Raw genomic sequence first — 72,089 nt, forward strand, 5'->3', positions numbered from 1 at the left:
TTATTTGAAGTGAGTTTGCACTTGTTCTAGTTGCTTTATGTTGTGTTGGCATAAATCACCAAAAAGGGGGAGATTGAAAGGGAAATGTGCCCTTGGGCTATTTCTAAGTATTTTGGTGATTGAGTGCCAACACATGTGCTTAATTGTGATTTTATGTACATGGATGAACAAGGTGCAAATCATGAAGTAAAGGTATGTTTCTAAGCCTTAGTACATTGGTTTTGAGTACTAATATATTTGTCTAAGTGTTAGAAACAGAAAGAAGAAGAATAGAGAAGAGGAGAAGGGACTTGGCTGTGTGCTGCCAAGGCCTAGCTCGGTCTGGAGCACCGGACTGTCCGGTGTGCACCGGACAGTGTCCGGTGCGCCAGGCTCACTCGACTCGAACTGGCCGCTCTCGGGAAATTGGCCGACGGCGTACGGCTAAAATTCACCGGACTGTCCGGTGTGCACCGGACTGTCCGGTGAGCCAACGGTCGGCCGGGCCAACGGTCGACCGCGCAATCTGCGCGGGACACGTGGCAAAGCCAACGGTCGGAAGATGTCACCGGACTGTCCGGTGTGCACCGGACATGTCCGGTGCGCCAACTGCGCCAGATCTTCCAACGGTCGGCAACGGTCAGAAGCGCCCGTTATGGAAACAAATCGGGCACCGGACAGTGTCCGGTGTGCACCGGACTGTCCGGTGCCCCCGTCGACAGAAGGCCAGGATAGCCTTCCGGAATTGCTCTCAACGGCTCCTAGCTGCCTTGGGGCTATAAAAGGAGCCCCTAGGCGCATGGAGGAGATACACAAGCAACTCTTGAGCATTCTTGATCATCCACACTTAGTCTTTGCGCATTCGTTTGTGATTCTAAGAGATTCGAGCTACGTTCTAGTGAGAACTCTGAGATAGTTTTGTGAGCTCGATTCTTGGCCGTGTGTGTGCGCTTTTGCTGTGGATTTGTGTGTGTTGCTTCCCTCCCTTACTCTGTGTTTCATTTGTGATCATATACTTGTAAGGGCAAGAGACTCCAAATTGTGGAGATTCCTTGCAAACGGGATAGTGAAAGGAACAACAAAACACCGTGGTATTCAAGTGGGTCTTTGGACCGCTTGAGAGGGGTTGATTGCAACCCTCGTCCGTTGGGACGCCACAACGTGGAGTAGGCAAGAGTTGGTCTTGGCCGAACCACGGGATAAATCCACTGTGTCACCTCTGTGCTTGATTTTCTTGTGGTACTGTGTTTTGTTGAGACTTCATCTTAGCCACTTGGCAATAATCGTGCTAACACTTAACAAGTTTTTGTGGCTTAAGTTTGAAGTTTTTACAGGATCACCTATTCACCCCCCCCCCTCTAGGTGCTCTCACACGGCCGCCCATCCGCTCAAACCGGAGTTGCAGTTGAGCTCCGCCGCCGCCGCCGCTCGATGCCCCCTGCGCTCCGCTCTATCTGCGTTGGCGAGCGTGCCCTTCGCGCAAGCGCTAAGCGTCGTTCGATTCTGCGCGAGCACGCCCTCGTAGCATCAGCCGCTCGCCCAGAGCCGGCCGCTGGGCTGCTCGGCCGCTGGGCCTTGAGCGGCCCAGTTGGCTGGCCTCTCCTTTTTTTTAATGTGAAAATAAAAGGGAAAATCCCTCCAATGAATAGCAATCCCCACCATTTTCACTCTTATTTTCTGATCAATGTCATTGAGCTCCCGTACTGTTTATATACTACTTTTCGGCAGAGGTACTTGTTAGGTTTGAACCAAAGCCTATCCCAGTGTGTTCCAACCCTGCACGAGTAAGCGGAGGACTACGCCTTGATCCACAAACCCTAGTGTGAGAGTCTTCGCACAAAAGGCACATAGTACTAGGCAGATAATCTGCTTCTCTTACGGGGCAGGGCGTCACGGTCATGCCCTTTGGTATCTATTCATGAGCTCACTAGAGAGAAAACCCCATTCTCTCCCGGACTGCGACCCCACAGTCAGCTCATATAGGTGAAATCATTAAGGAAATTCTGTAGGACAATTTCCCTTCTTATAGCATTGACTTTATTAAGAGCATATCGCTCAACCTGCCATACAGACAGAGCACAGCAACTCATGAGACTCTTTGTCTTTTGTGCTCTTTGTTCCACAGTGCTTCGTTTCTTGGAGCCTAGATCTCGGGACCTCCGGTCACACAGGACAGTTATCCGCAGTTGAAACCGCTAACAGGGTACGAGTCCCATTCCCATGCACGCTGCTTGGATTGGCTTTTGAGCCAGTCCTTTGGTGAAAGGATCAGCAAGGTTCCTTTCAGACTTGATGTAATCTACGGTTATTACACCCGTCTCTCTAGCATGCCGACATGAATCAAGTCGTCTTCTGATATGCCTCGAGGATTTTTGGTTGTCCTTTCTACTGTTCACTTTCAGCAACACAGAAGTGTTGTCACAATATACTAGGACAGCCGGTATCGGCTTTGCTAACATTGGAAGGTCTGACAACAGGTCTCTCAACCATTCAGCCTCCAATGCTGCTGAATCAAGCGCAACTAATTCAGCCTCCTTGGTGGAACGTGTCGACACTGTTTGTTTAGATGATCTCCATGACACGGCCCCACCAGCTAAAGTGAACACATAGCCACTTGTAGACTTCATTTGATCCGAGTCAGAGATCTAGTTTGCATCACTGAATCCTTCAAGTACTGACGGATATCCGGTATATTTAATACCAAGATTCATCGCTCCCTTCAAATACCGAAGCACTCTGTACAATGCTACCCAGTGTCTATCTCCTGGACTGGCCGAATAACGAGCCAGTCTGCATACTGCATATGAGATATCTGGTCTAGTTGCACTGCTCAGGTACATGAGAGATCCGATGATCCGCGAATATAGTAGCTGGTTCACAGGCTCGCCTTCATGTTTGCTGAGCGTGTAGGATGGATCATAGGGCGTGGTGACTGGTTTACAGTCCATATGTCCAAAGCGAGTCAGGACCTTTTCCACATAATGGGATTGTGACAAAGTAATCACATCCTCACCCTTTATCAGCTTGATGTTCAATATTACATCAGCTTCACCCAAGTCCTTCATATCAAAGTTCTTGGAGAGGAATACTTTTGTCTCCATGATAGCCTCCAAATCGGTCCCAAATATCAATATGTCATCAACGTATAAACACAAGATGACACCTTTGCCCCCAGAGAAGCGATAATACACACACTTGTCGGCTTCGTTTACACAAAACCCGGCAGTGGTCAGAGTGTTATCAAACTTCTCATGCCATTGTTTGGGAGCTTGCTTAAGACCGTATAAGGATTTAATCAAGCGACACACTTTGCTCTCTTGTCCTTTAACCACAAATCCTTCTGGTTGCTGCATATAAATTTCCTCTTCCAGCTCTCCATTTAGGAATGCTGTCTTTACATCCATTTGATGAACAAGAAGTTTATAAGCAGCCGCCAGCGCCAAAAGCACACGGATAGTGGGCAATCGAGCCACCGGAGAATAAGTATCAAAATAATCATCCTCTTTCTTTTGAGTAAAAACCCTTAGCCACAAGACGGGCCTTGTACTTTTCAATAGTACCATCGGGTCTCCTCTTCCTCTTAAAGATCCATTTGCAGCCCACAGGCTTGCAACCAGCTGGGAGATCTGATATCTCCCAAGTTTCGTTCGAGATGATAGAATCCATCTCGCTACGGACAGCCTCTCTCCAGTACTCTGCATCCGGAGATGCATATGCCTCTGCGAGGGAGCGTGGTTCTTCATCCACTAGATAAATTATATAATCATCTCCCAGAGACTTTTCAGTCCTTTGTCTCTTACTCCTCCTTAACTCCAAATCTGGAGTCTGATCAAGGACACTTGAGGGCAGAGAATATGTCCGAGATGGACCATCTGAGGCTACTACTTCCTTATCCCGCATAGGAAAAATGCTCTCAAAGAATGTCACATCCCGAGACTCCATTATGACATTTACAGCGACTTCGCTCGTCTCGGAATGGACCACTAGAAATCTATAAGCCGCACTGTTATGTGCATAACCCAGGAAGACACAGTCTACGGTCTTAGGGCCTAGCTTTCTCTTCTTCGGCAACGGGACATTCACCTTTGCAAGGCAGCCCCAAGTCCGAAGATGAGAAAGATCTGGCTTCTTTCCTTTACATCCTTCATAGGGCGTCGCCTCACGGTTGCGAGGCGGTACCCTATTCAGGACATAACACACCATGAGTACTGCCTTGTCCCACCAGATGTCAGGCATCCCCGAACTTTGTAACAAAGCATTAGCTAAGTCACACACCGTTCGGTTCTTCCTTTCAGCTACCCCATTTGACTGAGGTGAATATGGAGCGGTGGTTTCATGAATGATTCCACACTCTTTGCAGTACTCATCAAAAAGGTTGGAGAGGTATTCACCTCCTCTATCAGTCCGTAGCCTTTTAATTTTCTTGTCTAACTGGTTTTCAACTTCAGTCTTATAGATCTTAAAATATTCTAGTGCCTTATCTTTGGTTCTGAGTAAGTAAATATAACAGAACCTAGTAGCATCATCTATCAAGGTAAGAAAGTATCTTTTACTGCCTTTTGTGATTATACCATTCATCTCACATACATCTGAGTGAATTAGTTCTAAAGGAGTGGTACTTCTACCCTCAACCGTATGAAACGGTTTCCTGGGCTGTTTAGCATGCACACAAATACCACACTTTGCACCTTTAGCATGTTTGTATTGAGGAATTAAAGACATGTCACTTAATCTCTTAATGGCCTCAAAATTCATATGACATAAACGGGAATGCCAAATATCATTAATGGAGTCATTATTACAGACCACATTAACATGGTAAGAAGAATGATTGTTCAGAACAGAAAGGCGGAACAAACCGCTTGACTCATACGACTTTCCAACAAAAGTACCAAACTTAGACAGGACCACTTTATTAGACTCAAACACTAATTTGAGACCCTGTCGACATAGCAGCGACACAGATATGAGGTTTCGGTTCATCGAGGGCACATAGAGTACGTCCTTCAGCACGAGCGTCTTCCCTGAAGTTAACTTCAGGTAGACCTGTCCAGTGCCTCGAACTGCTGCTGGAACACCATTTCCCATCAAGACTGGTGCGCTGCTGTATCCCTGGAATGAAGAGAACATGGATCGATCAGCACAAATATGAACAGTAGCACCTGAATCTATCCACCAGTCATCTGATGGACTTGCCATAAAGGCCTGAGGTGCATACCCTGCGGTGGAGTTAACCACCACGTTCCCTTCTTTGCGCTGAGGTGGAGGACCTTTTCCCTTCCTTAGTTTGCACCTCCGAGCAGTATGCCCGGAGACACCACAAACGAAGCAGATAAAGTCCTCCTTCTTCTTCTTCATCTTTTTGGGCTTAGATTGGTTCTGATTCTTCTGTGGAGAGTTCTTCTTCTTCTTCTGCAATTTTCTATCTCCGCCCTTCTCAACAATGTGAGCTTGGAGTTGCTGGGATGGCTTGTTACTGGCCCTTGCACGCTCTTCCACGTTTATAGCAGCAGACAGCTCAGTGAGAGTCATCTGTTTCTTCATGTGGCAGCATGAAGTCACAAAGTCTCGCCAAGAAGGCGGGAGTTTTGCCAGTATCGCATTCACCTGAAAACTGTCTGGTAAGACGCAGCCATATTGGACCAAGTCCCTAACAAGGAGTACTTGAATCTCCTGTAGCTGCTCCATAACAGACCTTCCCTCAGCCATTTTATAGTTGAGGTAGTTTTCCGTTGTGAATGACTCATTGCCATTGTCAACTTCCGAGAACTCATTCTCAAGTTCAGTCCATAGACCCTTAGCGGAGGTAAAACCAGAGTATACGTCAAATAAGCGGTTCGACAAGACGTTCAACAGACGAGACAGGCATGTCTCATTGGCTTCGTCCCACTTGGCCTTCTCCGCTAGTGCGGCGGCCTTCGCTGCATCATCAGCATCATCCGATGCAGCCTGGGGGACAGCCGACAACACTACCCAAAATAATTTTATGTCAGTGAGCCACATGCGAGTCTTAATCTGCCAGCGCTTAAAGCATGCGCCGTCGAACGCTTCAGGCTTAATGACATCAGAACTGGAGGCCATTACAGGAATTGGTTTTCTGGATTGTTGTAGTTTTAGTGAAATAAGTGACATACTTCCATAATATTTAAATATATTAAATATACTAATTCCAAATAAAATAAGCATATAACTCAGATAAATGCCATATGTAATTATAACAGCAATGAACAGTAGCAATTCTAATACATGAAAACATGAAACATAGCTACTCAAGTCCATTTGAGAATTAAACATGGCTTGCAGATGAAGAAGGCAGATTAAGCATATAAACATGATTGTTTATATTGAAATATTGCTCTCAAAATAGCGGGTTGTTGCACTGAACTGCCCTCCAACGCTAAGTGGTGATCAAAGATCCTCGACTAACGTGACAGTCCTATCTTACCAAATCAGGGTTTTAGATCAAATAATATTATAAGCCTAGAAATCAAGCATGAATATCAAAATCAAAACAGTGTGCACATGAATTAAGGAATAATAATAAACTTAAATAATCAGCCTGCACAATAGTAAAAGATGACTAGGCACAAATAATATCAATGCTGAAAATTAACAACACACTAAAACCCAGACTGTCACGTTGTCTCACTACACCGCTATCATCATCGAGCTAATAAATCCGCCCACAAATTGTGCAATCACACCCAAGTAAATAATACTAGCAGATTGCACAAAATTACTCAATAAATAAATAGAGGCAACGGGTAACTCACAGCACGTAGATTGTCTACGTGGGAAGACCAGCTCAGCGAACACAAGGTTCTGTCCCAGAAAACCAATTCCGCCGCCCACGTTCGGACCTGCACGGCGGGAGGTTGACGGAGATACTAGAGCCGCTGCCGGAGCCGAGGGAGACGTCCACGGCACCAGCCCGAGAAGAGAAACACCGCGCAGCAGGGAGCCCAAGCACCAGGCCACGGTGGACAACAATCAGAATGGATGCACGGCACCACACAGGTGCTGTAGCAAATCAACAGATCACGAACGCAGCACCACTCCCTTCCTCTCTCAATCAGTACCAGCTAGAACCACCACCGGTTGACAGCGATGGAAACGAACCAGAGTAGAGAACAGAGGAGAAAGAGCAGAGAACCAGCCGCTGCTTCACCGTCTGCCAGGGGATGCTTTTAAGGAGACGAGAAGCGGGCGGACACGCAGAGGGACGCGCAAGCCACGGCCGCCCATCTGCTCAAACCGGAGTTGCAGTTGAGCTCCGCCGCCGCTCGATGCCCCCTGCGCTCCGCTCTATCTGCGTTGGCGAGCGTGCCCTTCGCGCAAGCGCTAAGCGTCGTTCGATCCTGCGCGAGCACGCGCTCGTAGCATCAGCCGCTCGCCCAGAGCCGGCCGCTGGGCTGCTCGGCCACTGGGCCTTGAGCGGCCCAGTTGGCTGGCCTCTCCTTTTTTTTAATGTGAAAATAAAAGGGAAAATCCCTCCAATGAACAGCAGATCTATCCAACTCTGCCATCGTTCACTGAACCCTTGTAACACCCGGATTTTAGGGGTCCAAAACCCGGGGTTAACATAAACACCAGGTATGCTGGGACCAAGTCTCAAACATATGATGTATAGTGGCACAGGATCGAATGTCACATCTTTATATATAACAGGAGTTCTATACAAAATAAATAATTACATTATAAGGAGACAACGGTCCAGCAACCCAAAGTTGACTGGGAGACGACGACCTAGACCTCTCACGAACTCATCGCAGCATCCTCCATGAGCATCATCTTGCAGTACCTGGTCTTGACCTGTGGTGTATGTGAGACAGCAAGAGTGAGCTCACATACGTTCATCGCTCAACAAGTTGTGGGGAATAATGTGCATGAACTCGCCAAAGGTGGGAGCTCACGTGAAGTGTAAGGCTTACCAAAGAAGATGGTTAGAGCTGAGCATTGCTTTTAAAGTTGGTCAAAATTTTATTAGCAGTTACTAAGTATAAGTAAATACCAAACCCAATTAAGTGATAGAACAAGAGTAACAACATCACCTGCAATGCAATGCATATGACAAATTGAATTTAGTTCCATAATTTAATCATGTGAGTGTCCGAGCTGCTCATGACCGTGAGCATGGCTAGTATACCAGTTTTACACTCTGCAGAGGTTGCGCATCTTTACCCACAAGTTGTGTATCCCATGTCGCCAGGGTTTGCAAAGCCCTTAGACACTTCCGAGGTGAATGGCTAGGGATCCACTACGAGGCCTTTACAAAGTTCCACTAGCTTCCGAAAACCCGCTACAGTTTATAGGAAGTTCCAATGCAGGAATCCCTTGCAGGACCGCCATCGCAGCAAAATCCTCCCGAGGGCCTCCCTACACTGACCACTCCCCTACTGCCCTTGCCCCTTTCGGGTAAGGTAGTCTTCCACTAGCTTTCCTAATTAATCAGCCAAGGGCGTCCCATTCCACCCTTGTGGTAGCACTGTTTTCCCGGGTGGTTCTCCATGTTCCAATTAACATAATGATCTCAACATGAACAATAAATAACAACTGATAACAAAAGTGTAACCATGAATAGTGTATCTCCATACCCAAAACCACATATAGCACTAGCAAGTACTACCCAGAAAGTTCAGTGGTAAACAAGGTATAAAGATAATCAAACTAGGGTAACCTATTGGGTCCCATCAAAATTAACCTATGCAGATCATTATGATTAATCAGAACATGGCTGGGTAAAAAGAAGTGATCAAGGGCACAACTTGCCTGGGCCTTGAGAATCCAGGTACCAGGATGATCTTCAGGTTCTCGTGGCCTCACTGCTAGTCGTGGTAATACAAACAAACAGTGTAGGCAAAATTTAACATCACACCAAACAAGTAAACAAAATACATAATAATAATCTACACATTAAAATAAGATTCTAGGAACAGGAATCATTAATTTTGGAGTTTATAGATTTTAAGTTATGGATTTCCAAAGATTCTATGTGCTTAGTACAAGATTAATTAAGTTAACAATTTTAATGTGACTTTTATGTAAAACCAGTGGCACTAATTGATAAACAATATTATTACAAAATTATAGGAAGTGGAATGGATTAATTTGGAGTTCATATGCATTTTCTATGAATTATATAAATTCTAGGAATTATTTTTATATTAAAAACTCATTTTCTAATTAATTTTCCGGATTTTATAACTCTCTGGACTGGGCCTCATTTACTGAAAAGTGCAGGGGTCTCTGCGCAAATAAACCTAAGACTCAAACTACACCCGCGGTGGACGGCGGGTTGATTTCCTAAAAACCGGAGGGCTCTTATGCAAAACAACCCGGCCGAAGGGGTATCCAACGATCCTGGCCGCAGGATCACTATCTGACGGTCACGATTAGATCGAATCACTTAACGAACCGGTACGCAATGCTACCCCTCGGATCAGAGATTTACGGCTAAGATCTAAAACAAAGTCATAATCCTCCCTGGCCGCCGATCTGCCCATCGACGGACAGGATCAACCGGACGAACCGGTACCGACCCCATCTAATCTCGGCCGTTCGCTGTGAGATCGATGATCCACCGCCCCTCTTCAACCTACGGCCACGCACTGGGCGGCGCAGCCATCCCCAACCGGCGAAGCTCGCCGGCGCGCACGCGACTCGACGCCCCAGTGCCCCAAGCCCAAAATTGACGGGTTCTACGCGTAGAGGAGATCAAGGTGAACTGGATGGAGTGCTTCTTACCGTGGATTGGTGTCCGGTTGTTGCTGGCCACGGCGAATGGCGGCTTGGCGGTGATAGCCCAAGTCCGACGAGGAATCGACGGTCGTCTGGGGCTTGTATTCCCCCGGTGAGTCCACGGGTAGATTTCGTGGTGGCCGGCGAACTCCCCCCCGTGCACTCGCCCGACACGGGCAATGGCGCGGTCACCGATCGATGGTGGTGGATTATCCCCCCCCCCCCGCTGTAACCCCTTCCGCAGTCTTCGTCGTGGATACGCTGTGGCGGCGCAGAGGGAATTGAGACGGAGGCGAGGTTTAGTTGGGTTATATACTCCGCCGAGCACGATCAGCGGCGGAATCGCAGCGGAAATCGCGCGCGGGTCAGCGCAGTTCCGAGCTTCGCGCGACGCTCGTAACAACCCAAGGGAAGGGATGACAGGTAGGCCCCACCGGTCATGGACAGCGGGAAGCAACCGAGCGCAAGCAGCCCGCGACTGGCAGATGGGTCCCACGCGTCAGCGAAAGATAACGGAAACGCGCGCACGATTGGGCACTGACGTTGCGGGCCCACATGTCGGCGCAATAGATGAGGGCGCGCGCGCGGGAGCGGAATCGAACTTGGGCCGCGCGAGGGAGGTTTAGTGGGCCGAATACCAGGTTGCGGCCCAGGTAAGGTTTTAGTCTTTTTCCTTTTTATTTTGTATTTTCTTTTCTCCATTTTCAAATCCAATTTGAGTTCAAGTTTAAATTCAAACTTTGTGAATGACTTGTCCTCAGTTTGAAAGGTATAATTTAATAATATAAGTGTGAAGGATGTTTATCCTGATTTTTATTTTATTTTATGTAATATTTTTCTTAGTTCTTCTCTTCTCTTTTTATTTTCTATTTTCTATTCCAATTCAAATTAAATTTCAACTTGTGGCAAATTCACTTTCAGATTAATAGTAAAATTTGGACATACCTAAAAGTGTGATGAATTTATAACTTTGTTTTGTTTTGTATAATATTTCTTTCTTTCTTTCCTATTTCCAATTCAAATCAAACCAAGTTTTAAATTCTAGATTTCAAATTTATGCGCAAGTTAAACTTTCACATGATGCACAATTACTACATAGTGTTTCTTCTTTTATTTTATTATGAGTATTTACCTTTAAAGAAGGGTGAATTATAAAGTTTAATTATTTATCAATGGTATTTTGCTCAGATATCTTCTATCAATCCCAAATTCAGAATTTTGGGTGTTACAACCCTCGAGCGCGCAGGACACATCGCAGTGCATCCCAGTGGACGGAGTCGAATGCTTTCGCAAAATCCAGCTTCAGCGCGATGGTAGGAGACCTCCTCTTGTGACAGCATTGGATGAGTTCTAGGGCATACACGAAATTTTCAGAGATCGACCTGCCCTTAAGAAAGCCGGTTTGATCCAAAGAGATGAGGCTGTGAATTTCACGTTGCAGCCGGGTGGTAAGGATTTTGGAAACGATCTTCACGCTGCAATTTTGAAGGCAGATAGGGCGGAAGTCACTGACGAACACAGGCGCGGGCTTTTTCGGCAAGAGCACTACAAAAGCACGGTTGATCCTGCTAAGCTGAATATTACCAGAGTAGAAAGCTTCTAGCATCTGCAAGACCTGGGGGCAGACCGTGTCCCAAGCCGCAAGGTAGAAACTGGGGCCAAACCCATCAGGCCCCGGTGCGCTGTTCTTGTTCATCGAGCGCACAGCGTTTTTTTGCCTCAGTCTCCAAGAAGGGGGCGTCCAACGATGAGCTGACACGGGGACAGCCGCTGTAAAGTGTGTCCAAGCTGAAATCCCACCTCGCGGGGTTTTTGCAACTCATGAGCTCCCTTTAAGTTTTCTCTGCTGGGACAGTTATTATTACACTAATTAGTAAGGCTGTCCACAGTGGACAGCACTAAATGGTACGCTACTCAGATACAGTCGTGCATGCAGTAAAAACCTGCTGCAACCGAACACTTTAAATGGTACGCTAAACTTAGGGGAGGCATGGAAAACTTCAAATATGGCGTAGGAGCATGCGGGCGGGCTGTACAAGGCGCATGCAGCCAAAGGCGCATGCAACAGTGGAAAAATAATATAATATGTGATAGTTGGTATAGGGTTGAGATATGGAGTAAATATGACTGCGGAGGATTATGATATAGAGTAGAGAACCTTCCTGACAAGGACAGAATATTCTTTTTAGAGTAGAAATTTAGAGTTGTATGAGTGCGGATAGCCTAAGCATGCATATGCTTTCTTTCCTTTTTCTTAAAAAAAATACAAGTCGTGCTGCATTTTTTTCCATCTCTCTGATACTACTTTTGAGAGAAAAAGAATTCTCCCTATGACACCAGCATGTCGCAGTTCCATAGTCTAGCTTCTGCCATGCATGCTCAGCATGACTTGAAAGAGACCGAGCGAGGGCCCACATGTCGGGTGAGTGGTTAACACACACACAGCCTTGTTATGGAAGCATTAGGCTAAGCCATGCCACCCTCCAAGCCTCCAACATCTATCTTTCGTTTCCCCCAACAGAAGTCTATTCTTTTAGGTTGCAAAGTCCCTCTCAAGCAACCTACTGCTGGTCCATGATGATGCTTCTCTTCATTCATTTTATAAACATGCAATCATATGTCCAAATCATTTTATCTCAATTTAATTCTGGCGTGCCTACTTTATCCTGATGAGAGGAAAAGACCGTACTGTCCTTCCAGCTGCTAAGTTTATGATAATTTGGGTTTCACATTCCTTCTAGCTTGTCCTGTTTATTTCTGTCCCCACTTTATAATAACAGAGAAATAACTAAAAAGTTAGAGAGCCAAAAAGTGGCTGAAAGTATTCAGTCTGACAGTCTTATCTGTGAATTGGGGTCAACTAAGATTTTCATCTGCACTGATCATGTCTTAAAAAGTCCTTGGTACAACGTACCCTCTACGTTTCTACAGTCCTGTCCATGAACAGCCTGTTTTAGGTACACAGTAGTTGGCTTTAGCTTGGCCAACATTATATTGGGCAATTGTACCTAAGCTTGCACTGAAAGTGAAATAATCCAGAAAGGCAATGTCTGCTCGTACTTTATTAAGCACCATACATTCATTCCTTCTTTCTGGAATGGAAATGTGTGTGCGCGCGCATCCCCAACTGCAATAATAACATTTTGCATGATGATTAGTTGTTGTACTAGTAATAATCTTTTGGCGAGGTCAGTTTAGTCAATGTACTTGTCACGCACACAAAGGTGTCTGTCCACAACACACCGACTACATTCATGCGCTACACACAGCACATTTACGAAAACCAGGAGAATTTTAATTCCCCTGATTGTCTCAGTCAGCAACCACCGCGTACCAGTTCTAGAAAAAAGAAATCGCAGCACACCGTCCTGCCGTTTCCTCTTCTCGTCTCCCATTCGTTTTTATACCTCACCCAACGCAAGGCCATGGCGACCAGCTTGCTGCTAGCACCATTGCAGAGCACCAAAGCCAGAGGGAGGAAAAGGAGGAAGAAGGAAAGGAAGGCGAGGCGGCGGCGGCGGCGGAGTTAGCGGAAGCATGGACTGCTGCATCTGCAGCCCCATGGCGCCATCTGTGCTCTCTGCCACGAGGGCGCCAAGGCCATCATCGCGTTTCTGAACAATGATGATCAGCAGCAGCAACAAGAGGGCGGCCATGGCTCTGTGCTCAAGTCCAGAGTGTCGACGATGAAGCCTGACAGCTCAACCAAGGTACGTATGAATTCTTACCGTTTCTGATACAACGACATGCTACTTATATATCCTGATCGTTTTTTTTTTCTTTCATATTGCTAGAATTACACATCTGAATTTTCTGTTTTTTTTTTCATTTTGCTACAATTACGCATCTGAATTTTCTGAATCAACACTGTTGTTTGTTGTAATAATATAATAAGGTGCGGTAGCTGTTCATTCACGTTTGGTTTGCTAGCTAGTAGCATATACCAGTATTGTTTGCTTTCTAGTCAGCTGCATGTCACAATCCCAGGAGGACGCTTGCTGCATGCATGCTGTAAAAAGTGACCCCGGATGTTAACGGGTCTTTACAAAGTTATTAGTCTCAGGCTTTCAGCAACAGACTTTTAGAAAGGCCTGTGTTGTGTTATTAGCTAGTTTTGGTGCTCTTTTTCAGTAGGGGCGTTCAACTCTTTCTCTGACCCCTGCCATTTCGCATTTGGTAAAAAATCCAATCCGAAAGCCTGAATAATACCAAGACTACTAACATAGTAACATGTAGTAATTAAGGAAATGACTTCTGCCATACAATCCATGCTCAAAGTGTAAAAGTAGTAGTAGGCAACAAGAAGACATCGAAATCAGAGGTGAGTTTTGGCAGCCAGACAGAATTCAGTTTTGTTTTCTGAACCAACCAACCAATGCAGGGGATGAGAAACGCGTGGGAGCAGGTGAAGGAGATGAGAGTCAGGGCTGATTTGGTGGACAGGGATCACGTGGGGATCCATGGAGGAGGAATTCCCTTGCTATTCAAAATTGAATAGCAAGGGAATTCCCCCATGGATCCCCACGTGATCCCTGTCCACCAAACCAGCCCTCAGGGAGGAGGAGGAGGCCCACCAGAGAGCTGCCTTCCTCGCGCAGGGCCTCGCGATGGCGCGGAAGGAGGGAGTCCACGCCGACATCGTCGTCAAACCCGGCACTGGGCCCCCAATATAGGCCCACAAAGCCATTCTGGTAAGTTACTGGGCTTTTCCTTCTACGCATACAACGTGGGCCTTCTCAAACGAAGCCGAGGCAGGCCATCAGCTAATTAATCTCACGTCTGATCTGACGCATGCACGCAGGCCGCGAGGTCGGAGGTGTTCGGCCACGTGCTGGCTGGCCGCCGACGAGCGCTGCAAGAAGCAGGGATGTAATCGGATCGAATACAGACGGATATCACAGAAACCATATTTGTTTTCATATTTTTATTCGGATTCGAATTCGAATATAGATACTTTCGGATACGAATACAAATACAGATGTTCTCGGATGCAAATACGGATAGCCACGTGTCGAATACGGAACTAGTCGGACACGGATAGCGTCAGTAACGAATTTTTTGTCGGATACCGTGTAAGACACCATTCCAAACATATCACGACTTCACGAGTGTCATAATCATTTAGCACTCCTTGAGTCCAAACATTTTTTGAGAATGATTTACCAAGACTAATAAACATTTTATAAGAAGATAACCTCAGGTTCCCACATGAAAATGATAAAGTGAAATATTAGTTATGTTGAAACTTGGATACTTAGAGTGATTTACTAGGGGTGTAATCGGATCGAATACGGACGGATATCACAGAAACCATATTTGTTTTCATATTTTTATTCAGATTCGAATTCGAATACGGATACCTTCGGATACGAATACAAATACGGATGTTCTCGGATGCAAATACGGATAGCCACGTGTCGAATACGTAACTAGTCGGACACGGATAGCGTCAGTAACGAATTTTTTATCGGATACCGTGTAAGACACCATTCCAAACATATCACGACTTCACGAGTGTCATAATCATTTAGCCACTCCTTGAGTTCAAACATTTTTTGAGAATGATTTACCAAGACTAATAAACATTTTATAAGAAGATAACCTCAGGTTCCCACATGAAAATGATAAAGTGAAATATTGGTTATGTTGAAACTTGGATACTTAGAGTGATTTTATATGTAACTTACGCTATTGCACATGAAACTTAGATAACGCCGGTTATAAATATTTTCTTTGGACATGAAAAAAATGCATCATTCATATGTATCATACTTATTGTAATAATTCTGAACTAGCACTCGAGTAGCTTGATATTATAAACAAATACAATATATATATATATATATATATATATATATATATATATATATATATATATATATATATATATATATTGTATTTGTTTATAACATGCACGAGCACGCACGAGGCCCACTGCCAACTTTAAACGCTGCACTGCACGGCGCCGCGAGACGGCCCACTCCCACCTCGCCAGGCCCAGCCGGTAGCAGGAGCGAGCGCAGCCAGGTGCCAGCAGACGAGAGCATTGTTTTTAGTTCCACCTCGCCTAGCTAAAACAACATGAGGCACAACTTTTTCTATATAAAGACTCCTGCCGAAGCGCTGAACGTCAAGTCTTCAACTGCCGAGCCAGACGCAAGTCTGAGAAGTTGGGCAGTGGCAAGTGTGGGCCTTGGGCCACCTAGTTTTTTTTTTATTTTTAGAAAAATCTGAAACTTAAATTTGGTAAATTTAGATTAAAAATTGTTAAGTTATTTAGGGTTCGGATATTTATTCGGATAATGGTCGGATATATCAGATAAATTTCTTGGATATTCGAACTCTTGGATATTCGAAATCCGATGGATATCATACATATTGTATTCGTATCGGATAATCCGATATCCGAACAAACTATCCGTATTTGTATTTGATATCCGACAAAATTATCGGATATCTGAAAATTGTGTCCGAACCATTCACCTTCTTCGGATCCGGATTTGAACCGATATTTTCCGAACCATTTTACATCTATTTTTCGAACCATTTTACATCCCTTGCTGCAAGGCCCCGGTCGGCGACGCCATCTCTCTCCCGGAGCTCTCCAATGACGAGCTCGCCCTATTCCTCGCCTTCCTCTACACCGGCGCGCTGGAGGAGGACGGCGGCGGCGGCGCGGGCCTCTCGGTCCAGCCGGTCCCGGAGGAGCGACAGCTGCACGCGCTCCTCGTTGCGGCCGACAAGTACGACGTGCCGTTCCTGCGGCGGGCCTGCGAGGCGCGGCTGGCGGCGACGGCGCGGGCCTCTCGGTCCAGCCGGTCCCGGAGGAGCGGCAGCTGCACGCGCTCCTCGTTGCGGCCGACAAGTACGACGTGCCGTTCATGCGGCGGGCCTGCGAGGCGCGGCTGGCGGCGTCCGTGGACGCCTCCAACGCGCTGCGCACGCTGGAGGTTGCGGAGCTGAGCTCCAGCGCGGCGCTCAGGGAGCGCGCCATGGACACGTTGGTGGAACACGCCGAGCAGGTGATGTTCTCTCCCGAGTACGACGACTTCGCCGTCAGGAACGCCGGGCTGTGCGTCGAGACATCACCCGGGCGCTGCTGCTGGCCAAGATGAAGAAGACTGTAGATCGATAGATACGCGAAATCACCTATGAAGTCTGAACCCCACCACTAGGGGGTTAGGTGTCATCTTGCGTTAAACAGTTTGTTGGGACACGGTTTGTGGTATAGAAAAAAATATAAAAAAAAATTAATTTCTTCGTTCCAAACTATAGGTCATTCCAAATTTGTTGGAGAGTCAGCCTTTCAAGTTTGGTTAAAATTAGAGATAATTAAAAAGATTTATGACATGAAATATATATAGTATGACAATATAGTTAACTAAAATATAGTTAATGAAAATATATAGGGTGTGTCTCGGGCACAGTCGCCTGACAGACTGCATATTCATCAGGCGATATCGTGAGCCGTTGGATCCTAATCCAACATGCAACAGTCGTCTTCAACCTCCCGACCCGCCTGGTCTTCTTCTTCCTCGCCGGTGGCCATGCTCTCGTCCTCGTACTCGCCCCCGCCGCCGACAACCACCCCGCCGCGGGCGCTAGGGTTCGCTAGAGCTCCGGCGAACCCTAGCGCCCGCGGCGGCCGCCTTCTTCCCCTCCCCCTCCGGCCACGGCGAGCTCCGGCAGCGACAACCTCCCTCTGGCCATGGCACATTGGCACCCCCGCTCCTCCCTGGCCCGGCCGCCATCGGCATCGCCAGGGCCCCTAAACCACCCAACCTCCTTCCCTACCGCCTGACCGGCCAGCCTCCCCCCCCGGCCGGGCCCTTCTGTACCCACCGGAGTTAGGAAGGAGAGGGGGAGAGACCGGCAGAACTAGATCCAAGAGGAGGAGGAGGAGGAGATGCCTCGCCTGCTCGAAGCCGCCGTCCATGGAGCGGTGGGGCATGGTGGGGCGCGGGGAGGAGCTCGCCGGGGCTCGCCGGCTAGGATCTTGCTGGGTGCCTGGGGGAGGGAGAGAGAGGGAGGGAGGTAGAATATGGCTGCGGCCATGCGAGACTGCGAGCGTGCGTTGGGGACGAGCGGGCGTGTTAGGGCGGGTGACTGATGGATAAGAGCAAAATCAGTCACATGCCGTGGAGTATTTCTGAAATATATATAGTGCCTCTTTGGGACGGCTCTGGAGCGCTCCGGCTCCTGGCCAATCAACGTCCGACAGCCCATGTGCGCACGTGAGAAACGCTACGCTGCAGCGGCTCCGGCTCCGGCTGTTCTGTGAAATGCGCTGTCACAGTGAATGACTCCTTCACAAGAGCCACACGAAAGTGGCTTCGTGGCCAGAGCCAGAGCAGTAAGAAGAGCCGGAGCCGAAGCATTTTGGAGCTCTCCCAAACATAGTATGAAGAAGACTGTAGATAGATAGGCGAAATCACCTCTAAAGTCTGAACCCCACCACTAGGGGGTTGGGTGTGATCTTGCATTATACAGTTGGTTGGGACACGTTTTGTGGTATAGAAAAAAAATATAAAAATAGTTAATTCCTCTGTTCTAAACTATAAGTCATTCCAGCTTTCTTGGAAAGTCAAAACATTTCAAGTTTGACTAAAGTTAGAGAAAATTAAAAAAAAACTCAAAAGTCATGGGTTGCACATATGTAGACCAAAACCGGCAAGAAAATGATTCTTGATGGTAATCCATCAAGCAAAATCTGCCAATTAATATGAATAAAACATCAAATTCAGAATTGTGGGTTGCACATATTAGGCCTTTTGCCAATTCTATAACCGAGGCCCCCCTCTGTTTTACAATGGAAAAGAATCCCAAGATGCACGTGGCCTAAAGCTCTGACTACAAATAGCGTTCACACAATAATGTGATGAGAAAGAAAAGGTAGCAAGCTTGAGCAATGCCATATGCCCATATGTAATCCGAAATTGATCTTAGCGTGCCTATAGGATATATATTTCTTTTCTTCTTATTAAGCCGATGCGGCTTCCTCCACGTTCACGTGGTCCACGTCGGCTACAAAATCTTAGCCGCACGTACACACGGTGCTTCGCATCGTCGCCGTACGTGTGCCTGCCGGCAGCTTCTGTTCCTCCGCCCACATATGTCCCATTAAAAAAAGGAAACAAAGCGACACCGCCTAGAAGGCACTTGGTCTGCCCGCTTCGTCCACGACGCCCACGCTGCTGACGGCGACGCCGACGGCGCTGTGGCCTCCGCCACCGTCCAACCCCCGTCGCTGTCGTTTCCTGGAGGTACAAAGACCCTTTTCTTACTTCACTTCGCTTTACCCTGATTGCTGCTCGGTAGAAGGGTCCCAGCTTCCGGGTTCTCTCCAGCATCACCACGTTGCATTGGGTTTTGAATCTTTGCAATGCACTCTCCAGCATCTACACTTGATTCCCCACAAATGCTTTTGTGTCCCTTTTTTGCTCCAACTACACCGGAAACCATAGATGGTTTTTAATCACTTTTATTATGCCACATTGCAAACCCTAAACGTGTTTTTCCTCCATCTGCACTTGAAGCCACACATGCTTATTTGTCCCCTTTTTTCTCTTAAACTACACCAGAAGGCATATATGCCTTTTAATTTTTTATTATGACACATTGGAAACCCTAAATGTGTTTTCCCCTGAAAAGACTTGCAGGAACTAAGACCGCCTAATGTGGACCTACCTTTGTTTTTTACTGGTCCCCCCGCATCCACTCACGTGTTTGTGCGCTTGGGCTGTTAATTAAAAGCTATGCTTCTTCATTCTTTCACGTTTCACCCCCTTTACAAATGAGTTTAGGGTGTTGTATTTCCCTAAAATAAGAGGTGATACGCTCTGCGCTAATACAAGACATGTTTAGGGGTCCAATATTATCCTAAAAAAATGAAGACTTCTCTTTAACCTTTCTTATTTTGGGATGCATTTATGGAATATTTTAATTCACCTTATTGTATTGCCTTCTTAAAATTTTTCTACACATGTTTCAGATGATACGAATCCTAAAAAAATGAAGACTTCTCTTTAACCTTTCTTATTTTGGGATGCATTTATGGAATATTTTAATTCACCTTATTGTATTGCCTTCTTAAAATTTTTCTACACATGTTTCAGATGATACGAACAATTATCTTTTATACATCTTAAATGTGTATAGCACCCAAGGGCTATTTACATTTGCATTTGTTAGTTGCAAGAATTATGTTATATCCTGCTCTGCCATCCGCCCCTCTCATTCTCTCTCCCAAGCGATAAGGCTCATCTCATTCTCTCTTCCCAGGCGATAAGGCTCAAGCGGGTCAACAAAAAAAAAGGAAGGAAAGACCAAACGATAAGGCTGGTGGCTTATCTAGAAAGGTCCCTAGCGCCCTGCGACGACGCTTGGTAAATAGATCCTTTTCTAAAGTACACTTCGATTTTCTCAGTTTGTTGCTCAGTGCGGGTGTCGCGGTCCCCGCTTTTTCCAGGATCACAGCGTTGTTGGACGACTGCGCATCTACCTTCGCAGGTGCACACCTCTTGCCATTGTCGTTTTCTCGCAGCTAATCAAATCATTTCCATGGTTCCCTTCGCTTTTCCATGTTCCTACCTGACTATGTTGGCAGAATGCCTTTTGTTTCCAGTTTTTGCAGTGGATGTAATGCGTACTTTTTGTTCCCCTTTTTCCTTCCATCTGTACTGGACAGCACAGATGCTTTTTTAACTCCTTTTTTTGGCTACACCACACACCCTAAATGTGCCTCCTTGCAACGATTCCGAAAAAATAATGTGGACTTTCCTTTGATACGCTTCTATGTTCTTTTGCTCCACCTGTAAAATGAGTCTACAGTGCTGTATTTCTATCAAGGAATGGGTCGTGCGGTCTTCCCTAGAAAAAGCCATGGTTAGGGATACAATAATATTCTAAAAAATTGTAGACTTCTACCTATCTTTCCTTTTTCCCCCCTTCTGTGCGAAATATTCGTTTTGGATAAGTTGTATTATCTTCTTAGAGTTTTTCTTATTCAACTTTTAGATTCAGACAACATGAATAATTACCTTTTATAGGCCTTTAATACGTGCTTCCTAAGCTTCTGACTTCCGTTAACAAATCTGTAAAAAGGCAAAATTGCTTACAATTCAGCTGATTTGTATTACTATTACCAGTTTATTATTCCCTATATATATGCAATTGTGCCGTATTTTCATGGTTGAACTTTGCTTCTATAGTTGTTTCACATTTGGCCTCGACGTGTACATCCATAGAAATTGGAAGTTCTGGCAACAAAATCATATACGTAGATATTGTCTTGGTTGTAACTGCCTATACAAATATTAATTTCTTTCTCCTTTCATGTTGTTGTTACCTATTTTGTATGTCCCATATATTGATTTATGTGTAATATGTGTTTTGTTCATTTAATCTTATAGCACACAAATGCTATTTTCAATTACGTTCATTATATGTAAGCATTATGTTATAAGTGACAGCATTGCTTATCACTCAGATGCTATTTGCATTTACATTCTTTATCTATAAGCATTATGTTAGATGCGTACATGTTAGCCCTCCATTACTGTCTACACTTATGTGGTTGTATTCTAATTTGTATTCTCTTTTTTTGCCTCGGTTTTAACTCTGCTTTGATATTGGTCTTCTACTATTGCATCTGTTTACGTGAATGTATTCTCATTTTATTTACTCTCCATCTTTTAATTTTGATGCTACGACCTTGCAATTGTAGTTATCTGGAATTTGGAGTTACAGTCCACGTTCGCACGAATTGGAACTTTCAACTGCCAAAACATACAAGTAAGTACTATATAGATTCTTAATAATAACTACGTAAATATTACTTTCTTCGGTAACGTTGCTGCTACCTTTTTGGTTCGTCCTATATATTGATTTATGTCTACTTTGTGTGTGCTTGCCTGATGTTATATTATCCATATTGTACTTGCATTTGCGTTAATAGTTTTAATAAGGATTATGTTTTATACATGCCTCATTTGCCGTATGTATTGATTTTATGTATGTGTTTATCTAATATTATACCATCCAAAGCCTACTTGCATTTGCCTTCATAATTCTAATAAGGATTATGTTCTCCGACCTTATAATTGTAGTTATCTGGATTTTGGAGTTACAGTCCACGTTCGCACAAATTGGAACTTTCAACTGCCAAAACATACAAGTAAGTACTATATCGATTCTTAATAATAACTACGTAAATATTACTTTCTTCGGTAACGTTGCTGCTACCTTTTTGGTTCGTCCTATATATTGATTTATGTCTACTTTGTGTGTGCTTGCCTGATGTTATATTATCCATATTGTACTTGCATTTGCGTTAATAATTTTAATAAGGATTATGTTTTATACATGCCTCATTTGCCGTATGTATTGATTTTATGTATGTGTTTATCTAATATTATACCATCCAAAGCCTACTTGCATTTGCCTTCATAATTCTAATAAGGATTATGTTACGTATGGGCTTCATAGGATATGCAACACGACACTAACATTGAAGCTTCAATTAATCAAGATGTAACACCCGGATTTTAGGGGTCCAAAACCCGGGGTTAACATAAACACCAGGTATGCTGGGACCAAGTCTCACACATATGATGTATAGTGGCACAGGATCGAATGTCACAACTTTATATATAACAGGAGTTCTATACAAAATAAATAATTACATTATAAGGAGACAACGGTCCAGCAACCCAAAGTTGACTGGGAGACGACGACCTAGACCTCTCACGAACTCATCACAGCATCCTCCATGAGCATCATCCTGCAGTACCTGGTCTTGACCTGTGGTGTATGTGAGACAGCAAGAGTGAGCTCACATACGTTCATCGCTCAACAAGTTGTGGGGAATAATGTGTATGAACTCGCCAAAGGTGGGAGCTCACGTGAAGTGTAAGGCTTACCAAAGGAGATGGTTAGAGCTGAGCATTGCTTTTAGAGTTGGTCAAAATTTTATTAGCAGTTACTAAGTATAAGTAAATACCAGCCCAATTAAATAATAGAACAAAAGTAACAACTTCACCTGCGATGCAATGCATATGACAAATTGAGTTTAAGTTCCATAATTTAATCATGTGAGGGTCCGAGCTGCTCATGACCGTGAGCACGGCTAGTATACCAGTTTTACACTCTGCAGAGGTTGCGCATCTTTACCCACAAGTCGTGTATCCCATGTCGCCAGGGTTTGCAAGGCCCTTAGACACTTCCGAGGTGAATGGCTAGGGATCCACTACGAGGCCTTTACAAAGTTCCACTAGCTTCCGAAAACCCGCTACAGTTTATAGGAAGATCCAGTACAGGAATCCCTTGCAGGACCGCCATCGCAGCAAAATCCTCCCGAGGGCCTCCCCGCACTGACCTCTCCCCTACTGCCCTTGCCCCTTTCGGGTAAGGTAGTCTTCCACTAGCTTTCCTAATTAATCAGCCAAGGGGTCCCATTCCTCCCTTGTGGTAGCACTGTTTTCCCGGGTGGTCGCTCCATGTTCCAATTAACATAATGATCTCAACATGAACAATAAATAACAACTGATAACAAAAGTGTAACCATGAATAGTGTATCTCCATTCCCAAAACCACATATAGCACTAGCAAGTACTACCCAGAAAGTTCAGTGGTAAACAAGGTATAAAGATAGACAAACTAGGGTAACCTATTGGGTCCCATCAAAATTAACCTATGCAGATCATTATGATTAATCAGAACATGGCTGGGTAAAAAGAAGTGATCAAGGGCACAACTTGCCTGGGCCTTGAGAATCCAGGTACCAGGATGATCTTCAGGTGATACGTGACCTCACTGCTAGTCGTAGCAATACAAACAAACAGTGTATAGGCAAAATTAACATTACACCAAACATGTATGCCAAAATACATATTAATGATCTACATATTAAAATAAGATCACAGGAAAAAGAATCATTAATTTTGGAGTTGTAGTTTTTAAGTTATGAATTTTTCAAAGGTTTTATGGGTTTAAAATGGATTAAGTAAGAGATTAAATTTCTAATTGTTTTCATGACAAAACAGAGGCTCTAGATGGTAGAGAATAAAATTATAAAATTTTAGAAGTTGGAATGACTCAATTTGGAGTTAAAATGAATTTTCTATGAATTATCTAAGTTCTAGCAATTATTTTCATATTAAAAATCTATTTTCTATTTTATTTATTCAAATTAAATGAGTTCTGGACTGGGCCTCAATTACAGCAAAGCGCAGGGGGCTCTACGCAAGATTTCCGAGACTCAGGCTACACCCGCACAGGACGGCGGGTTGTTTTAACGAAAACAGGAGGTTTCTTATGTAAAAATGCCAGGCCAAAAGGGTATCCACTGATCTCGGCCGCACGATCTCACACCTACGGCTTAGATTAGATCTACATTTATTAAACCGGTACGCTACGAGGACCACCAGATGTTGATCCAACGGTGAAGATCATATCCATACCCGGAGTCATCCGATCGCTGATCGACGCTCTAGATCGACCCAACGCGAAACGTTACGCAGGTTTTAATCTCAGCCGCAGGTTTGGATCCGACGGCCCGAAACCCCTCCCCTACCTTTCGGTCGAGCGGACGGCGGCGCCGCCCACCATCGCGGCGGAAACTCGCCGGAGCAATGCTAATCTCCCCCTCTGCTACTACATTTCGACCCCCGTTCGGTGCAATACGAAGAGGAGACGAGAGCGGACAGAGAGAAAGAGTTCAATACCGGGATATGAGGCGGTGAGTACGCTGCCTGCGACGTGAGGCGGGTCCGTGGCAGCGTTGAACCCACGGCGAGAAATTGCGGCACAGTTGGCCCCCAATCGAGCCTGGGATGTCCCCGTGCACCACCAGTGTATCTCCCCGAAGCGCCCTGGCCCAGATTCGAGGTCGCGTCGGTGATGCAACCTCGGGTCGACGGCAGCGGCCTCCATGGCGGATCCGCGATGGAGCTTGCACGACGGCGAGCAACTCCCCGCCAGTGATTGGTTGGGACGGATCAGCCACGGGAGCCCGGTTTTATAATCGCAAGGGAGCGGAGCCGATCACGCAACGACCGGCGAACTTTTCGCGGGCGGATTCGGAGAAATTCCCAGCCACAACGTCGGGTTGAGTTTGAACTGAGCTCGATGGTGAACCTGACCACTAGGGCCCATATGATAGAGGAACCCGCACACGTGAGCTTTTATCGCCCCCAACGAGCTTGGTCCGGGTCGTCGGGGACGGTGCGATTCACGCGCGTGGATCACGGGAGTTCGTTGCGGAAGGATGGAGATGATCCTGACAAGCCGACCCCACCAGCCAGCGGGAGCGAGGAAGCTGAGCGCGCCTGTGCAGAGGCTGACAACCCGGGTCCGCGCAGCAGAGAACGCAGGCGCGCGCACGGGGCGAGACCGACACGCGGGACCCACCTGTAAGTGGCCGCGCGCAGAGTGAACGGGCTGCAGAGGAGGTTTTCCCTGGTGGGCCGATTTCGTGGTCCAGGGCCCAGGTAAGGTTTATTCCTTTTCTTTTTATTTTGTTTTCTGTTTTCTTTCTTCTAGGTTTAAATTTGAATTTGAATTTAGTTTTCAATCCTTGTGCACACTTGTTATTAAGTCATATTCTGAAATATGAAATACAAATTTTTGGAATGTATTTATATTATTTTCTTTATTTTCATAACATTTCTCTTCTTTCTTTTAAACCCTAGTTTCCAATGTAGGGCTTAATCCAATTTCTAGTCATTTTATATTATTGTTACTTTTATCTAATTCACAAACATAAAAACTCCAACAAATGCACTTTTTCTTTATTTGAGAATAATTGTTTTATTTAGTCACTCTTAATTACATAGGTGCTCTTTTTATGATGCAAATGAGACACACAAAATATGGAAAAAAACTATATTCCTTTGTATACAAATTTGAGTATTACACAAGATAAAAGACGATTGACAATGCGTGGAACCTCTAATGATGCTTCAAACTCCGCTTTAGTGGTCATAACCGATCTGGATCATAGACAGATGCCCTTGCAGGGTACCTTTAACTCCATGTTTGACTTCCCGATGCCTACCGCTGACCGTGGAGTAACGATATATAATGCAAGTTCACATAGAAATGCAAACTTAGCTCGACAACACCGTAAGCGAGTTCTAGATCAACATCGGTTGGTTCTTAGAGGTAATAACTACTACCTATGCTAACAGTGATTGGTATAGGTTCAAATTTGCTACTTAACTGCTAATTATTTTATGCCTTCTCATTAGTAATTTGCAGACTTCTTTTTCCTCCTAATATTAAGAAAAAGATAAAAAAATCCTAAAGGAAACATAAGAAAACCCTTCTCTATAATGTGCAGGTCCTCCACGTAACATTAGAGTTCCTATGCAATGTGCTTATTTATCCGATGACTACGTTGCAGCGCTAAAAGGTATAAACCATAAAAATTTAAATTCTTCTTACATCCTCTCTTATGAAGAATACAATAATGTTCATATCACCATCCTCGAAAAAAAATCTAATCTCACATCTTTCTTTTCTTCCTGAAAATATATAGCTTCGTATCCTAGGAGATCAAACCATGGAACTCCAGATTATAATTGTCAAATGTGTGGTGCATTATTTTGGTATGGAGAAAGATCACGTGGCACCGTGAGAAATATGTCCCTCCAATACTATAATTGCTGCAAAGGAGGTAAAGTGTATCTCCCTCCATACAAGGAAAGGCCAGAACCATTGAAATCACTCGCTAGATTTGATGGTAATACAAGGGAAAAAATTTTATAGCAAATATAAGGCAATACAATTGTTTGTTTGCTTTTACATCCATGGGTGCTAAAATTGATAATACTGCAAATGATGGTCGTGGTCCGCCTCTATTCAAAATATGTGGGCAGGTGCATCATCGAATTGGCTCCCTCTTACCTGAAGGATCTGCCCCTCAATTTCTTCAACTCTACATATATGATACTGCCAATGAGGTTCAAAATAGATTGAAATGTCTACATTCTACAAAAGAGCCCGTCCAAGCTCTGGATCCTGTAATCGTTCAGGAATTAATTAAAATGCTTGATGACTACAATCCATTTGCAAAAAAATTTAGGATGGCAAGGGACAGATTGTCTGATTATGAAAATGAAGACTTCATTATTAGGATTATAGGAGCGCGGGAAGGTGATCCAGTTCAATACAGTCTTCCAACTACTGATGAACTTGCCATGTTAGTTTGTGGAGACTTATCTCTTGATACATTCAAAAGAGACATTATCATTCAAAAACACAACAAAGATCTCAAACGTATTTCTTCCCTGCATCCAGCTTACATGCCACTATAGTATCCATTGCTATTTCCTTTTGGTGAGCGTGGATTTCAAGTTGGTGTTCCATATGTTGGATTGGAAAATGCAAATAACAATTCAAGGTCTCACATGACTATGCAAGATTTCTTTTCGTATCGTTTCCACTATAAGAAAAATGAGCCAAATCCTTTTCTAAGCTATGGATTATTATCAAGTCAAGCAAAGGTTGATGCTCGAGCAGCAATAGATGAAAGCAGATTGCAATATATACTCCAAAATCAAAATAATCTGCGAACTGAAAGTATTCAAGGGATATCAGATGCTGTAGGTCGTGGCTGCATTGATGGTGAGGAAATGGGGCAGCGAGTTATATTGCCTGCATCTCATATTGGCGGACGACGATACAAGTTTCAGAATTATCATGATGGGCTAGCAATTTGCCGAGTCTACGGTCCACCAGATTTCTTTGTGACGTTTACGTGCAATCCAAATTGGCCAGAAATAGTAGAGAGCCTCTTTGAACCTGGCCAAAAAGCTTCAGATAGATCAGATATCATTACTAGAGTTTTTCATTTAAAACTTGATGATCTTTTAGGTGATATTCGATCTGGAGATATCTTTGGTCGACAGTTGGCAGGTACTATCATATCATTTTAGCCCTTGCCAACTATAATAAGGCTTTTTGAAGTCAGTTCTTAAATCTCAATTAACACAACTATTGGTAGCTAATTACATACCTCACACAACTTTTTCCCTTTTCAGTTCTATATACTATTGAGTTTCAAAAGCGTGGACTGCCTCATGTCCACGTCATTTTTTGGGTATCAACTGATACTTCACAGCCAACGCCTGCACTTATTGACTCCGTTATAACTGCAGAAATTCCTGATCCAGAAAAGGACCCTTTAGGCTATGCATTGATTGTCGAGCATATGATCCATGGTCCGTGTGGTCCTAACCATATGAATGCTCCATGTATGAAAAATGGAATATGCTCAAAAGGTTATCCAAAAGATTTTCAAGAAGAAACAACAATAGATGGGAATGGTTTCACAGTTTATAGAAGAAGAAACAATGATCGTTTCATTGACAAAGGATGTGTTAGGTTCGATAACAGATCAGTAGTACCAACTAACCTTTTGCTGCTGAAAAGATTCCAAGCTCATATAAATGTTGAATGGTGCAACAAAAGTATTTTTATAAAATATCTTTTCAAATATGTCACTAAGGGACCGGATCGTAGCAAAATCTTTCTTAAAAGAGTACAGGCTGGCGAAGATGTTCCATATAATGAACAAACAGATGCAAAGGATGAAATCAAAGAGTATCTTGATACTAGATATATTTGTGACAAGGATGCTTGCTGGCGAGTGTTTGGTTTCGAAATTCATAGGCATTATCCTACTGTGGAAAGAATGCCTGTTCACTTGCCCAATCAAAATTACATTACTTATACCTCTCGATCAAATATGGCACAAGTGCTATCAGAGGCTTTCCTTCGTCGAACAATGCTAACTGAATGGTTCGTTTGCAACTCAAATAACCCAAACGCTAGAGATCTAACATATTGTGAGTTCCCATCGAAATGGAGGTGGGACGAGAAAACACGGAGTTGGAGACCAAGACTAGCTAGAGACAGCAAAATAGGACGCCTATATTATGTTCATCCATCAGCAGGCGAAAGATATTACCTAAGGTTGTTATTACTGGCAATAAAAGGTGCATGTAGCTATGAATGTCTTAGGAGTTTTAATAATACTGTATTTCCAAGCTTTAAAGAGGCATGTCAAGCACGTGGTCTTCTTGGTGACGACAAAGAATGGTTTGATGCTTTTGAAGAAGCAGCAAGTTGGGCCACGGGTCCACAACTACGCCAGTTGTTTGTTACAATGCTCCTATATTGTCAAATTAGCGATGAACGTTCATTTTTTGACAAAATTTGGAAGTTAATGGTCGACGACATTGAATATAATATACAAAAAGCAATGAATTGTCCTACCTATCAAATGGCAGATGATGATCTCAGAAATGAATTGCTAGAGAGGTTAACTGTTCTCTTCAACAAAAGTGGTGGGAATATACATGACTTCAACTTACCTCAAAAGGTACATACAACACAACAAGACCTAAATCGTTTAATTAAAGAGGAAACTTCTTATGATCCTGAAATTCTTCACAATGAATCTCAAAGCCTCATCTCACAGCTTAATATTGATCAGTTAAATGCCTTCAATAAAATTGTTGAATGTGTCCTTTGTGATCGACCTGGATTGTATTTTGTTTCTGGATATGGTGGCACTGGAAAAACTTACCTATGGAATGCAATTGTAGCATACTTAAGATCTCAGGGAAGGATTGTTCTAGCTGTTGCTTCTTCTGGAGTTGCTTCCCTTCTTCTTCCTGGTGGGCGTACAGCGCACTCGCGTTTCAAAATTCCATGTGATCTCAATTCTAACAACACTTGCAATATTAAAAAAGGAACCATGCTTGCTGCTTTAATTAAATGCTCCTCATTGGTAATTTGGGATGAGGCTTTTATGGCTCATAGAATGACATTTGAAGCATTAGATAGAACTTTCCGTGATATACTGTCTTCTGAGTCAGCCGACAATAAAAAATTACCTTTTGGTGGCAAAGTTATTGTTTTAGGTGGTGATGCGAGACAAATTCTACCAGTTATTGAAGGTGGTACTAGAGCACAGATGGTTGATGCAGCCATAACTAATTCATATTTATGGCATTACATCACTGTATTGTACCTGACACAGAATATGAGATTATCATCAAGTGTGCAGGATAGAGAAGCGGTTAACTCATTTAGTAAATGGATCTTAGCTGTTGGTGAAGGGAAGATACCAGCAATGGCAAGAGAGAATGAAACAGAAAAAACTTGGATAAGACTACCTCATGAAATTCTTCTTATGCCCAATAAAGATACCTTACCGTGCATTGTCCAATCTGCATATCCAGATATACAAACAATGTATGCTAATGTTGAATATCTAAAGGAACGTGCTATATTAGCTCCAACAAATGAAGTTGTTGATATTGTGAATAACTATATGGTCTCAATCATACCTGGTGACACAAAAGAATACCTCAGTTGTGATAGCATTGCAAAAGGACCAAATACACATGCATCCTATGATATGTTATATCCGATAGAGTTTCTAAACTCCATCAATGGTAACAACTTTCCTTCACATAGTATAATGTTAAAAAAAGGAACACCAATTATGCTTCTACGCAACATTAATCAATCTCAAGGACTTTGCAATGGTACAAGACTGATTATAACAACTTTGGGAGATTTAGTTATAGAAGCGGAGATTATGAATGGAAAGCATAAAGGAAAAAGTGTTGTCATTCCTCGAATAAGCTTGACTTTAAAAAATCCAAGAAATGCATTTATTTTAGAGAGAAGACAATATCCTGTAAAAGTTTGCTATGCAATGACAATTAATAAGAGCCAAGGACAATCTTTATCAAAGGTGGTTGTCTATTTGAAAAATCCAGTTTTCACGCATGGTCAACTGTATGTTGCATTTTCTCGAGTTACATCAAAAAGGGGCTTAAAAGTGTTAGTAGAGGATGAAAATGGTGATCCAACAGATGAGACAAAGAACATTGTCTATAATGAGATATTTTCTCACTTTACCCAATGATCTCAACATCAGAAATCCCAGTACCTATTTGTGTGCATATGTATATACTAGGTGAGTGCCCGTGCGTTGCAACGGGAACATATAATATCATGATTATATATATAGGTATATGTCCGTGCGTTGCAACGGGAATAACTGTGCACACATAGGCCATTGTTTAGTAATGCTAGTAAGAATCAACTCAACAATCATAATAAATATTGAAGTATGCCAGTTTTATTAAAAGAGATCCAAGCAATCCCGACACACGTTTGTATATAAATATTTACGAATTCACATGTACCATGAAGTTGGACAGTCAAAGGTTACATATGCAGACGACGCACACCGTGTTGCTTGTTGTTTATAGCGATGACGCGGAATCCCAACTCTCATCCAGGTGTTCACCAGCATCATCATGCTCTATTCATGTCAGCGTGCATGTTGTAGCCCTGCACGAGCATGACAAAGGACATCATATTCCGCTCTAGCATTCCGACAAACAACCTACACCATATTGAGAGTCTAGTATTTTCACAGAGGCTCCAGAAATACCAAGGCATACTGAAATTTTGTCTCTTCAAGTTGCCACTCACAATCCTTGAATTGCATGTATGGGGTCACAACCTAAATATTGTTATCAGGAAAAAAATGGTGTGTAACAACTGATAGCATTAGCAGCTCAATTTCTAGAAAAAGTGAAGCTTAATGTCTAGATTACAGGAAACATAGAAGTAACAAGAAGTCATGTGGGCGAGTTGGTCGTTCTAGCCCCCTAAGGTGCAAATCATACCGTTCATTTTATATACTATATAGCAAGTGTTATTAAAATATTTAAATATTGAGCCAAGTCTAAGTAATTTTCTAAAGATTTCAACTCCTCCCTGATTTCATCTGAACACATAGTAAGTCTTGATTTTGCGCTTTCAATGTTTTGGATGTGAAAAGACTGGAGATGCAACAATTAAGACATTGTTGTAACATCAATATCTTAAATATATCCATAAATAATAGAGAACAATTAACTGTGTAAATTTTATAGGTTCAAGAATCTAGTGTTCAATATAAAAGTCTAAGGAAGTGGATTTAATTACTGACCCTCATGGCTTGCTGCACCAGAAAAGCTCCTCTCCATGGAGACATCCTCATATATGACTTTATTCTTCCCCCCTGCTGTTCTCACAAACCTTGTAGCATGTGATCTCTTGATTCATGGACCGCCATGATCTGAAGCGGTCAACAAGAGCCTGATGCATGCACTGTCATCATCTGAAAGCGGTCAACAAGAGCTTCAAGTGCAGCATCAGGCTCAATACCCTCTATATATATCAGCACCACATAGTGCGCAGTTTTTAAAACGTGATGTACATGCCCTACCAAGAAAAAACAGTAAGAAACTATTAAAGCAAGGGATGAAACATGACGTGCACTTGATTTGGATGTGAGGTAGGAGGCACACTTGCAGAATTTATGGGCACATGGCTTGCATTTGGTACTTTCACACAAAGGGACTAATCAATAATAATTGATGACAGTAACCTTTGAGCATATTGAGTGGGTAGAAAGTAGGAACTACAATTTTAACATGTAGCTGCAATGTTTAGACTATAAAGCATGTGGTCAACAAAAACCAACATTCTTACTATTTTCCTTGGACTTAATTCTTACCGAGGAAATACTTGTTCAACAAAACGAGGCAAAGTAACCGATATCTCCACAAAAAAAGCATAAGCATGAGAACAGAGGCAAAGTAACCAACAAACTGATACAAATTTAAGGGATAAAACATCAGCATATTTTCACATGTTATAAACCAGAAGACTGAAAAGTGAAAAGTAAAATCGGGAAATTTTCTACAGGAAACACTATCTAGATATGATAAACAAGAGAAAATCCGTGATAACAGGGGCACATGGCTAGGAAGAACAGAGCTAAACAATCTTAGTAAAAGAAAGTCATCAACGAGCTAATCTCTTTGTTCAACTTTAAAAGGTATAGTAGAAAGAATGCCCTTCCCCACACCCTCTACACACACAATTTTAATTGTGTTCAACCAGTAACAGGGATCCTAGATTTGGAGAATTAACATGCCAGCCCTTGTGTTCCGCATTGTGATGAACTCATGAACAACCATTAGTTTGTACCATGAGCAGAAGAAGAAATTACCCAGGTAGGGATGCCTCCCACAATGTACTAAACTACTAATCCAGTCTAAACAATGCACCTAGAAGGTCATAGACTCCAGTTAGCACACATTCCTACAAAGCCAGTAAATGGAATCCAAATATTTTTTCTGGTCAATGTTCTATACAGTATCATACACTGCAGTTGAGATAAGAAAACGCACAGATGCCAAAAGGCCCAAAACAGAGTAACTCCTTGAAGCAGAAAATGGTACATTACACTCACCACCTAATAAATTGCGCCTTGATAGATTTAGATTGAGGATATAGGAATAAATCAAGATTATCATATTCTGAAGATGGGCAAACAAAATGCACTTTTTTATCATATTCTAAAGACGGGCAAACCAAAATTTAGCTAAGCTGATTCATTTTGTTACAGGTGTCTGATGATTTTCTCAGGATAGTGCAACAACCTAATAACATGCACCTTTCTTGCTACCCTGAAACATTAACCAAGGATGTATTTGTTTTCTTATATAACTTAGTATCAATTTACCTGTTCGAAGAGGGGAGGAGAAACATACCGACCCAACCACTTCAAAATGGCTGCAAACAGTGCCAAAGAAACCTAATGCTATTAGTTTAAATTTGTTCCTATCACCTCTGTTCTAACTGGTATTCCTGGCACTGGTTACCTCAGCCATGCCATCAATTTATATCTTCGATGTAAGTCATGAGAACAAGTCTTTTTAAATTGTTCTTTCAGCTAAAAAATGTCTTTTTTACACATATATGTACGGAAACAAAGTTAGGTTGTATTGCAATGGCAAGGGTAAAATTAATTGAATAAATGTCGCTATTGGTCCCATGTTTTACTTAAGCTTCATTTGGATCCTTATACTTTTAAACATTCTAATTGAGTCTTCAACCTTCAACATATGATTAAACAGATACATTCACAGTGGCGAGTGAAGGGCGAGCATCCTTACCATCACAGCAGAATAGCCCAAACCCGGGCAGATTTCAACGGTCCGGCAGGGGACGGAGGCAGAGACAGTTGCTGCTCCTGCGCCAGAGAGGGGAGGAAAGGCTTCACGCCTCCAAGGTAGCAACAAGGCATGAGGGGGTAGGAAAGGCTTCACGCCTCCAAGATTTCAGTCAATTCCTTGCCAGAACTATTAAATAAAGGTGTTAATGTGCATGATGAATGCTCACAGTCGATTCCTTGCTAGAACTATTAAATAAAGGTGTTAATGTGCATGATGAATATTCAGTCAATTCCTTTACAGAACTGTTAAAAAAAATAGCCACAAGAGGATATGAGCAGGGTAGGAGTGAACTTAACTTCGTGATGTAGGTGGAGGTGGTCTGCGTACAAGAAAATCCGAAAAACAGAAGCTTGTTGTTACCAAGAACAATTCAGATAGTTGTTTCTATAAATAATTTCACCTGTACAGCTTCAATTCAAGTTCCTTTCGATAACATTCTCTGGATATAATTGGACAACAAATAAGAAGAAAATCAGTAGCCACAAAATGTACAATAAAGACTACGTGAAAGATAGTTATAAACCTATGATACACATGAATGCGAATTTGTGTTCCTGGGATGAAGAAACATCGTGTGCCTTTGACAAAGACCCTAGCTGCTTTTAAGCCGATAATACTGACATGTTTGACATCCCTACAAATATTTGATCAATAACAACTGATGAAATCGTTAAGTGAAGATAATCTAATGGTGAGTTGTATTGATAAAATATTTTTGTTCACTCTGAGTCAAAACTTATTGTTAACTTTCAAGCCTTCTAATTTCATTCATTATTGGTGAGGTAAAAAATGTTACACTTTATAGAGTGATTTTTCAGGCATGAGACAATAATCAAATGTGTTTTGCCGAGGTTATATTTATATATTGATATTGCTATCCTCATAATGATAAGAGGAAATAGAAAAGGCAAAGTTGTGTCCAGGGCTCCAGGCCTCTTGTTGATGTGATGAAAAGTTGGAATAAAATTATTTGCAAAGGATGGGCATTCAATCTTCATTAGTGATATAAACGAACTTTCTGCTCTCAAACAATTACATTCTTTAGGGAATGCTTTGCATGGGAATTATTGCTTTGATCTAACCATGTCAACTATGCATAATTCTTTCATAAATTGTACCTGTTATACTAATACTAAAGTAGAGATACATTACTACTGTTTACTGAATATAGTAGGGAATTTCTCCATGATGGACGCCTTGATATAGCTGCCAATGGATTCCAGTCTGTCATACCTCACCAGGCAGTCCTCGCCATCGACGGCCAACGCATCCACGCTCCCGCTGTAGTTCCCAATCGGTGGCCGCAGAATGTCCAGGCGCCAGTTCACCGCCTACAACAGCAGCACATCACCACCAAAGGATCTGCATGCCAATGAGTGATATTGATTATTGTACTGCGATAGTGTTGTCTACGGTGGTGAGTTCATTCACTGACATCGGACATTGTCTCTGCTGCCGGCTGGTCCCCGTCGAACACCTAATGGATTTCCTTGAAAACGTCACCGAACTTCTCCTTGAGCACATGCTCGATGTCCATATTCATGTCGTTGCCATGCTGGGGCACAGTTGTCGCATGCTCCTTATTATATTACTGATGCTAAACTTGATAGTTCTGGTTTCTCCCTTCAATGAAGTTTAGCAAGCTATAAGAAGGCATGTACTGTTAATTGGTAAAAGCTATTATAGTCAAAATTAATATTGACACTGTCAAAAGCAATACCTAGAGCAAAATGGCATGGACGGTTCCTCGCTAAGTTTTGCTAGTCAGCTCTGCATTGGTAAGGTCGAACGCATTCCCGTCGGGTGTGATTTATGTTATATTATTTAGCCACATGCTCTACATCGTTGTAGTCTGTAAAAAACAGAGGAACATATGCATCATGATCATCTTGTAATTAGAACTGAAAAAAACTGGAAATGGAAACTATTAAAATAAAGATTGGAATAATGAAAAGACAAACGACTGATTAAAGTATAGTATTTTTTGTGGACAATCCACATTAGATAATCATAATGAAAAGACAAACGACTGATTAAAGTATAGTACCTTTTTTTTGCAGACAATCCACATTAGATAATCACTCGTAAGCATTGTTAACTTATGGTTCCGGTAAGGTATATGTTGTCCATCAGAAGATAAAGCACCAATAACATCAGCCAAAGCAAAAAGAGATTTATTTATACTTTGCGCTTCTTTCAATTGCTTTCCTGCTGAACCAGGTTTTTTCTAGATGATAGTTTCCTGGTATAACATTTATTAACAAGGCAACAATTTATCATGAATAATGCTACTATTATACACCGTCTTCAATGGCCTTACTCTTTATTAAATGTTAACAAACAACTACAGGTTCAGAATTCATTTACCCGGAATGGTAGGAAAATAAGATACCTAAATCACGAGGCCTTCCGTTGGTGGAATATTGCCTGAAATCAGCCATTTGTTTCTGCACCATTTCAGTAGTTCGTTGCACTCCATGGTAAAATTCAGGAACCATATCCGGGTGACTTTGATCATCGCAGCTCAAGTATGTTGCACAATCTGTGCCCTTTACCTTTGGTAGAAATAAATACGAAAAATCAATATAATGCAACGTGCCATGGAGTCATGGACACAAGCAGGACAACATGACCAATGCGGTTCATAAGACTAATAGCACAGGGAAAAGCAGACCCAACTGTAAGAACAAAGGCAGACAGATAAACTTACCTCCTCACGAACCAGAGTCAAGCAACCATAGCCTGAAACTTTATGAACAAATGATGGACCAAAATCATCAACATCGGATCCTGATTCATCATTTGATGTATCGCTTAACATGCCCTGCCACTGAAAGAGACAAATATAGTAGTAGTTTAGAACAAGAATCCAGAAAAGCAACCAGCTTCCTGAATTACTGAAAAGCAACCAGCTTCCTAAATTACTACTGATGAAGGCTGTAATTTTAGAATTTTACTTTCATCTGTTCCAACCGAAAGGAAGAGGTGCTTCTTTCTCCACCCTCAGAAACAGGTTTGATGGTTTCCCTCATACATCCAACTTCCAAATTGTGGATCAGCTACAAATAATATATCCTTCATTACATAGAAAAACAAGGACATCATCTAGATGAATTATTTTCATGTAAACACGAAGCAGTAAAGGGTACCTTCAATATATAAGGATCATTCCATGGCCCTTTGTTCGATCCAAGGCAACCACCCTTGTCACTACATGTGCATGAACCACCAAGGAATTCTGGCAACTCACTGAGAAAATACAAGCATTATTAGAAAATACAAGCATTATTAGTTATTACAGGTTGAGGGCTGAATCTTATGAAGAGAATGGGCTATGCAACCCTTGAATACAAACCTACCTCGAATCTATTACTTCAAGAAGCCTACTCTGGTAGTTCGAACCGAGCACCTAAGAGCAGCTCCAGTAGTTATGTAAAATATATCTCCTTACAATTGTATTTAGCAAGTTTGTAAACAGCTATTGGGTGCTAAAAAATTGTGGATCTCCAACAGTTGCCATTATTTAGAGACTTAATCTGTTTGAAATCAAATTGGTGGGCCATTTGGATCCCATGCAACACAACTGTCGTACGTTGCTCCCTGTTCTAAAACGCCATACGTTCTCCCTGTTTGCAAACTAATCTGGCTAAATAGTAGTGACTGTTCAATTTGGCAAAATAGTAGTGATTGTTCTATGAAATATTTGGCAAAATAGTAGTGACTGTTCTATGAAATAATTTGGCAAAATAGTAGTGACTGTTCAAGAGGCACTTCAGTTCACTTCAGTTCATTTGTATGAAATAAATTCATTAGAAAAATATGTGCGTTGATGAAACCGATCAGTTCACTGATGAAACCGATGTCATCGATTCTAGCCTTTGGTGGCTGAAAACAAGAAAGGACAGAAAAACAATGACATACGAGAGTAATTGACTGCAACTGTACCACAATAGTGTATGCACCATTGACAATCCGGCGGCTGGGAAGAGATCATGCGACTACCGGGAGCGGCAGGGAGGAACTCCTGCGAAGACCGAGCAGTGGTAAGGAGGAAGAGCATAGCGCCGACGTCAAGGTGAAAGGCTATTGCCGCGAGTGAGAAATAAGCACTGGTTTTATGTCAGGATACATATAAAAGACAAGAAACTAAAGTCACCTCAAGACGTCCGGTGAAAGAGTTGTTAAATATAAGAAGACAGAAACCCTACATGAGGCCACAATTGCTTATCCTTCCAAACTGCAATTACTTGTCCAGGAGCGCACATAAAGCCTACATGAGGGTGCAGTTAGTGTACTAACATGAAAATACTGATGTCATGAAGGTGAGGACGGGGATTAGGGCGGTCATACCTGGTGGAGTGGAGTCTGGTTTTATTAAAAACCTTTAAGTCATATACAAGGTTCGAATGTGGTTCTGAGTAACAGATATCAATTATTACTGTAAGAAATGTTTGAACTTTGAAGGTCATATCAAATAATCTCCACTCAGGCACTAACCTATTCACATGACCTTGCCAAGATTGGGATCAGAGCTACCTCAATATCAGCTAAACTGGAATTTTCATCCAAGGTTGCTTTGAAGAAGTAAACTGTGATAAAAATCTACAAAGGATATTTTATTTAAGAACAAAAAGGGAGAAAGTAAATGAAAAAAATAAATTACTCTAACGGTTACCTGACGAACAGGAACATCTCGCAAAAGGTTCCAATCTCATCCAATCCACATGGGATATGAATAACCGAACAAGCCCTTAAAGTGAGATAATAGTATAATAAACATATAAATTGAATATCCATATTCTTCTAAATCATCTTTTTCAATTGTTAAATTTATTCGTCTTGTTGTGAGTTGCTAGAAAAAAGAACAGATATAATGGATAAGTTCTACCACTATGTACTCACAAGAATTGCAAGTCACACAGTTTGATGATTACTTACATGCTCTGGGAATGAACCGAGCTTCCCCAAAAGCGACTGAATTAATAGGCCCTCCAGGAACAAATTCTAGCAAAATGTTTAGTGTGTCTTCCTCACGAACAGTCACAAGATATCTCTTTTCAGACCAAAGAGAGTAAATCAAACAACTTAGCAATTACCTAATGAGAGCAAAAAATTGCATCCACTCACAACAATGTTGGGGTGAGACAGGTTCTTGAGCAGCTTCACTTCTTCGGGCTCTTTAATATGAGCCTATCCACAAAACTTCATAAACGATGAAAACATAATAATGGTCCGGCGTGCCGAACCCCCTGCCTCGCCCCCACCTGTTTGACAGCTAAGATCTCGCCCGAGTCTAGGTTCATCCTGCGGTAGACCTGCCCAAATGCACCGGCCTCGATGAGCTAACACTTACGCCACCAAATCGATGGGTTCTCCTCTCCGCCTCCGTCAATGGCCCCACCCCCTCTGCTGCCGCTGCCCGACTGAACAAGCCATCTTTGCTTTCAGTATCTGTGTCATAATAATACTTAAATAAATGACATGGTTTTTGGTGCATCAACATGTAAAGCATGGGGTATTTAAGCTGTTGTCCTTTTACAAGGGACTTCAAGTTCTTGCATTTGGATAAAGAAGCATGCCTCACAAGAAATCTCTTAAAACAAGCAATAACTAATAAAAACTATATTTCAAATTAATTATTAAACACATCAACAGACTTGATCGCTATACATTACAATGTCTCTAGCTGTCTGGTGTGTAACTTGGCTGACTACTCAAATTCAAAGAGTACATATTTGGTGTCTGATAGTGTAATGCATGTGGTATACATTGGCTACATTTCCTTTGTTGATTTACATCGTTGACAGTGCTATGGTAGGTACATGCAAAAGAATGAATGCACATTATTTGACTCATTTCCACATGGTGGTAGACTGAATTTCTACCACCTCAAGTACCTTCCTTCACTGGACAAGCAGAAAGAATCCAGACTGCCAAACCAAGTTTCACCCTTAGACCCTGGATAAATTGCATACCTTGGTGTTGTTTTTAACGCTCATCATTAGGACTGACAGAGGGTAAGTGCTAAATTCCTCTTCCACTTTCTTCCCAGCCTCCTATAAATAGTCAGAAAAGAGACTAAGTTAGCCATCGCTATGTATTGATAGAGGTTAGAAAAGTAACATGCATGTTGTGCATTCAATGATTCTACCAGATACATCAAGCAGTGGCTCTTCTGTGTACCATTTTTATGAATTTTCCTCAGACACAAGTTTGAGGCTTCTAGCATAGCCTTGATGAAGGACACCCTTGTGGCTTTGTCATCCTAAATGGCTACCTGTGGTCCATTCCACAAAGCTGGGGATGGTGAAGGAGCGTCAACCTCTTTGAACATCACTCTAGAAGTAGGCATAGAGAATTCATCTGCAACAACATAAAGTTTTGTTCTATTACTGTTATTCATAGAATAACAGTAACCATAAATTTTTATTTGAGTTCAACACCTCAAAATAGAGTTTTGTTCTATTGCTGTTTATGAAAAATAATGGTTACCTGTTATTCAATTACTGTTTATAGAACAACATAAAGTTTTGTTCTGTAGAACAACATCACAAGCTACAAAGAAAAAGCTTGCATGCAATAGAATTTTCAGCAAGCACAGTAATCATGAATTGTGAAAACACCGAACAGTTTTCTTACACGATTTTCATCATCCTGGGTAGCCATCTCTCCCAAGCACATGACTGAGAAGTAAAAACATCAGACAAAGCATATCAGCCGATGGGTTGTCAGCAAATTCTACCTGATGGAGCTTGACCCATCACCCCATCTTAGTGGTCTCCCTACTGACTTGCACCCGGTCTTCCAGTGCCTTCCTGAGCTGGTGTTGCTGCTCCTGAGCTCGATGGTCATCCTCCTATTCTCGTTGTCCCACTCGTCAGCGTCGATGCCGAGGATGTCACAGGACCTGTGGCGGACCTCCTTGTCCTTGGTCGACAGCGCCCTCTACAATGCTTCCTGGGGGAAGAAGCTGAAGCAGCACGCCTGGCACGGTGGCAAGGGGAGACAGAGGATGAGTCCCTCCCCCTGTTCCGCTCCCATAGCGTCAACAGCCCCCGCAGCACCGACCCGAATAGCTAATCAAGGTCCTCGGCGTCATCGACGTGGACCACGGGGTTGGGTACCGAGGTGCTAGCCTGCCGCGACGAGGACCCGCCGCCCTTCGTCTCCGCTCCTCCCAGCAGCGGGTCTTTGCGGACCCATAGCCTGCCATCGAGCCGAACCCCTCCATTATCGTCTCCATCTGGGTGTGGGGCATTGGTCTCACGGTAGGGGACAGCGCAGAAGGCAAGGTAAGGTGGATCAGGGGGGAAGTGCAAACCCTAGTGACGCCAAATCGGTGGTCGCGTGCGTTGGGAACGGTACTGCAATTTCCAGCACATTTCCAAATCAGGGGGAGCGACGCTGAGAACAGATGCGAGATCAGATGCATTTGGGGGAGCAAGGGCGTTCGGGCGGGCATGCGCTGGCCGGGGCAGGGTCGAGCGGGGGCATGACCGCGCGACGGCGCCGAAGGTGGAGGCGGAGAGAGAGAGAGCGGTTGCCAGCATGCGGAGGAGAACTGCGAACGGGAGAGGGCAGAGGGAGCTAGGTTGCTCGCCCAGACGGGCGCAGGACTGACGGACGACGCACGAAAAACAGGGACGTGCGATGGACGGTGGAGATTGAGGGACGGCAGAACGGCAGAACGACAGACTACTCTTACCTTCTTAATAAGTAGTATAGATATAGATATATATATGTGTGTGTATACACAAACACAATCATGATGTATAAAGAATGCACTTTTGGAATGATGGTTGATACAAAAATACCAGCATATCTTTTGGTTCCTACCAACACTACCTCTTCTATGATAGTACACTTCAGACACCTACAAGTATATTATTTCAGCTGCTATACATTCTGGATACTAATACCTGCAGTTTTGTGATTGTATTCTTCAAAGACTTACAAATGCAGTTTCTGTCAACTGGTAATGCTCATTTGTTTCAGTTCGAATTAACCATTTTTCCCTCAAAGTCTTTACCTTATTCATGTGACTTACATATAGTTTTCCATTTAACCATCTTACCATATTTTTAATTTACTTCTCTACTAACAGGATGGCAATAAAAACACTTGCTGAACTATCTCTACAAGACAGAGATGTGATGTAAAACCCAAATGGCAAGAGTAGTGGAAAGTCCAAGAATTGAGGGTTATAAAGAGTTTAATTGACCACTTGTGTTATTATTTCCATTTTTGCATATTTCAAACCATGGAATTATCCTTGGCTAACAATAAATGTACTAAATAAAAGAATGATGCATCATGTTGGAGTTTAACTGCTTGTGCATTTAATTATAAAAATAAACATAATAAAAACACATTAATAGTGAAAAGGAGGTTTTGCCCTAATTTATAAACTTGGAAATTTGGAAAAGAAAGTGTACAAAACATAAATAAACCTTATATTTCCCAAACAAATACTTCTTAAATTCACAATATAATCTGAGCACAAAATCTGCATAGAAGTTTGAATCTAAGTTTGAATTCAAATTTAACTTGGAAATGGAGAAAAGAAAATAGAAAATAAAATGGAAAAGATTAAAACCCTGCCTGGGCTCCCTCCCTCAGTATTCGGCCCACTAAGCAAACTACCACGCGCGGCCCAACTTCCCTCCTCTCACCGAGCGCCGACATGTGGGCCTGCAACGTCAGTGCCCAAACGCGCGTGCGCTCCCCTGGACAGCCGGGTCTCACTGCCGCTGGGGCCAGCTCGTCAGCTCCACAACGGACTGCCGCATCCCTCGCATCGCTGACACACCGGACCCACCTGCCAGCTTCATCTTCTCAACAACCACGCGAAGGCCGCGGCAAGGATGTCGCGCACGATCCGTTCCGTCGAGCCTATAAGCTCAGGAGTTCCTTTCCCCCTCTTGACTGCAACACGCCCGTGAATTCCTCCCCCATCGAAAGCTCCCAACGCCAGAACCCAAGCAGCGCGGCGCTCGGTAGAAATCGGCCATGCGCGACCGACGGGGGAATCGCGCCTGCGCCACCAATTGGTCTCGGTGTGTGGCTTCAGGGCGTTCGGTTGGCCATCGCGGACGTGCGGGTGGTCATCGGAGGAGTAGAAGGGCACCACAACTCCGGCAATTGCTCGTCGTCGCCGCGCTTCCATCTCCGCCCGCTGCTCACCGTAGACAGCTCGCTTGTGCCAACAATTCCCGGTAAGAAACCCTCGCCCAAACCCGCTTTCATATCCGCAACGTGTAGCAGAAGTTAATTTATGTTTGGTGCCCCCGAACCGGAGAATTGCATCGCCGGTGGTGATCCTCGCCGCCGTCGGGCATTTGGGGGGAATTGGGCGGAGGAGGACGACGGGGCGTGGACGGTTGATCAATGGATCAACGGTTCCGATCATATCGTGGATTGGGTGATGTCTGAGCCATTGGATCGATCACGGGCGGTTCAGATTAAAGAACTGCGTACCGTTTCACTCAGGGCGATCATGGCCGTTAGATTTGGATCGTAGGGTTCACAATGCGTACCGATTCGTTAAGGGAGTAAATCTAATCCTGGTCGCACGATTTGAATCCAACGGCCCATATCACACGATACCTCTTCGGCCAGGTACTTTTGCATAAGAGTCCCTGGTCTTTGCTGTAAACAACCCGCGGTCCACCTGTATGGTGCGCTGAGTCTGTAGAAGTCTTACCCGAGACCCCCCTGCGTTTTCTGGTATTCGAGGCCCGATCCAGAGAACTTTAAAAATCAGAAATTAATATCAGAAATTAATTTTTAGTGCAAAAATAAATGTTAAAACTTGTTTAATTCATAGTAAATGCATATGAACTCCAAATTAGACCATTCCAGTTCCTAAATTTTCATAAAATTATTGTCTATCTATTAGTGCCTCTGTTCTGACATAACAAACACATTAAAATTATTCTTTCACTTAATCTTGTATTAAGCACATAAAACCTTAGAAAATTCACAACTTAAAATCTATAACTCCAAAATTAATAATTCTTGTTCCTGTGATCATATTTCATCATGTAGATTATTAATATGTATTTTGTGCTTATGTTTGGTGTAATGTTAATTTTGCCTATACCATGTTTGTTTGAATTGCTACGACTAGCAGTGAGAACACGTGTCACCTGAAGATCATCCTGGTACCTGGATTCTCAAGGCCCAGGCAAGTTGTGCCCTTGATCACTTCTTTTTACCCAATAATGTTCTTTAATACCAATTATCCATGCATAGGTTAATTTTGATGGGACCCAATAGGTCACCCTAGATTTGTTTATCTCATTACCTTGTTTACCCCTGAATCACTTGGGTAGTTTGCTATTGCTTTATATGGTTTTGGGATAATCATTTACTACCTCTATGTTCCAATTCTTGTTGTTATTCTGTTTATGTTCATGTTGATATCATTAATGTTAATTGGAACATAGAGCTTAACTTGAGTAACACGTGCCACCACAAGGGAGGAATGGGACCCCTTGGCTGATTAATTAGGAAAGCTAGTGGAAGACTATCTTACCCGAAAGGGGCAAGGGCAGTAGGGGAGTGGTCAGTGTAGGGAGGCCCTCGGGAGGATTTTGCTGCGATGGCGGTCCTGCAAGGGATTCCTGCATTGGAACTTCCTATAAACTGTAGCGGGTTTTCTGAAGCTAGTGGAACTTTGTAAAGGTCTCGTAGTGGATCCCTAGCCATTCACCTCGGAAGTGTCTAAGGGCCTTGCAAACCCTGGCGACATGGGATACACGACTTGTGGGTAAAGGGTACAACCTCTGCAGAGTGTAAAACTGGTATACTAGCCGAGCTCACGGTCATGAGCAGCTCAGGACTCTCTGATGTTTAATTTATGGAACTAAATTCAATTTGTCATATGCATTGCATTGCAGGTGAAGTTGTTAACTTTTGTTCTACTATTTAACTGGGTTGGTATTTACTTATACTTAGTAACTGCTAATAAAATTTTGACCAACTTTAAAAGCAATGCTCAGCTCTAACCATTTTCTTTGGTAAGCCTTACACTTCACGTGAGCTCCCACCTTTGGCGAGTTCATGCACATCTTTCCCCACAACTTGTTGAGCGATGAACGTATGTGAGCTCACTCTTGCTGTCTCACATACACCACAGGTCAAGAACAGGTACTGCAGGATGATGCTCATGGAGGATGCTGTGATGAGTTCGTGAGAGGTCTAGGTCGTCGTCTCCCAGTCAACTTTTGGGTTGCTGGACCGTTGTCTCCTTATAATGTAACTATTTATTTTGTATAGAACTCCTGTTATATATAAAGTTGTGACATTCGATCCTGTGCCACTATACATCATATGTGTGAGACTTGGTCCCAGCATACCTGGTGTTTATGTTAGCGCCCGGGTTTTGGATCCCTAAAATCCGGGTGTTACAGAAGTGGTATCAGAGGAATGTTGACTGTAGGACGAAACCTAGATAGAACTGGACAACCATTACCTACTTACCTTTGCTACTCTGATTCTTTTCTAAACTTATCTTAATCTATTCTCATCTATTTCCGCTTTACTCTGATTATTCTTATCTTTTCTTTCTAAAAGACAAATGTGGATTTCACACTTTGAAATCCTGTGCCTAAATTGATTTTAGGAATAGGAGACCTAATCTTAGGAACAAAAACAAAACTATTTTTGTAAGTGTCCATGTATTGAAATGTTTGTTCTTATGATACTTGCCTGATTTGGATCTTTGATTGAATGTGATGAGTTGTGGAATAATGTCCACAATTGCATCTGCATATACACATAGGTATAAAAATATATTTATAAAATAACTAGACAACCTAGATTGTCTCCATTGGAACATATCTAGCTTAAGAGGTTTTCTCTTATCTTAATAGATTTATCTTATCTTGAAGGATTCATCTTATCCTAACCACTTTACTTATCTCATCCTAATAGATCTAACTGACCTCAAAAGATTCTACCTTATCCTTATGGATTCATCTTGTCCTAATAAGCATATTTACCTGTCACACCCGGTTTTTAGAAGGTAAACCGAATGCGAACCATGTACGTGCCAGGATCAGTTATTCACGTACACAGCAGTTACATAATATGGACATCATCACACAGTGCTCAAAATAGTATTAAAAGGGAATAATAGTTTATTACATCATACGTCTGAGACGTCCATATAGTTCTTACAATAAATCAAAGTGCGAAAACGAAACGTAGATAACACGGCCTTCACAGGCAGCCGACTGGGGGTTGCCGCTAACCCACACCTAGAACTCGTCGTAGTCTTGGAACTCCTGGAAGTCTCCTTCCACAGCTTCATCTTCTCCTGAGCAGTGGTTGCAATGCTGACAACCTGGGGGGGGGGTTTGGTGTGTAGAGCAAGGGTGAGTACACATCAACATACTCAGCAAGTATCCTGTTTGGCTGTAGTGGACTAGCTTTATGTGGGGATCAGTCAAGCAGTTGCTTTTAGTTGGTCAGGTTATTACTTACTAGTAGAAAGCCAGGTTTTAACATTAACCCAAGTTATTAACCCAATGTATCCTTTCCAAACGGAAAGAATACCACTTACCAATACCATAATCATAACCAGAACCATCAATCTCATTGCCACCTGTACCAAAATATCTCTGATCAAGTATCACTAATCTCTGGAGCTCCCTTGGCCGCTCATAACCGTGAGCACGGCTGATATATCAGTTTCATAACACTCTGCAGAGGTTGTGCACTTTACCCACAAGCCGTGATTCCCTCTTGCCTCGGGCCGATCAAACCCTTAAACACTACCAAGGTGAATAGGCAGGGTTTCACTACGTAGCCTTTACAAAGATTCCCCGGGGCTGTAGCCACCCGTTAGGTTTCCTAAATGCACCGCACTCCTCCCCAAGGGGCGAACCCAAACTTGGCAGAGCGAGCCGCATACACCGAGCCCCATTGACGGCACGACGGCTAAGTGAACTACATCCCGGATCCTCTAATTATTCAGCTAAGGGCACCCCATTCCACCCTCATGGTTGCACTGTTTTCCCGGGCGGTCATCCATAGAACAGGTCCTTACGGAGAGGCACTCGAGAAACCGCTCGAGCCCCCTTGAAGACCACAAGCATAACATCATAAAGAAGAACGGGAAAACAGCGTATCATAGATAATCACATCATGTTCATTGATTAGAGTTGAGCAATAGCATCAGACTAAGTAGTAATAATCCGACCCAAATAGGTAAACAAGGACATGGATAACAAAAGCTAGTCAATCCTTAGGTATAAATGTGTAATGCGGGAGGTGAATTAAAGAATGAATAGGACAGAGATAGGTCAAAGGACACTTGCCTCCACCAACCGACTGCTGCTCAGGGGCTTCTCCTGCGAATTCCTCGGGCTCTTCGACCGGATCGTTCTCTATGCGAGCGCAAACATACATACATCCATCCACATATTTAATACAAAAGAACAGTACACCATACAAGATAACAAATAAAGTGAATATGCACCAAGTATGACATTCGATAACGCATTTGTTATGGTTAGAAAGAAACGGGAAAGGTCTCGCAGGGGGTTAAATCTTATGCACTAATGACACAATTGGTTTTTAACAAAATAATTCTGTTATATATATTTATATATACTAATGGAAACCTAATCACTTTTAGTTGATCAACATTGCACAGGGTAAACAATTAACTACGTGAATCAATAACATAACGGAATTTTAAATTAAACTTCCTATTTTCCCATAGCATGAACAGTGATTAGCCTACTTAAAATACAGTAATTATGATCACAGAAAGTAAATAAAATAAAATAAAAAAAAAATAAAAAAAACAGAGGGGGGGGGGGGGCGGTTGAACCGGCCCTAGGGGCGGTTGAACCGGCCCGGGGGCAGGCGGCCGAGCTGGGGCGGCCGAGCGCGGGGGGCGGCCGAGCTGGGGCCGGGGGCGGTTGAGCCGGGGCCGAGGCCGGCTGAACCGGCCCGGGACAGGGGGGCGCGGCCAGGGGGCCAGGCGGCCGGGGCGCGGGCTAGGGGCGGCTGGCGGCCGGGCGGGGCGCGGCTGGGGGCGGCCAGCGGCCGGGCCAGGGCGGCCAGGGGAGCGGCCGGGGCGGGCCAGCGGCGGCCGGGCGGGGCGCGGCTGGGCGCGGCCGAGGGCCGGCCAGCGGCGGCCAGGGGCCACGGCGGGGCTGGGGCGGCTGCCGGCGCGGCCAGGGGGCGCGCGGGGGTGGGGAGAGAAGAGGGGAGGGAGGAGAGGGAGGAGGGGGAGGGGGCTCACCGGCGGGGATCGACGGCGAGGGGCGGCCGGCGGCAGGGGGCGGCGCGGCGGCCTAGGGTAGGGGGCAGGGGCGGCGGCGGCTTAGGGTAGGGGGCAGGGGCGGCGGCGGCTTAGGGTGAGGGGGCAGGGGCGGCGGCGGCTTAGGGTGAGGGAGAGAAAATGAGAGAAAATGAGAGGGAGGGAGAGAGAATTGGGAAAAATAGAGGGGGTGGGGGGGGGGCGGCTTGGGCCAATTGGGCCCAAGGGGGGGCGCCAGGGGGCGGCTGGGCCGGCCGGGGTCGGCCCAGGGCGCGGGAGAGAGAGAAAGGGGAGAGAGAAAGAGAGAGAAAGAAAGATAAAAGATTTTCCGCTTGTTCTCGAAATCCGATCTTTTAGATGAATGCGATTGCACTTTCAAACAACCAAAAATGCAAGGGCGGCATGGTGCATCAAACAACATAAAGTATTTAGGGTTTTTTATACATACGGGAATTCCAAACCGAATCCCGTTAAACTTTGAAAAAGGTCAAGGTTTAGCGAGGGGAAAAAGAAAAGGGAAAGGTAACGCCCGAATTTTGGCGAGTAAAGAAAAGAAAAAATTCAACTGCAAAATTCGGGGCGTTACAAACCTATCCCCCTTAAAAGAATCTCGCCCTCGAGATTCAGGGCTGGCTAGCAAAGAGCTCCGGGTACTTGGTCATCAGATCATCTTCACGCTCCCAGGTTGCTTCTTCCTCAGAGTGGTGACTCCATCTGACTTTGCACATTCTGACGGTCTTCCTTCGGGTGACTCTATTTGCAACCTCAAGGATCTGAGCTGGCTTCTCAATATAGGTCAAGTCCTCCTGGACTTCAAGACCTTCCACTGGCAACTGCTCTTCTGGCACACGCAAACACTTCTTCAATTGAGACACATGAAAGACATCATGCACAGCAGACAAATTCTCTGGCAGGCTGAGCTGATAAGCCACTTCTCCACGCTTTGAGAGAATTTGATACGGACCAATGTAGCGGGGTGCCAGCTTGCCTTTGACTCCGAATCTTCTGACTCCTCTGATCGGTGACACTTTCAGATAGACAAAGTCTCCGACTTCGAAACTCAGCTCTCTTCTTCTTGTGTCTGCATAGCTTCGCTGCCTTGATTGCGCTATCTTCAGATTCTCTCGGACCATCTTGATGTTCTCTTCGGCTTCAAGCAAAATATCTGGCCCAAACACCTGCTTCTCTCCAGGCTGATCCCATTGCAACGGAGTTTTGCAACTCCTTCCATACAGCGCTTGAAACGGTGACATCTTCAAACTGGCCTGGTAACTGTTGTTATAGGAAAACTCCGCATAAGGCAATCGCTTGTCCCATCCGGACTGATCTTGCAACGCACAGGCTCTCAACATATCTTCAAGAATTTGATTGGTTCTTTCAGTCTGACCATCTGTCTGCGGGTGATAAGCTGAACTGAAATTCAGATGCGTGCCCAAGGCTTCATGCAACTGCTGCCAGAAATGAGAGGTGAACTGTGTTCCTCTATCTGACACTATCTTCTTTGGCACACCATGAAGACAAACGATCCGAGACATATACAATTCTGCCAATACTGCACTGTTGTAGTTGGTCTTGACAGGTATGAAGTGGGCTGACTTGGTCAAACGGTCCACCACTACCCAAATAGAATCGTAGCCGACTCGAGTGCGAGGCAATCCGACTATGAAATCCATACCAATTTCATCCCATTTCCACTGAGGGATCTGCAACGGTTGCAACAATCCAGCAGGTCTCTGGTGTTCTGCCTTAATTCTTCGACAACTATCACACATAGCCACATGCTCTGCGATTTCCCTCTTCATTCCATACCACCAGAATTTCTTTTTCAGATCCTGATACATCTTCTCACTGCCAGGGTGAATCGAATAAGCTGTCTCATGAGCTTCCTTAAGAATCAACTCCCGAATGGACTGGACATTGGGAACACACAAGCGGTCTTTGAACCAAATCACGCCTTCTGCATCTTCTCGAAAATCTTTGCCTCTGCCATCTAGAATCAATCGCCGAATCTCACTGATCTTCTCATCATTTTTCTGCGCTTCTTTGATTTCGCGCTCCAAGGTAGGTTCCAATTCAACTGTGACTCCTCGCGAATTGTTCAGAAACCCGAGACTCAACCTGTCAAACTCTTTGGCCAACTCATAAGGCATCGGACGAGCGACCATCAGATTGACTTGACTCTTTCTGCTCAAAGCATCTGCCACTACGTTCGCTTTTCCTGGATGGTAATGAATCTCCAACTCATAGTCTTTGATCAATTCTAACCATCTTCGTTGCCTCATGTTCAATTCTGACTGAGTGAATATGTACTTCAGACTCTTGTGGTCTGTGTAAACATCGCATTTCTGTCCATACAGATAGTGCCTCCATGTCTTCAGTGCGTGAACCACTGCTGCCAACTCTAGATCATGGATTGGGTAGTTCTTCTCATGAACCTTCAGCTGTCGGGACGAGTAAGCCACAACTCTTCCCTCTTGCATCAACACGCATCCCAAACCTGTGTAACAAGCATCACAATACACAGAGAAGGGCTTGTGCACATCAGGCAAGACTAGGACAGGCGCTGTTGTCAACTTCTCTTTCAGCGCTTCAAAGGCCTCTTGGCATTTCTGGGTCCACTTGAACTCAACCTTGTTGCCTAGCAACGCTGTCATTGGTTTCGCAATCTTCGAAAACCCTTCAATGAATCGCCGATAATATCCGGCCATTCCAATGAAGCTCTTGATTCCTCGAGCATCCGTTGGCGCTTTCCAGTTCAAAATGTCTGCCACTTTCTTCGGATCCACAGCCAATCCTTCTTTGTTGATTATGTGACCCAAGAACAGGACTTCACTGATCCAGAACTCACATTTGCTCAACTTTGCATACAACTGGTGCTCTCGCAATCTCTGCAATACCATCCTCAAATGATCTGCATGCTCTTCTTCACTTTGAGAATAAACCAGAATGTCATCAATGAATACCACCACGAACTTATCAAGATAATCCATGAATACACTGTTCATCAAGTTCATAAAGAACGCTGGTGCATTGGTCAAACCAAAAGACATCACTGTGAACTCATATAAACCATACTTGGTAATGAATGCCGTCTTCGGAATGTCCGAAGGTCGGATCCTGAGCTGATGATAACCTGACCTCAGATCGATCTTGGAGAACACACTGGCTCCTCTCAACTGGTCGAACAGATCTTCTATTCTGGGCAAAGGATACTTGTTCTTGATCGTGACTTCATTCAAAGCTCGATAATCGATACACATCCTCTTGGTGCCATCTTTCTTCTCCACAAACAAGACAGGGGCGGCCCAAGGCGAGGTGCTTGGCCGGATGTAACCTTTCTCTGACAGCTCATCAATCTGCTTCTTAAGCTCAACCAACTCTGGTCCAGATATTCTGTAAGCTCTCTTAGAGATGGGGGCGGTTCCAGGAAGAAGCTCTATAGCAAATTCAACTTTCCGCTCTGGTGGCATACCCGGTAAATCCTTTGGAAACACATCTGGGAATTCAGACACAACCTTGATACTCTCAATTGGGTCTGCTTCACTGCTATCAACAGTTGTCTGATAACAACTTCCTTTCTTTGGCTCAGGCGGGACTAACTCGGTCACCACTTCCTCTCCTAGTGGAGACACCAACTTGATTGTCCTTTTATCACAACTGATAACTGCCTGATACTTATCTAGCCAATTCATCCCTAGGATGACATCTATTCCCTGAGTACCCATTACTATAAGGTTGGCGGGAAACGCTATCCCCCTTATTTCCACACTTACATTTAAACAAATGCTATCAGCTCGAATTCTACCACCAGCTGAGTCAATTTGAATGGGGGTTGACATGGTAGTAATTGGAAGATTATGTGCTTCTACCCATGATGCAGTAATGAAAGAATGTGTTGCTCCAGTATCAAATAACACTTCTGCAATATGGGAGTCGACTGGGAACATACCTACTATCATGTCGGGGGTCTCCTGAACTGCTTCGGCCTCCAAGTGGTTCAGTCTTCCATGATTATAGCGCTGCTGAGAGCGGTTGCCTGCTCCAAGCTGAGACACATTCTGCTTTGCTGGGGCATTGGGGCCTGACTGCTGCTGGGCTGCCTTCTTCGGACATTGCATCACCCAATGGCCTTGCTCTCCACAGTGGAAACATGCCCTGTTTCCAACCTGAGCTGGTGCTGCCTGACTGTTCTGCTGATTTGCTAGGGCAGGAGGACGAGGTGCCTGCTGATTCTGCCTCTGAAACTGACCTCCTGACTGATTGCTCTGACGGTTCTGGTACTGATGCTGAGGATACTGCCTTTGGAACTGCTGATACTGCTGACGCTGCTGATGTTGCTGAGGTGGACGCTGGTTCTGCCTGAACTGCTGAGGTTGATTGCCTGAAAAACGAGGACGACTGCTGCTTCCAGGCTGGGGTCCACTGATCTTGCGCTTACGATCTTCCATCTCCTTGCGCTTCCTTTCTGTCATGATTGCTCTGTCAATCAGGTGCTGGAATGTCGGGAAGGTGTGATTCATCAGCTGATACTGCAGAGGGTCAACCAAGCCTCTCAGGAAACGGTATTGTCGCTTGGCGTCAGTGTTGACATCTTCAGGAGCATAGCGAGACAATTGCAGAAACCTGTCCCGATACTCACTGACAGACGATGACCCTTGCTTAAGGGCCAGGAACTCCTCCTTCTTCACTGTCATCAGACCTGCAGGCACATGGTACTGACGAAAGCTACCTCTGAACTCTTCCCAGGTGATGGTGTCGGGGTTGGCATGGGTGGCGAGGTAAGACTCCCACCACGATTGGGCTGCTCCTCTCAACAGACGGGGACCATACAAGACTTTCTCCCTGTCATCACATTGAGCGGTATGCAACTCTCGCTCCACAGTGCGCAGCCAATCTTCAGCATCCATGGGGTCAGAAGAGTGAGCGAACGTTGGTGGATGGCCTCTCATGAATTCAGCACGCTTATCTCTGGGCATCTGAGGCATCTGAGGCTGGGGTGGTGCTTGCTGCTGCTGCTGCTGCTGCTGCTGAATGGCGGCCAAAGTCTGACCGATGGCCTGAACTGCCTGAGTCTGCATCAGAAACATCTGCTCGATCGACATCGGGGGCGGGGGCGGCAGCTGCTGCTGCTGGGGCGCCTCATCTTGCTGACCGGCTCGCTCCTGCTGAGCACGCCTTCCTCCTCTGCGCCTGTTCTCTGACATCTGCAGAATGCGACCACACATCAGAACTGATCTGGCAAATCTTGCAGCATAAGAAAAGAGAATAGAATTCTTCAACAGCACTGAACAGATGAGCATCTTCACTGATCTCCAACACAGACCACACAGCTTCTCAGATAAAGAGGAAAGGAGAATAATGGGTTTCCCAACTATATAACTAACTCCATTAACATAATATGTAAACCAAAATGCAGGGGATACCCACACTCTGGTAACAGTCATTACAAAGATCCAAACCAATCATAGTTCATCATGACAAACATAAATGCACAGGATATAGCAAACTACCCTGTCTAACTAAGACTAACTAAGACTGAGACTAACGCTAAGACTGAAGCTTCTATGTATATATATTTTGTATTAATTACAAGATCCAACTCTAACGATCTATGGTTCTAGAGTTATCTTGGTCTTGCAGTCGGGATTGCCATAAGACTGGTGTCCACGCTGAGGTGAGCGGTACGGGTGCTGAGTCCCAACGGGAGCGGGGGAACCACCATCCAAGTGACGACGTTCCGCGCGCTCAGCCCGCAGCAAGGCGATCTCAGCACGAGCCCTACTCAGCTCGTCTAATGCATGGTCCAGCTCCGTGTTTAGCACGACGGCTAGGTTGACTGTGCTGCTCAACCTAGGATTGCCCTCACCGACAGGTGAGACAATCACGCCTCCTGTGCTGCCAGATGGACGGCGGGGGTAATACTTCAGGTCAAGACCGTCAGCTGCCCCACCGAAAACCGAGCAGTAGTGCGAAAGCGCACGCCGTGCAGCATCTTGCATGGCTGCCTCAGCTGAGTCCCGCTCAGCGATAGAATAGTGCTCTGAACAGGCCTCCGCACCCTGGAGACTGTCCTCCGGGCAGCGCACCAAGCAAGTCGCCTCCCAGCGGTCCGGGTAGACCCCGCGACTGTGCTGGTAGACCACACAGCGATACTCGACGGACCAAGTATGCCGGTCAAATGCCCGACGTAGCAGGGTGTCGAGCGCATCGTGGAAGTGACACCCGCGAGCAGCGTCGCGAGTGATGGGTCGAGCAACCCATCCTTCCGGCTCAGGGTTAGCAGAGAAGTCGGTGTCGTGGCTCGAGCTGTCGTCGCCATCTCCGTCGTCTGGGTCTCCTCCAGCAGCTACTCCAGAAGCTGGGACGCCCAGTGGTGGTGCAGGGGGCGCCTCCAGGGGAAGCACAGGAGAGCAGCTCCTCACAGACTCTATCTCCTGGTGGAGCGAGAAGGAAGAGCTCTGCTGCTCCTGTCGTCGACGTTCCTGCTCCTCACGCAGGCGGTGGTGTAGTCTCTCCAAGTGGCTGGACTGTCCGGCCACAGGACGGCGAAGCGGACGCTCAGCAAGGCGGGAGGGTAAGAAGGGGATGACGGACTTTCGTGCAGTGTGTCTAAGTCGAGCCATCTACAAAAGACATCGCAAGCAAAAGGGTGAGAACAGAATTAATATGACCAGCAAGTAATAAGTAAATGAAGGATCAGAATGAAACACAATTTTTTAGCAAGGTATAATATATAGTAGAACATAGGTTTGGTCAGTAGGACCAACTTTTGAAGGGATACCAAAGTCAAGGCAGGGACAGAGGTCTATAATCCTTAGAACGACCATTCTACTCTAGGTTAGCGGTCCTACAGTCAGCACGGCTTTGATACCACTTATGTCACACCCGGTTTTTAGAAGGTAAACCGAATGCGAACCATGTACGTGCCAGGATCAGTTATTCACGTACACAGCAGTTACATAATATGGACATCATCACACAGTGCTCAAAATAGTATTAAAAGGGAATAATAGTTTATTACATCATACGTCTGAGACGTCCATATAGTTCTTACAATAAATCAAAGTGCGAAAACGAAACGTAGATAACACGGCCTTCACAGGCAGCCGACTGGGGGTTGCCGCTAACCCACACCTAGAACTCGTCGTAGTCTTGGAACTCCTGGAAGTCTCCTTCCACAGCTTCATCTTCTCCTGAGCAGTGGTTGCAATGCTGACAACCTGGGGGGGGGGGTTTGGTGTGTAGAGCAAGGGTGAGTACACATCAACATACTCAGCAAGTATCCTGTTTGGCTGTAGTGGACTAGCTTTATGTGGGGATCAGTCAAGCAGTTGCTTTTAGTTGGTCAGGTTATTACTTACTAGTAGAAAGCCAGGTTTTAACATTAACCCAAGTTATTAACCCAATGTATCCTTTCCAAACGGAAAGAATACCACTTACCAATACCATAATCATAACCAGAACCATCAATCTCATTGCCACCTGTACCAAAATATCTCTGATCAAGTATCACTAATCTCTGGAGCTCCCTTGGCCGCTCATAACCGTGAGCACGGCTGATATATCAGTTTCATAACACTCTGCAGAGGTTGTGCACTTTACCCACAAGCCGTGATTCCCTCTTGCCTCGGGCCGATCAAACCCTTAAACACTACCAAGGTGAATAGGCAGGGTTTCACTACGTAGCCTTTACAAAGATTCCCCGGGGCTGTAGCCACCCGTTAGGTTTCCTAAATGCACCGCACTCCTCCCCAAGGGGCGAACCCAAACTTGGCAGAGCGAGCCGCATACACCGAGCCCCATTGACGGCACGACGACTAAGTGAACTACATCCCGGATCCTCTAATTATTCAGCTAAGGGCACCCCATTCCACCCTCATGGTTGCACTGTTTTCCCGGGCGGTCATCCATAGAACAGGTCCTTACGGAGAGGCACTCGAGAAACCGCTCGAGCCCCCTTGAAGACCACAAGCATAACATCATAAAGAAGAACGGGAAAACAGCGTATCATAGATAATCACATCATGTTCATTGATTAGAGTTGAGCAATAGCATCAGACTAAGTAGTAATAATCCGACCCAAATAGGTAAACAAGGACATGGATAACAAAAGCTAGTCAATCCTTAGGTATAAATGTGTAATGCGGGAGGTGAATTAAAGAATGAATAGGACAGAGATAGGTCAAAGGACACTTGCCTCCACCAACCGACTGCTGCTCAGGGGCTTCTCCTGCGAATTCCTCGGGCTCTTTGACCGGATCGTTCTCTATGCGAGCGCAAACATACATACATCCATCCACATATTTAATACAAAAGAACAGTACACCATACAAGATAACAAATAAAGTGAATATGCACCAAGTATGACATTCGATAACGCATTTGTTATGGTTAGAAAGAAACGGGAAAGGTCTCGCAGGGGGTTAAATCTTATGCACTAATGACACAATTGGTTTTTAACAAAATAATTCTGTTATATATATTTATATATACTAATGGAAACCTAATCACTTTTAGTTGATCAACATTGCACAGGGTAAACAATTAACTACGTGAATCAATAACATAACGGAATTTTAAATTAAACTTCCTATTTTCCCATAGCATGAACAGTGATTAGCCTACTTAAAATACAGTAATTATGATCACAGAAAGTAAATAAAATAAAATAAAAAAAATAAAAAAAAACAGAGGGGGGGGGGCGGTTGAACCGGCCCTAGGGGCGGTTGAACCGGCCCGGGGGCAGGCGGCCGAGCTGGGGCGGCCGAGCGCGGGGGGCGGCCGAGCTGGGGCCGGGGGCGGTTGAGCCGGGGCCGAGGCCGGCTGAACCGGCCCGGGACAGGGGGCGCGGCCAGGGGGCCAGGCGGCCGGGGCGCGGGCTAGGGGCGGCTGGCGGCCGGGCGGGGCGCGGCTGGGGGCGGCCAGCGGCCGGGCCAGGGCGGCCAGGGGAGCGGCCGGGGCGGGCCAGCGGCGGCCGGGCGGGGCGCGGCTGGGCGCGGCCGAGGGCCGGCCAGCGGCGGCCAGGGGCCACGGCGGGGCTGGGGCGGCTGCCGGCGCGGCCAGGGGGCGCGCGGGGGTGGGGAGAGAAGAGGGGAGGGAGGAGAGGGAGGAGGGGGAGGGGGCTCACCGGCGGGGATCGACGGCGAGGGGCGGCCGGCGGCAGGGGGCGGCGCGGCGGCCTAGGGTAGGGGGCAGGGGCGGCGGCGGCTTAGGGTAGGGGGCAGGGGCGGCGGCGGCTTAGGGTGAGGGGGCAGGGGCGGCGGCGGCTTAGGGTGAGGGAGAGAAAATGAGAGAAAATGAGAGGGAGGGAGAGAGAATTGGGAAAAATAGAGGGGGTGGGGGGGGGGGGGGCGGCTTGGGCCAATTGGGCCCAAGGGGGGGCGCCAGGGGGCGGCTGGGCCGGCCGGGGTCGGCCCAGGGCGCGGGAGAGAGAGAAAGGGGAGAGAGAAAGAGAGAGAAAGAAAGATAAAAGATTTTCCGCTTGTTCTCGAAATCCGATCTTTTAGATGAATGCGATTGCACTTTCAAACAACCAAAAATGCAAGGGCGGCATGGTGCATCAAACAACATAAAGTATTTAGGGTTTTTTATACATACGGGAATTCCAAACCGAATCCCGTTAAACTTTGAAAAAGGTCAAGGTTTAGCGAGGGGAAAAAGAAAAGGGAAAGGTAACGCCCGAATTTTGGCGAGTAAAGAAAAGAAAAAATTCAACTGCAAAATTCGGGGCGTTACATTACCCCACCCTAGTAACAACCAAGATCTAATCCAAAGTAATTAGATATTATCTAGTCTAATCTAGTTATATCCAACCTAATCCAGATTCTATCTAATCTAAATATGACCCAATCTAAAGTGAGTTATTAACAAGTTAGTTAAGTTGGTGATATAGGTTAGACACTATCTCTACAAATATATCTTAACCTAAATTAATGACTTATACCAACTCATCCTTGAACAATGACCTACCTATATCATATAATCCATCCTATCTTAAAAGATTCTAACATATCCTAATAACATTTATCCTACCCTGGTTGATCTAGCTAATCTTAACTAGTTTAATCTAGTCATACCAACCTAATCTGGATTCTATCTAATCCAATATGATCTAAGCTAGATTGAGTTACTTAATGCTGGTACAAAGGATAAGGCCATACTCCACATTCACTTAAGTCTAATCTGGTGACTTAGAGCAACCAAGGACATACACAAACAACTCGATCTATATAACAAGTTACACAACTTGCCCAAGCAATAGAATCTTAATGGAGTGCATAATCTATCAACCACCACCTGACATCAAACCAAATTTTGACCTATATCATGTAGTCTATCTTACCCCATATATCTCAACCATATGTCCTTAACTCGGATGGCAACTCCAAGAAGAAAGGCCAAAGGAGACCAACCATGTCAAAGGAGGATAAGCATTAACTCAAGCCTTCAAAGATCAAGCTAAATCATCAGATGAATCAAGATCCACAAATCTTGGATGAAGTCTTTCCTTACCCTACACTTTCTTACCCAAACCTATCTATGCTTTAAAGACATCTTCTATCCTTCATAATAAAGTGGACATACATATAATACCCATGCTCTCCTATCACTTACTAATAATAAAAAGAGAGACCCTTGATTTAGAAATTAAAAACTAAATTGCAAACCAATCCTTTTGTATTCCCTCTTCTTACAAATCTCGAGGACGAGATTATTTTTAAGGGGGGTAGGATTTGTAAAACCCAAATGGCAAGAGTAGTGGAAAGTCCAAGAATTGAGGGTTATAAAGAGTTTAATTGACCACTTGTGTTATTATTTCCATTTTTGCATATTTCAAACCATGGAATTATCCTTGGCTAACAATAAATGTACTAAATAAAAGAATGATGCATCATGTTGGAGTTTAACTGCTTGTGCATTTAATTATAAAAATAAACATAATAAAAACACATTAATAGTGAAAAGGAGGTTTTGCCCTAATTTATAAACTTGGAAATTTGGAAAAGAAAGTGTACAAAACATAAATAAACCTTATATTTCCCAAACAAATACTTCTTAAATTCACAATATAATCTGAGCACAAAATCTGCATAGAAGTTTGAATCTAAGTTTGAATTCAAATTTAACTTGGAAATGGAGAAAAGAAAATAGAAAATAAAATGGAAAAGATTAAAACCCTGCCTGGGCTCCCTCCCTCAGTATTCGGCCCACTAAGCAAACTACCACGCGCGGCCCAACTTCCCTCCTCTCACCGAGCGCCGACATGTGGGCCTGCAACGTCAGTGCCCAAACGCGCGTGCGCTCCCCTGGACAGCCGGGTCTCACTGCCGCTGGGGCCAGCTCGTCAGCTCCACAACGGACTGCCGCATCCCTCGCATCGCTGACACACCGGACCCACCTGCCAGCTTCATCTTCTCAACAACCACGCGAAGGCCGCGGCAAGGATGTCGCGCACGATCCGTTCCGTCGAGCCTATAAGCTCAGGAGTTCCTTTCCCCCTCTTGACTACAACACGCCCGTGAATTCCTCCCCCATCGAAAGCTCCCAACGCCAGAACCCAAGCAGCGCGGCGCTCGGTAGAAATCGGCCATGCGCGACCGACGGGGGAATCGCGCCTGCGCCACCAATTGGTCTCGGTGTGTGGCTTCAGGGCGTTCGGTTGGCCATCGTGGACGTGCGGGTGGTCATCGGAGGAGTAGAAGGGCACCACAACTCCGGCAATTGCTCGTCGTCGCCGCGCTTCCATCTCCGCCCGCTGCTCACCGTAGACAGCTCGCTTGTGCCAACAATTCCCGGTAAGAAACCCTCGCCCAAACCCGCTTTCATATCCGCAACGTGTAGCAGAAGTTAATTTATGTTTGGTGCCCCCGAACCGGAGAATTGCATCGCCGGTGGTGATCCTCGCCGCCGTCGGGCATTTGGGGGGAATTGGGCGGAGGAGGACGACGGGGCGTGGACGGTTGATCAATGGATCAACGGTTCCGATCATATCGCGGATTGGGTGATGTCTGAGCCATTGGATCGATCACGGGCGGTTCAGATTAAAGAACTGCGTACTGTTTCACTTAGGGCGATCATGGCCGTTAGATTTGGATCGTAGGGTTCACAATGCGTACCGATTCGTTAAGGGAGTAAATCTAATCCTGGTCGCACGATTTGAATCCAACGGCCCATATCACACGATACCTCTTCGGCCAGGTACTTTTGCATAAGAGTCCCTGGTCTTTGCTGTAAACAACCCGCGGTCCACCTGTATGGTGCGCTGAGTCTGTAGAAGTCTTACCCGAGACCCCCTGCGTTTTCTGGTATTCGAGGCCCGATCCAGAGAACTTTAAAAATCAGAAATTAATATCAGAAATTAATTTTTAGTGCAAAAATAAATGTTAAAACTTGTTTAATTCATAGTAAATGCATATGAACTCCAAATTAGACCATTCCAGTTCCTAAATTTTCATAAAATTATTGTCTATCTATTAGTGCCTCTGTTCTGACATAACAAACAAATTAAAATTATTCTTTCACTTAATCTTGTATTAAGCACATAAAACCTTAGAAAATTCACAACTTAAAATCTATAACTCCAAAATTAATAATTCTTGTTCCTGTGATCATATTTCATCATGTAGATTATTAATATGTATTTTGTGCTTATGTTTGGTGTAATGTTAATTTTGCCTATACCATGTTTGTTTGAATTGCTACGACTAGCAGTGAGAACACGTGTCACCTGAAGATCATCCTGGTACCTGGATTCTCAAGGCCCAGGCAAGTTGTGCCCTTGATCACTTCTTTTTACCCAATAATGTTCTTTAATACCAATTATCCATGCATAGGTTAATTTTGATGGGACCCAATAGGTCACCCTAGATTTGTTTATCTCATTACCTTGTTTACCCCTGAATCACTTGGGTAGTTTGCTATTGCTTTATATGGTTTTGGGATAATCATTTACTACCTCTATGTTCCAATTCTTGTTGTTATTCTGTTTATGTTCATGTTGATATCATTAATGTTAATTGGAACATAGAGCTTAACTTGAGTAACACGTGCCACCACAAGGGAGGAATGAGACCCCTTGGCTGATTAATTAGGAAAGCTAGTGGAAGACTATCTTACCCGAAAGGGGCAAGGGCAGTAGGGGAGTGGTCAGTGTAGGGAGGCCCTCGGGAGGATTTTGCTGCGATGGCGGTCCTGCAAGGGATTCCTGCATTGGAACTTCCTATAAACTGTAGCGGGTTTTCTGAAGCTAGTGGAACTTTGTAAAGGTCTCGTAGTGGATCCCTAGCCATTCACCTCGGAAGTGTCTAAGGGCCTTGCAAACCCTGGCGACATGGGATACACAACTTGTGGGTAAAGGGTACAACCTCTGCAGAGTGTAAAACTGGTATACTAGCCGAGCTCACGGTCATGAGCAGCTCAGGACTCTCTGATGTTTAATTTATGGAACTAAATTCAATTTGTCATATGCATTGCATTGCAGGTGAAGTTGTTAACTTTTGTTCTACTATTTAACTGGGTTGGTATTTACTTATACTTAGTAACTGCTAATAAAATTTTGACCAACTTTAAAAGCAATGCTCAGCTCTAACCATTTTCTTTGGTAAGCCTTACACTTCACGTGAGCTCCCACCTTTGGCGAGTTCATGCACATCTTTCCCCACAACTTGTTGAGCGATGAACGTATGTGAGCTCACTCTTGCTGTCTCACATACACCACAGGTCAAGAACAGGTACTGCAGGATGATGCTCATGGAGGATGCTGTGATGAGTTCGTGAGAGGTCTAGGTCGTCGTCTCCCAGTCAACTTTTGGGTTGCTGGACCGTTGTCTCCTTATAATGTAACTATTTATTTTGTATAGAACTCCTGTTATATATAAAGTTGTGACATTCGATCCTGTGCCACTATACATCATATGTGTGAGACTTGGTCCCAGCATACCTGGTGTTTATGTTAGCGCCCGGGTTTTGGATCCCTAAAATCCGGGTGTTACATGTGACCATTCAAGTCCAAGTCAACAGGAAATGGGAATTTAAAGGAAATACCGATGATGGTCCTATCTTACATGTTGACATGGTTCTAACAGATGCAATGGTAGTATGTTTAAACATGATTTTATGTTACCACACTCTTCTCATTAGAATATTTAAACTAACAGCATCAAATCTTCAACAGGGAAATGCAATCTATGCTGAAATGCCTAGCAAATTAATAGAGCAAAAAGGTTCGTTGTTACAGTTAGGCAAAGTATACTACATTCGACGCTTCAGAGTTGCAAATTCAAAGTCACAGTACAAAGTTCTCAATGCCCCTCTCATGATCTATTTGACTCTTTACTCGATCATTGATCTTTGTCGTGATCCACCATCTACTTTTCCACTTTATGTCTACAATCTTACTACGTATGATGATATAGATGCAAATGGACCAAAAAGTAAAGACTTTCATGGTGTAGGAAACGGGTGACGCCTAAGAGGGGGGGGGGGGTGAATTAGGACTTCTAAAACTTTCGCTAAACTAGGCCACAAATTAATCCCTAGAACAAAACCTATGCAAATAATCAAACTAGAATGTGCAACCTAGGTTTTGTCTAAGTGTTGCTATCTCTACCGCAAGGGTTAAGTTTCAATCTACACTAGATAAGTATGAATACACGATTGAAACTTAAATGCTTAATGTAAATGCGGAATATAACGAGCAAGGTAGAGATGCAAACTCTCGTGGATGACGCCGGTATTTTTACCGAGGTATCCGGAACCGCGCAAGGTCCCGACTAATCCTCGTTGGTGCCCCTACGCAAAGGGAAGCCCACGCGAGGGCCAAGCACCTCGGTCGAGTAACTCCGTAGAGAGCCGCGAGCCTTCTCCACGCGCAAGTGGTGCTCCGCTTCCGGCTCCTCTCGGACGCTCCCCGCCGTCTCCACTATCGAGCTTCCGGCCGAAACGCCGCGGGCCTCGTTCCCTCCGGTACACGGTGGCGGCCGTGACACAAACGCGGTTGTCACGGTCTCGCAAGACTCTCGCCCCACTCGGTACAATTACAACGGCTCGCGCAAGAGCCGAGGGGATGTGAGGTTTATCTAAACTCACTCAACAATCTAGGGTTCACCTAGAGCAAGCGCTAGAGCGGTCTAACTAGCCTAAGCACTTTGCAAAGCACCTACACTAATCACCGAGTGATTCTATTAAGCACTTGGGTGTTTGAGCTCTTGGAAATATGCAATATGTGTCTTGGTATGTTGCTTGGGCTCCCACACTTGAGAATGGCCGGTTGGGGTGGTATTTATAGAGTCCACACCCCAAACTAGCCGTTGGACAGAAAGCAGCAGCTTTCTGTCGTCGGGTGCACCGGACAGTCCGGTGCACCACCGGACATCTACTGTTCAGTGTCCGGTGCCTCCACGTCAGCCGACCGTTGGCGCCTGTAGCAGTCGACCGTTGAATCCGACCGTTGGATTCGACCGTTGCCGTCTGCCCATTGGCACACCGGACAGTCCGGTGCACACCGGACAGTCCGGTGCGACAACCCGAGAGCGCCCGACTTCGGCCTCTCTGCGCAGACTGTCCGGTTGTCTCACCGGACAGTCCGGTGCACACCGGACAGGTACTGTGTACTGTCCGGTGCGCCACCAGGCGTTGGCTGACAGCCCTTTTCTTGGATTTCTTCACTGATCTCTTTGGGCTTCTTTTGTTCTTGAGTCTTGGACTTCTATGCATCTTTTCATGACTTCATTTGAGGTGTTGCTTCCTCATTGCCTTGGTCCAATCCTCATTGCATCCTGTGAACTACAAACACAAACACTAGAGAGAATATTAGTTCACAGATTGTGTTGTTCATCAAACACCAAAACTCAATTAGCCAAATGGCCCGGGGTCCATTTTCCTTACAATCTCCCCCTTTTTGGTGATTGATGACAACACAACCAAAGCAAGCAAATAATACAAGTATTTGAATGTAAATATGCAATTTACTTGCTAGGATGCATAACTGCCCCCTCAATGTGATATTATGGATTTAAGCCTCCCCCTAACTCCATAATTCACTTACTTCCTATTTTGGGACCAAATGACCAAAACCACTTGAAAGAGCAAAATTTTAATTTGGTGGTGTTTGGTGTTTGATATCATTTTCATTGCTTTGGTCCCTACAACTTCTCCCCCTTTGGCATCAACCACCGAAAAGGAAGACATTAAAAAACATGTAGGAAGTAAATAAAAGCTTGCCCTCATCAAGAATTGTTTCAAAAGATATCACTAGAAGGATATTAAATTAAACTATGTGAATGATACCACTCGAAGGAATCTTTAAAAGATTACTCCCCCTAAATGAGTTGTCTCCTTTTGAAAGAGTTTTTCTCCCCCTTTAGAGATAAAGAAATACTCCCCCTGACAGAGACCTTCTATTTAGGAAAAAGCATGTGAAAATTAGAGGTGCAAGACATGATTTGAATAGACTAACTTCCCTTATGCATAGGTAACAGAATATGAGTCGAGTACTTATGCATTTTTAGCAACATGGAAGTATATGATATGAAATATAGTCTAATCAAATAATGGAGAAGACATGTAAATGTTACTAAGTGTAGTCTCAAAAATACCAATTGAAAATCAATGGCGATACCAATTTGAAGGTCAATTGCGGACCAATTGAATACCAATGGCTAGCTTGAGAGACATGAGAGTTCTTGGAGATTTTGCAGTGGAAGATTGTTGTCTTTCTCCGGGGACCTTATTTTCCTTACAATGAGACTATCACAAGAAATAGACTTGAAAAGATGTTAGTCTCAAAGTATTAGATTATAGAGTAACCTCCCCCTGAAGGTGTGCATACAAGTTTTGAATACTTGTAGGAGACATGCACTTTGATTTGATATCAAGAGGGGCAAATTATCTATAATCTGAACTTTGGCACATATAAGTTAAAAGATACCAAATGTAGGATATAAACTTTTAATATATTGGTGTCATTTATTTAGGAGTGATATAAAAGCTATGTGCCGTGCTTAATTAAGCATTTTTAAGCCATGTAGGTTTGCTCAAGAGTATGAGTTAAAAAACAGGCAATCCTACCATATGATTTACCTATTATGCATATGCTTTATACAAAAGTAAATACCAAATATAATACTAGATATGAAAAGGTAAACTAGATACAATATAAGCAGATACGCATATCTAAAAACAAGAGATACAATAAATCTAGTTACCTTAGTCATGGGTGGGAAATTTGGGTCCAAAATTTGCACTAACCCACTTGGCAATAAACTTGATCCAATATGATGTATCCCATGATATACATCCCAACATTGCCAAGTCTCCAAATTTCCCGAGGTCCTTCGGTCCACTCACTTCCCTTTCGGGATCCAAACCTTCTTGGTGCTTTTCATGGTTGAAATTTTTTCTTTTGGCACCCAGATGCGTTTGGCCCCCTTTCCTTTGTTGGCTTGCTTGTTGGCCTTGATTTCTATCACCTTTCCATTCTTTTTCTTCTTGATCAAATATGGTGTAGCAGCCTTTTTGTCCACCTTTTTGATGTAGGTGTTGGAGATTTTGCTTGATGGCTTTTGCTTGAGCTTTTGCCTTTGTTTATCCCCGGTCATCGCCTTGCATTGGAAAGACTTGTGGCCTTCCATGTGGCATAGCCTACAAATCACAGTTTCTCCCTCTACAGGCTTGTTCACTCCCGCAGTGGTGTTATCCTGTGGAGGTCGGATTTGTTTGGCTTTGCCTTTCTTGTCATACAAAGCCTTGCCAAGGCGAGCCACTTCTTGCTTTAATTGTTCATTTTCCTTTGCAACCTCATCCGAACATGTCTCTACAACAATATTCTTAACAACGACTTGGTTGCAGGGGTTAGAATCATCAATTAAATCAAAACAGGAAGTAGAAGCATCTTTCTTAATTATTTCAGGTATTTCAACTAAAGATGCTGCTGGGGTGCTACCAATGTTTTCTAGCTTAGTAGTTAGCTCATTATTGTGTATGCTAAGAATTTCCATTTTCTCTAGCAAATTTTCAATAGCTTCTTGGGAGCTAGCTAACTTAGCCTTAAGTTTTTCATTCTTTTTAATAAGGTTGTCATCAGTAGCAGTGGATGGAGCACTAGATTCTAATAGCTCAATTTTAGTTGACAGCTCACTATTTAAGTTTGCAAAAGTTTCAAATTTTTCTAGCAAACCTTTATAATCATTTTGGGAGCTAATCAACTTATTTTTCAAAGTTTTAAGTTGAGCTTTTTGCTTAGTGCAAACATCCTGAAAAAATTTTACGGCTTCCGCAAGTTCATCTACAGAGGGCTTTCCCTCACCTTCATCATCACTACTACTTTCATCACTAGAGGATGGAATGCTTTTGTTACCTTTTGCCATAAGGCATTTGTGTGATGACCGTGATGAGCGTGATGAGGACCGGTGGCTGCGCGTCCTTGGAGGTTCATCTTCACTTGAAGAATCATCCCAAGTTCTAACACTTGTTAGCGCCTTGCCTTTGCTCCTCTCCTTTTTGGGTTTAGCCATATTTGGACAGTTGTCCCTGAAGTGGCCCTTCTCCCCACATGCGAAGCATCCTCTCTTCCTTTGCTTTTTCCTGTCAATGTTAAAGAGAATATCCTCGACCTGCAGGGGCACACCCATTAGATTAATCTTGCGGATCATCCTCATTACCTTTCCGACGCGTCGGACCGTTTCTTCGTCCTCGGAGGATGATGTGCATGGTTGATTATCCTCATCATCATCACTTTCTTCTTCTTCCTCTTCTTCACTTGAGGAACTTGGAGTGGGAGCCTTCTCTTTGCCCTTCCTTTCATCACATGCAAAAGCATATGGTCTTGAGGAAGTTGGCTCCTCTCCCCGACTCATTTTTCGTGACATCTCAAAGGCCGCGATTTTCCCAATCACAATGGTCGGGGTCATGTTGCTCAAGTCCTCCATGTTGTGAAGGATGGTGATGATGCTCCCATATCTTTGTTGTGGTAGCAGGGAGATAATCTTCCTCACAATGTCCGCATCGCCTAGCTTATTAATGCCAATAGAGTTGAGCTCATTGATTATTAGATTCAAACGAGAATACATGTCTCTAACAAGCTCATCATCTTTCATAGCAAATGAATTATACTCATTTAAGACTAGGCAATGTTTTTGCTCACGGACATTGGATGTGCCGTCATGGAGCTCATGCAATTTTAGCCAAATCTCATTAGCAGTTTTCAAGGTAAATACTTGGTTAAAAATATCCATGCTAAGAGATTCATACAAGCAATTTTTGGCTCTAGCATTTAAATGGATTTCTTTTTCCTCACTCGTGGTGGGTTTCTCGGGATTCTTGAGGGGTTTCATCCCGTCACGAGTGACTCTCCAAACACCTAGATCAATGGCCTCTAGGTAACAAGCCATTCTAGCACTATAATATGGGAAGTTAGTGCCGTCAAAGTGTGGTGGCCTATGGGTATCCATCCCTTCCTCTAAAAAGCGTCGACTCTTTTAGCGGTGAAGCTAAAGCGTTTCAAATGAGCCAAACCAGGCTCTGATACCACTTGTAGGAAACAGGTGACGCCTAAGAGGGGGGGGGGTGAATTAGGACTTCTAAAACTTTCGCTAAACTAGGCCACAAATTAATCCCTAGAACAAAACCTATGCAAATAATCAAACTAGAATGTGCAACCTAGGTTTTGTCTAAGTGTTGCTATCTCTACCGCAAGGGTTAAGTTTCAATCTACACTAGATAAGTATGAATACATGATTGAAACTTAAATGCTTAATGTAAATGCGGAATATAACGAGCAAGGTAGAGATGCAAACTCTCGTGGATGACGCCGGTATTTTTACCGAGGTATCCGGAACCGCGCAAGGTCCCGACTAATCCTCGTTGGTGCCCCTACGCAAAGGGAAGCCCACGCGAGGGCCAAGCACCTCGGTCGAGTAACTCCGTAGAGAGCCGCGGGCCTTCTCCACGCGCAAGTGGTGCTCCGCTTCCGGCTCCTCTCGGACGCTCCCCGCCGTCTCCACTATCGAGCTTCCGGCCGAAACGCCGCGGGCCTCGTTCCCTCCGGTACACGGTGGCGGCCGTGACACAAACGCGGTTGTCACGGTCTCGCAAGACTCTCGCCCCACTCGGTACAATTACAACGGTTCGCGCAAGAGCCGAGGGGATGTGAGGTTTATCTAAACTCACTCAACAATCTAGGGTTCACCTAGAGCAAGCGCTAGAGCGGTCTAACTAGCCTAAGCACTTCGCAAAGCACCTACACTAATCACCGAGTGATTCTATTAAGCACTTGGGTGTTTGAGCTCTTGGAAATATGCAATATGTGTCTTGGTATGTTGCTTGGGCTCCCACACTTGAGAATGGCCGGTTGGGGTGGTATTTATAGAGTCCACACCCCAAACTAGCCGTTGGACAGAAAGCAGCAGCTTTCTGTCGTCGGGTGCACCGGACAGTCCGGTGCACCACCGGACATCTACTGTTCAGTGTCCGGTGCCTCCACGTCAGCCGACTGTTGGCGCCTGTAGCAGTCGACCGTTGAATCCGACCGTTGGATTCGACCGTTGCCGTCTGCCCATTGGCACACCGGACAGTCCGGTGCACACCGGACAGTCCGGTGCGACAACCCGAGAGCGCCCGACTTCGGCCTCTCTGCGCAGACTGTCCGGTTGTCTCACCGGACAGTCCGGTGCACACCGGACAGGTACTGTGTACTGTCCGGTGCGCCACCAGGCGCTGGCTGACAGCCCTTTTCTTGGATTTCTTCACTGATCTCTTTGGGCTTCTTTTGTTCTTGAGTCTTGGACTTCTATGCATCTTTTCATGACTTCATTTGAGGTGTTGCTTCCTCATTGCCTTGGTCCAATCCTCATTGCATCCTGTGAACTACAAACACAAACACTAGAGAGAATATTAGTTCACAGATTGTGTTGTTCATCAAACACCAAAACTCAATTAGCCAAATGGCCCGGGGTCCATTTTCCTTACACATGGTAAGTACAACATAACTCAGTTATGCTTTTACTCTCCTTACTCATAGGTACTTCGACATTGCAAATGTAACAAAACTGCAATTATGACATAATCTATTTGCATACCTTTTACACTACTCTTTTTATGCCACACCAGACAACATCCACTTTCCTTTTTCAATTCTATCACATTTACCTCACATACTCTCTACTGCATAAAACACATGCAACATGTTTCTTTCTTTTTCATTTTTACCAATTTTTTTAACTATTCAGCTCTGTCTGAAAGTTGTAGGGCCTAGCAATACTCTATAATCTATGCAATTCCACTTTTTCCCCATAGTCTATGTAGAGATAAATCACTTTAATTTCTGTAGTTATGTAGTTCATTACAATCGTTGACCTTTAGCCTTCAATAAACAATAAGTTAAACATTAATCATACCCCTATTTAATGTAGGTACAATGAATTTTACAGTTATACTGTTGCCTTCCTTATTCAAACATACTTTCACATTACAATTACAGGAATATCATAACTGTTATATATTCTATTTCTGTAACTTTTACGATATTTTTTTACCTAATAGTATTCATTACCTTTTTAATATTTTCATTTTTAGCACACTCTGCAATATCCATCATTATTCTTAAATTCCATCATTCTTTTTGCAATGCTTATGGACAACTGTAGCTTATTACCTTCCTTGGTTGCAAATCATGCATATCAGTTATTACAAGACCAACAAAATTACCACATGCTTTGCCTCCAAACCTTTCTTACTTCACTTTTACCCTTCGTAAATTGGAATGATGTTATTTGACAAATGATAATGCAATGAATTAGACACACTTGGAATGATCACTGAAGTTTCTGAGGTCAGACCAATACAACTAACTGGAAAATCATCTGTGTACCGAAATGTCTTTATCAAGAACCTAAGGTCAGTAATATGTTATTACATATATTATATAAGTCTTCACTTGAAAATACGATACTTTGTATTATTAAAACATCTCCACCCTGTTACTTTACTTTCCAGTGGCGACATGCTCAAAGTTACTCTTTGGGGAAATCGAGCGTTACAATTCTCATATGAACCTATATATGATCAGCAAAAACAAGATGCCATTGTTGTTCTATTTGTTGGATGCTTACCAAAAGAATATAAAGGTTTATTGAAAGTTGCCTAGAGGGGGGGTGAATAGGCAAGTTAAAACTTTTTCAACAAAAACTAGAAGCAAACTGGGTAAAACTGAATTGATCTCGAAATTCACCCAGTTAACTTTGGAAATGAGATGTTCTAAATGATCCACAGGATTCAAAGTAGTAGATTTGAGAAGGGCACTTCTCAAAATCCACACACCAAAAAGATATAAACAAATCTTCCACACAATGGTGAGAGAACGAAGAACATGAACAAACACAATGAGCAAGAACACAAGAGACACAAGATTTATCCCGAGGTTCGGTCACACCACCAAGGTGCCCTACTTCCTCGTTGAGGCGCCCACAAAGAGCCGGGTCTCTTTCAACCCTAATCCTCCCTTTGCCGACCACAAAGGTCAAGCTCACACACTAATCTTTGCTCAAACGAGCGGGTAATACAAACTTTCTTGTGGTCTTCCACAAGATTTGGAGACTCACAAGAGACACCTAGTCGTCTAGGAGCTAGAAGCTCCAAGAGTAATTAATCCACAAAGAACTCGATGTAGTACCAAAGCTCGAATCAAGAAGAAGAGCAAGAGAGATTTAGAGATGAAGCACAAAACCGCAGCTCTCAAGCTCACTCAAAGATTTCTCTCCAAAGATTTGAAATGGGAGAGGCAAGAGATGTGTGTGAGAGAGAGGGAGGTGTTTCTTGGGTTAGAAATGGAGTTCAAATCGTGCTAACTTCTTTGGGGAGAGAGGTAGGAGGTAGTATATATAGGTGGAGCTCAAAACTAGCCGTTGGGCAGAATTTTCTGCCTGAGGGCGGTTGAACCTCCCCCTAGGGCGGTTGAGCCTCCCCTGGCAGGCCTGGCAGCCTGTCTGCCAGTCTGACTGGCAGACTGACGCGCAGACTGACCTGCAGACTGGTCAAGTTGACCAAGACCGGTTGAACCGCCCAGGGGGGGCGGTTGAACCGCCCCTGACACTTCTGGCGACCTGTTTGCCAGTCTGACTGGCAGACTGCAGAACAGAGGTCAGAGGGGTCAGAGACCAGCTGAACTGCCCCTCAGGACCAGTTCAACTGGTCTTGACCAGTGAGTTTAGGAGAGAAAACCCCAGCTCAACTGCCCGGAGGCAAGTTCAGCTGGTGTATGGTCAAAGAGGTTCACAGCTGAAGTTGAGTTCAGCTGAAGTTCAGCCCAGCTGAAAAGCTCAGCTGCAGCTGAAGAAGCTCAACTCAGCTGAAGTTCAGCTCAGCTGAAAAGCTCAGCTGTAGCTGAAGAAGCTCAGCTCAGCTGAGGTCCAGCTCAGCTGAAAAGCTCAGCTGCAGCTGAAGGAGCTCAGCTCAGCTGAAGTCCAGCTCAGCTGAAAAGCTCAGCTGCAGCTGAACAAGTTCAGCTGCTTTTCAGCAAGAACACTCTAGGTTTCTCAACCCTAACCACGGTCAACCATAGAACGTTAAAGAGATTTTTGCTTTTCAAAAATAGCTTTTGAATAGAGAGGTTTGAGCTTTGGCAAACACCAACCTTCTTTTTGGATCCCCCTTTATAGTACGACGATTCCTATACTCAAGTTAAATAAAATTAATTAAGAAAACTCCTTGAGTCACTGGTGTCTCATGTGTGATTTCTCCATGGCATTGCTTCATAAGGATCACAAACATCTTTGTCTCACCTTTTGAAGCAAACTCAAATCAAACCCTGTGACTTGTACTATATCACCTTATATGAGTTCAAATCATGGCTTCAAGTCACCTGACTGATGCATCAACATGTTGTAACTCTTCATAGCTGATTAGTTCATCGACTTAGTGCAAGTACTCTCTTCTTCACCTTAGCCATGGTACCTCGGTCTACAAGCCGTCGCTTGGCCTTCACCTTCGCTTAGTTCCTCGAA

General features: G+C 44.3%; 3 long non-coding RNA genes across 3 annotated transcripts; 2 read left to right on the forward strand and 1 right to left on the reverse strand.

Annotated features, from left to right (window-relative positions):
- The first annotated feature begins 14,226 nt into the window (after window positions 1-14,226).
- Window positions 14,227-14,861, forward strand: LOC103629057 (uncharacterized). The gene is made up of 2 exons (XR_002263117.1): window positions 14,227-14,408; window positions 14,519-14,861. It is a non-coding gene; the product is annotated as an uncharacterized lncRNA (long non-coding RNA).
- A 4,880-nt stretch (window positions 14,862-19,741) lies between these two features.
- Window positions 19,742-34,234, forward strand: LOC109940310 (uncharacterized). The gene is made up of 5 exons (XR_002263003.1): window positions 19,742-20,102; window positions 20,186-20,226; window positions 21,443-21,510; window positions 21,825-21,892; window positions 33,717-34,234. It is a non-coding gene; the product is annotated as an uncharacterized lncRNA (long non-coding RNA).
- Window positions 34,235-36,824: 2,590 nt separating this feature from the next.
- LOC103629059 (uncharacterized) lies at window positions 36,825-37,248 on the reverse strand. The gene is made up of 3 exons (XR_002263078.1): window positions 37,175-37,248; window positions 36,965-37,064; window positions 36,825-36,874 (listed from the first exon to the last, which is right to left on the reverse strand). It is a non-coding gene; the product is annotated as an uncharacterized lncRNA (long non-coding RNA).
- Window positions 37,249-72,089: the final 34,841 nt, after the last annotated feature.

Source organism: Zea mays, chromosome 6, assembly GCF_902167145.1.
Source record: "Zea mays cultivar B73 chromosome 6, Zm-B73-REFERENCE-NAM-5.0, whole genome shotgun sequence".
NCBI lineage: Eukaryota > Viridiplantae > Streptophyta > Magnoliopsida > Poales > Poaceae > Zea > Zea mays.